This window comes from Mobula birostris, chromosome 6, assembly GCF_030028105.1.
Source record: "Mobula birostris isolate sMobBir1 chromosome 6, sMobBir1.hap1, whole genome shotgun sequence".
Lineage (NCBI taxonomy): Eukaryota > Metazoa > Chordata > Chondrichthyes > Myliobatiformes > Myliobatidae > Mobula > Mobula birostris.
In genome coordinates, this window is record NC_092375.1 from 112362500 (window position 1) to 112434588 (window position 72089).

The following is a 72089-nucleotide window of genomic DNA, read 5'->3' on the forward strand; positions in this document are numbered from 1 at the left end:
AGGAGCTGTGGTCACTATTCCCTAACTGGTCACCTGCTGAAAGGTCAGTCACCTGGTAGGCTCATTACCCAACACCAAGTTCACTACACCCCCTCTTCTCGTTGGACCATTCACATATTGATTTATGAAACCTTCCTGGATACACTAAACAAATTCTGCCCCCATCTAATCCCCTTGCACTACGGTGGTCCCAGTTTATATTAGGACATAGAACATGGACATAGGAACAAATTAGGTCATTTGACCCATCTAGTCTTCTCCACCGTTCTATCATGGCTGATTTATTATCCCTCTCAACCCCATTCTCCCACCTTCCCTCATAATTTTTGATGCCCTTACTAATTAAGGACCTATCAAACACCGCCTTAAGTACACTCAATGACGGCCTCAACAGCCACCTGTGGCAATGAATTCCACAGATTACCACCTTCTGGCTAAAGAAATTCCTCCTCATCTCTGTTCTAAACAGACATCCTTCTCTCCCGAGGCTGTACCCTCTGGTTCTTGACTCCCCCACCATAGGAAACACCCTGTAAAATGTTCACTCTATCTAGGCTTTTCAATATTTGATAGGCTTCAATGAGAACGACTCCTCATTCTTCTAAACTCCAGCAAGTACAGGCCCAGAGCCATCAAACACACTGTGTACGTTAACCCTATCATCTCTGGGATCAATCTCATAAAGCCCCTCTGGACCAGCTCCGATGCCTTTCTTAGACAAGGGGCCCCAAACTGCTCACTATACTCCAAGTGCAGTCTGACCAATATCTTAGGAAGGTTCAGCATTACATCCCTGCTTTTATAGGTGAAGGATACAGTTACTGATCCCTAGAGAATTCCACTGTTCACTTCTGTGGTCTGAAAATCCATCTTCCATGACTAATCTCAGTTTCTTCCACTGCTGAGCTAATTTGCCATCCTTGCTGTTAGAGTCCCTTACATTCCAGTTCCTTCAATTTTAATAAGATACCAATTATGTGGCAGCTTATCGAATACCCTTTCAACCATGTTTCCTTCATTGATTCCCTCCATTCCCTCATTAAATAATGACCTTATTAATTTGGCTCAATTTACATTTAATGATTTACCTTTGGACAAATCTATGGAATATACTTAGACCGTAGCTTTCCCACACAATCCAGACCTGTCTGTGAACACAAGAGACGCTGGAAATCTTAAGCAACAACACTAAATGCTGGAGGAACTCAACAAGCTGGGCAGCATCTGTGGAGGGGAATAAATAGTCAATATTTTGGGCCAAGGACCTGATGAAGGATTCGGGCCTGAAACTTCAACTGTTTATTCCCCTCCATAGATGCTGCCTGACATGTTGAGTTCCTCCAGCATTTTAGACCAAAGGACCATAAGGCATAGGAGCAAAATTAGGCCATTTGCCCCATTAAGTCTGCTCCACCGTTCTAACATTGCTGATTTATTAGCCCTCTCAACCCCAGTCTCCTGCCTTCTCCCAGTAATCTTTGACACTCTTACTAATCAAGAACCTATTATGTAGTAGGTAGCTGACAATAGCAGGGGTTCATGGGTTTGCTCCTCTGGTGGACTGTGTCCTCTCCAGGGTGCAAGCCTGGGTGGGAAGATTTGAAGAACTGGCTGTTGCCCATGCAGCTGGTTCCCCCTCTCCACGTCACTGATTTAGGCCAAGGGAAGGGCTAGCACTGATACAGCTTGGCACCAGTATCGTCGCAGAGGCTGCCAGAGTGAAGCTGTAAACAACATCAAACTGCTTTAGGGACCCCGGCTCCAGATTTCTTCCTCGAGGTTCACTCCCAAAGCCTTTCCCATGGGTGGGTACAGCCACAAGGCAGCGGAGGTTTGAAATCAGAGTTTTCCTTCTCCTAGGCGGGCTGCCGTCCGAGGCTGACGAGCCCCGCCTGCCCAAAACAAAAACCTACCAAAGGTCACTTTAAATATACCCAAAGATTTGGGTACATGAATTCTACAGATTCACCACCCTCTGGTTAAAGAAATTCCTCCTCATTTTGTGCGTGTTACACACCTATTCAAGCAACTATTAACACTCTCCTGATTGTGTCTAGGTTTTATGCCTGATCAAAAAAAATTGATTAATTCTACATATTAAGTAAGGGATAGATATTGCAATTTTCCAAAACACAGGTGTATTTAAATATTCAAAAGTTTACAGCCAGATAATCTCTCATTCTCTTCCTTACATTCTATAGGAACCTAGCATACATCCCATCTGGACCAGGTACCCTTGTCCTCTGGAAATCTTTATCTTTAGGTTGTATGAGCTAGGACTTTTCCCTTTAGAGTGAAAGAGGTTGAGAAGTGACTCAATAGAGATATACTGGATAATTGGAAAACAGTTCGAGTGCATAGCCAGAGACATTTTTCCCAGGGTCAAAATGGCTAATATGAAGGAGTATAATTTTAAGGAATTGAAGTGGGTGGGGGGGAATTGAAAGAATAAGGCGGAGGGGAGGGAAAATGTCAGAGGCTACTTAGTTTATTTTACTCAGGGAGTGGTGAGTTGGTGAGTGCATAGAACACCCCTGCCAGGGGTAGGAGAGACCAATACATTAGGGACATTTAAAAAAAACAGATAGGCACCTGGATGAAAGAAAAATGGAGGGCTATGTGTGAGGGAAGAGTTAGATTGATCTTGGGGTAGGTTAAAAGGTCAGCACAACATCACAGACCAAAGAGCTTGTACTGTGTTGCAATGTCCACACCACCACAGCACAGAAACAAGCCCCCTAGTCCATCCAGTCCATGCTGAACTGTAATAACAAGGGCTTCAGTTGGAGAATTGTTGTCAACATCTATTTAACTTGACGTTAATAACAATTCTTCAACCGTGCATTTTATGAAGGCAGGAATCAAAACTTTGTGGGTGGTGTGGTAACATTATCACAGTGCCAGCGACCAGGGTTCAACTCCATAGGTCTCTGTAAGGAGTTCCTACGTTCTTCCCACGGCTGTGCAGGTTTCCTCCTACACTTCAAAGACGTATGGGTTAGTAGGTTAATTAGTCATGCATGCAATTAGGCAGCATGGGTTCCTGAAGAACCTATTACTGTGCTGTATCTCTAAATATTTTTTTAAAAAGGTAAAATATTAGACCATAAGACATAGTAGACCCATCGAGTCTGCTCTACCATTCCATCATGGCTGACTTATCATCACCGCCACCCCATTCTCCTGCCTTCTCTCCACAACCTTTGATACTCTTACTAATCAAGAACCTATCAACCTCCGCTGAAATACACCCAATGGAAGTTACCATTCTAAAGCCCTTGTAAGTTTTCGCAGATAAAACAAAGTGAGGCATTCTATGTTTAGTAAAACCTGCAACACATTTTACTGAACTCCAAAACCTAAACACAAAAACGACCTAAAAATCCTTGCATAACAATGTAATCACATCAGACCAGCCTCTTAGAGCAAAACCCCAACTCAATGTCAGTGGTTGTGAATAATGTATTCCTCCCCCATTATATTACTCTACATAGGACCCCCAGAATTCACTAAAAACGGCATTGTGAGCCTGCCTGCAGCTTAGACGAGCTGCCTGGCCAAGGTCCTGTGCCCATGGTTGGAGCAGATGCCACTGGCTCATCCAGAGCTGTATTGACAGGTTCTTGGTCATGTTGTGACGGTAGGGGCAGGGCAGTAGAATACTTCAAATCTTGTTGGGCTGTATTCAGGCTTACCCTCTCATCATAAAAGTCTTTCCTCCCTATGCCAAAATACTGAAAGGGCCCCCAAGGGGATGTTGATGTGCGTCATGGCAGAAGAAAACAAACGAGGTGGAATGTGGGTCAACAGGAGCCCAGGAGTGCTGTACGTCATGATAGGAGGTAGGAATAGGTGAAAAGGAATTGAATTTTCTGAGGAGGGTGGAACGCTGTTGAGAGGCCGGTCAGGGGGCCGTGGTGTTAGGAATGAAATCACCTGGCACTCATAACAGCTGCCCGTAAACCAACTTAGCTGGGGATGGCTGCAAGTCATCTTTTGGAGCAGTTCTCAGCCCCAGGGTCCATGGGAGATCATTACACCAATACTCATCGATCAGGAAAGCCCTCAGAGCAGCCTTTATGGAGTGGTTAAACTGCTCTCATAGGCCATTGGACTGAGTGTGACACAGCCTTACATTGAGGTTTTGGGTCATCGCAGCCCGGAGGTCTGAAACTCACTGGGGACCGTGGTCAGAGGAAATAGCAGATCGGGTGCCAATCTGAACAACCCAGGTGCTGATGAACACCTGAGCCACCTCTGCGGCCATCGATGCTAGAGGGATGACCTCTGGCCACCTGGTGGTATGGTTCACCATGGTACCGCGGGGGGTGGGGGGTGGGGCTAGAAAGAAGACCAACAAGGTCCACATTGACGTGGTCGAACTGTCACTCAGGGACCTCAAAAGGTGCCAATAGCACCTGAAATTGACAGATAATTTTTGCCTGTAGTCACTCCACACAAACTGCAGTCCAATTACACCCATCACTTCTGAGGCCGTGCTAAATATTAGTGCAACCAGTTTCTTGAGGCCTTCTGGCCTGGATGCGAGATCATTTATGGAGTCGAAAACAGTCCGTCTCCAGTTTGTGGATACGATGGGGCGAGGGTGACCGTTTGAGACATTGCACAGGAGAGAAACCCCAGCTTCCCAGAACTTAATGTCAGCCATGTTGTTCAGTAAGCCTGGACCTCTGAGTAGTAACTTGGTTGGCTGCCACGCCGGAATAGTCAACCCATACGTGTATGGCCTCAATGGTTGGCTGTAAGAGGCAATCAGCCACGGCACTGGCATTACATCTCCCCATACGTTGTATATCAGTTGTGAACTCTATGTAGGTCAGTTGGCGTTGCTGTTGTGTAGACCAATTGTCTGATATTTTGGCCATCGTGTGCACGAGGGGTTTGTGGTCAACAAACACGGTGAAATGCCGACCATCTGGAAGAAAACAAAAATGATGGACAAGCAGAGACCAAGAAGCTCATGGTCAAACGTGCTGTACTTCCTTTCAGGTGTCAGAGCTGCTGGCTGCCACATGCCTCTGATGAACTGTTCGTGCGTGGCACTCACAGCATAGTCTGAAGCATCAGTAATGCTTGTGGGTGTGTTGGGGAGCGGGTGCGCCTGTAGGGTCCTGTTGGAAAGAGCTCATTTGGCATCATCAAATGCCCTGGTCATGTCTGCTGACCAGTCTAGCACCTGATTAGGGGTACAGTATTGCCTTTAAGCGTGCTACTCAGGGGGAGCAGAAGTTCGGCAGCTCGTGGAATGAAGCAGTGAGACAAGTTTACCACACCCAAAAACTCCTGTAGTTTTTTTGTAGTGTGGGGCAGTAGGAAATCCCCAATAGCAGTTACTTTTAATGGGAGGGGTTTTTACAACTTCTGTGGGGATGCGATGGCCAAGAAAGTCAAACATCAACAGCCCAAACAGGCATTTACCAGGGTTAATAATCAACCCATACTGGCTTAAATGCTTGAAGAGCGTGCGGAAGTGAGATGTGTGTTTGGATTTGGATGCGCTGGCGACAAGTATGTCATCCAGGTAAACAAAAAGAAAATCCAAGTCTTTCAATACAGAGTCCATCAGCCATTGGAAAGTCTGTGCTGTATTTTTCAGCCCAAACAACATGTGCAGAAGCTCAAAGAGGCCAAATGGGTTTATCACAGCTGTTTTGAGAAAGTCTTCCGAGCACACAGGCACCTGATGGTAGCCCCCAATTAGATTGACATTGGAAAAAAATTAACTTTCTAGCTAAATTTCTTTATATATTCATTCATTTACAGGATGTGGGTGTCCAGCATTTATTGCCCATTCTTAGTTGCCCTTGAGAACGTGGTGATGAGCTGTCTTCTTGAACTGCTACAGTCCCTGAGGTGTAGGTATACCCACAGTGCTGTTAGGAAGGGAATTCCATGATTTTGACCCAGTGACAATGAAGGAACGGCGATATGTTTCCAAGTCAGGATGGCGAGTAACATGAAGGTGGATTTCCAAGTGGTGGCTTTCCCAGGTGTCTGCTGTTCTCGTCCTTCTAGATGGTGGGTCTGGAAGGAGCTGTAAAGTCCTGAATATGTGGGAGCGGATAACAATGGGAGGCAACTACTGCAGACTTGGGCATTATATGGAGGGGTGATGCCCAGGGCTGTTCAACTGGCATGCAATGTTTCCATGTTGGCAAACTCAGCCTTCGTGGATGCTAGCTTTTCTGGATCCAGTCTCAGCACCTGGCCATGGACTGGTGGGCCAGTTGTTGGATTGCGGTGCTCAAACCAATGGTTTGTGATTGTAGTGAAAAATGTGGGCTTGGAGAGGTCTGGGAATTCACCCAGCAGTCGAGTAAACTTGCATACACTGGTGCAGACGCTTGCCAGAGTCATGGGGAACTTACTGGGTAACAACCCAAAGTCCTTGACATCCACAAGCCGCAGTTCTTAAGATCGACTAATAGTCCTTGGGCACACAGGAAATCTGCACTGAGCAGAGGTCAGGCCACTTCAGCCATGATGAAGTCTCCATGTGCAATGCTGCTCACGTAAGCAGAGGAGCACCTGTCGTGTCCTGCAGGTCTGTATCTTGCTGCCATTGGCTGCCTCCAGTGAGGTTTTGGCACTCTGCCTTCTCATCACTAGATAACTCTGGCAGCTGGCACCCATGGCATTCACAGACCTCTGATGTCCCAATGTGCTGGCACTTTTGAAGCTGCAAGGCCGTCAGCACTTTCTAGTGTTTGTACCAAAGAGCACATGGTAAAAGCACAGGACTGGTATTGTCTTTTTCACAGCAGCAGCAGACATCTTTACATTGGGGGCCTTACTGACTGGGCTAATTCAGGTAGAGAGAGGAGGAGGAATGACTTATTCAATAGCTCTGGAATCATCCTAGATCATTGGGGTCACCAACGTAGGTTTTCGCAAATAAAACCATTTTGTTTAATGAAACTTGTAACACATTTTATTGAACTCCAAAACCTAAACGTAAAAGCATGCTGAAACGTCATCACATCCAACCAGCCTCCTAAAGTGAGATCCCAGCTCAATGTCAGTGGTTGTGAATTATGTATGTTTCCACCAATTAAATTACCCTACACAGCAAGGGCAATTAATGTAATGATCTGCTGAACATTGGATGTACAAGGTAACTGAAACACCCAGAGAATGGGTAAACTCAAAGCAATAACCAATCAGGATTGAACACTGAGTTTCAAAGTTTATTGATCGTTTAAGAAGCAATACATTAAGATAAAAATAGAGCTTTTCATCTTCAGGACAGTGATTATTTGTGTCACTTAGAAACCGGGCTTGTAACTGCAGTTGACTTTTCCACCACAGGGAGGTTACTGATTGACTAGGTATAGGATCTGAGTTGCACCACAGCACCACTCAGTCAGGAGGACCATAGTGATGCAACATTAAATTCCGAACAACCTCATTTCCAGCTCCAACCACGATGCAGCCTCACTAATTGAGGGGAGATTACCTCACCAGTTTTGACTCTAGCTAGAACACTCTTCCAGCCATTCCTAGACAAAACAGCCATCAATGGAAATTCTTAGTTCCACCAAGGCAGAAAACCAATGACCCCCCTGGTGCATGGGAGAGTCAGGAAGGCCAAAGCTGGCCTTCAATGTTAAATACAGATGACATTATAGGATGGCATGGAGCTCTGGTGAGATCACACCTAGAATAGAGAGGAGCTTTTGTCTCCTTGCCTGAGTAAGAACAGGATTACTGATAGTGTAACTTTGGTTCATTAGATTGATTCCTTGGAGGTAAGACTTGTCCTGTGGAAGGAGATTGAGTCAAATGGACTTACTATCTCTAGAGTACAGAAAAATGATCCTGTTATCTCACTAAAATGTACAAAAATCCCTAAATCAGCAACAAAAATCTACTCAGTGGGTTGAAAGACATCTGAAGGAAGACAAGGATTTTTCAGTATTTCAGGTTGGAACAATGCATCAGTCTTGATAGAGGGCTTCAACTCAAAATACAAAAATTCCTCTCCCTACACCACAGATGTTTCCCGATCCACTTTTGTTGTTCTGGGTTTCAGCATCTGCAGTATTTGTCCAAAAATTTTACTGCCTAAAATTATCCTGGGAATGGAAAGCATTTGATGGTATGACGAGCATTTGATGGTTCTGAGCTTATAATAGCTGGAATTTAGAAGAATGATTAGGGATCTCATTGCAGCCAATCAAATATTGAAAGGCCTAAACAGAGTAAACATGGAGAGGATGTTTCCTAGAGTGGGAGAATCTAGGACCAGAGGGCACAGACTCCGAATACAAGGACATCCCTTTAGAAAAGAGATGAGTAAGTATTTCTTTAGCTGGAGGGTAGTGAATTTGTGGAGGCCATTGGGTATATTTAAAGTGGAGGTTGATAGGTTCTTAATTTGTAAGGGTGTTAAAGGATCTCTTCTTCATCTTCGGTTGTCCATCGAAATCCGATGACGATGTCCACTCCTTTAACGGTGAGACCTTTGATGACTATACAGTCCTATCCTGGACCCAAAAGCTCTATTGCAGGTGGGAAATGTATATGTGGTAGTGATGGCAACCATGGCTGCATTTCTCCTGGCTCTCTTCTGCTGTCTTCTGGTTGTTCTTTCCATCTCCAGAATACGAACCCCATCCCTACTCAGCTGTCGCCTTTAACACCCTTACAAATTTTAAATAGAGGTTGACAGGGATAATAAATCAGCTTTAATGGAATGGTGGAGCAGACTCAATGGGCCAAATGGCCTAATTCTGCTCCTACATCTTATAGTCTAAAAATTTTTTTGTTGAGGCTCATGAACAAGGGGAGACAACTACAAAATAAAGGGCTGGTCATTTAAAACTGAGGTGTGGAGAAATTCTTAAGACAGCCATCGAATCCTTGGAATGTTGAAAATAAAAAAAATGTGTAGCAGTTATGAGAGATTAGTTGAGGAGGTTAAATGGAAGCTTTTTCAAAGCAACAAATAATGTGCTGAAGGAACTCAATGGATCAAGCAGCTGTATGGGATGGAAGAAATTATTGACATTCTGGGTTGAACCCCTGCATCAGGACCCTGAAATTTCAGTAATTCCTCCACTCCCCACAGATCATAAACAATGCAGATGTTGGAAATCTAGAGCAACAAACAAAAACCTCTGGAGGAGCTCAGCAAGTTGGGCAGTATATATGGAGAGAAATAAACAATCGACATTTCAGATCAACGCACTGTAGATCGGGGGACTGCTTCATCAAGTGACTTTGCTCCATTTGCCACAAAAAACAGGATCTTCCAATTGTAATTCCATTTGAATTCAAATTCCAACACGTTGATACGTGTTTTCAGAAGGCACCTGATAAGATGCCACACGAGGCTGCTAACAAGATAAAATCCTATGGCGTTACAGGAAAGATACTGGCATGGATATAGGAATGGCTGACAGGGAATAGGCAGCGAGTGGGAATAAACAGGGCCTATTCTGGTTGGCTGCCAGTGACCAGTGGTGTTCCTAGGGGTTCAGTATTGGGACCACTACTTTTCACATTGTTGGTCAATGATCTGGACCATGTAATTGATGGCTTTGTGGCAAAGTTTGCAGACGATATGAAGATAGGTGGAGGGGCAGCAGGACTTAGACAAATTGGAAGAATGGGCAAAAAAGTGGCACATGGTATAGTGTTGAGAAATGCATGATAATGCATTTTGGTAAAAGGAACAATAGTAGAGACATCTAAATGGGAGAAGGTTCAAACATCAGAGGTGCAGAGGGACTTAGAAGTCCTCGTGCAAGACTCCCAGATGGTTAATTTACTGGTTGAGTCTGTGGTAAAGGCGGCAAATGCAATGTTGGCATTTATTTCAAGGAGAGTAGAATACAGAAGCAAAGAGATAATGCTGAGGCTTTACAATACACGAGTCAGGTAACACTTGGAGCATCGACAATGGTTTTGGGCCTCATATCTCAGACAGGATGTGTTGTCATTGGAGAGAGTCCAGAGGAGGTTCATGAGGATCATTCTGGGAACGAAGGAGTTACCATATAAGAAGCGTTTGGCAGCTTTAGGCTTGTACTCTTTGGAATTTTGAAGAATGCAGGGGCATTTCATTGAAGTCTACCAAATGCTGAAGGACTAGATAGGGTGGATGTGGAGAGGATGTTTCCCATGGTGGGGTATCCAGAACTGGACAGCATAGTCTCAAAACTGAGGGGTGACCTTTTAGAACAGAGGTAGGGAGGAATATTTTTAGTCAGAGTAGCAAATCTGTGGAATGCTCTGTTGCCACAGACTGTGGTGCACACCATGTCCACGGGTATATTTAAGGCAGAAGTTGATCGTTCCCTGATCAGTTGGGGCATCAAAGGATATGGCGAGAAGGCAGGTGTATGGAGCTGAGTGGGATCTGGGATCAGCCATGATGGAATGGTGGAGCAGACTTGATGGGCTGAATGGCCGAATTCTGCTCCCATGTCTTGTAGTATTATAGATATAAGATCTCATTTACTGCCACTATGAGGCCACACTCAGGTTGGAGGAGCAACATCTCATTCCATCTTGGTGCTCTACAAACTGACAACATGAACATCGATTTCTCCAACTTCTGGTAATTTCAACCTCATTCCCTTCTCTTTGCTGCCCATCACTCCACCTGGTTTCCCTCCTCATTCCTTTTCCTCCATGTTCCAGTTTCTTCTCCTAACAAGTTTCTTCTTTTCCAGCCTTTTACCTCTTCCACCTCTGCCCTGCCAGCTTCTCATTTTATTCCCCCTTCCATTCCAGTCCTGTTGGAGGTTCTCGGCCCAAGCTGTTGCCTGTTTATTTCCCCGAATAAATACTGCCTGACCTGCTTTGCTCCTCCACCAGTTTGTATGTGATACAGTAACTATGATTAATCTGCAGGCCTTGCTAAATCAGAGTTGTTGCCTGTCTTTGGAAGGTGGATGGTGGCCATGAGGGCTTATCCCACATTAGTGGGAGTGTCCAGTGTGGAGACATTGACCACTTATGGTTAGGCTTCAGTCCCAGAGACAGGAAAGGACTGACGTCAGTCAACGATCAGCTTGCTGTTCACAGATGGGAAGAAGTCGAAGAATCCCTGGGGGGAAAATACAAGAGGTTAATCGCAACATTCAGGGCTCAAAGGGAAGTTACCATCATTACTGCCATCAGAGGGGAACTACAGGAGCCTGAAAACACACAATCAACATTTTAAGATTTCTGAATGATCCATGAACTTCTCTCATTATTTCCATTTTCACACTATTTATTTATGGCAGGGGGGCACTGCACAGGACTTTGACCTCACAATCTACCTTGCTATGATCTTGCACCTTATTGCAACACCATCTGGTATGGAGGGCCCAATGCACAGGGTTGTAAACATAGCCAACTCCATTATGAAAACAACCCTCACCAGCATCAAGGACATCTTCAAACCATGATGCCTCAAAATGGCACATATTCTACATTTTACCAACAAGTTTGTTCCATCTGCCAGATTTCTAAACAGTCCATGAACACTATCTCACTATTTTTGCTCTCCTTTTGTACTAAATTTTTAAATTTCATAATACATTTCTTATTGTAATTTACAGCACTTTTCATGAATTGTATTTACTGGTGTTGCTGTGAAACAATAAATTTCACTACATATGTCAGCAATAATAAACCTGATTCTGAACTTGCCCACACCAACCAAAATAACTTGAGCTATTCCCTCTTGCATGTATTTGGAACAACTTAAAAAAAATAGACAGTATTGAGTGCATTGTGCAAACTACCAGGAAGGAAAGAACAATAGTATCATTGAAGAAACACTTGGATAGGTACATGAAGGGCTGGGGATTAGAGGGAATTGGGCCAAGACACGACTATACACTCAGTAGCCACTTTATTAGGTACGCCCGTACACCTGGCCATTAATGCCAACCAATTGTGGCAGCAACTCAGTGCATAAAAGCATGCAGACCTGGTCAAGAGGTTCAGTTGTTGTTCAGACCAATCATCTGAATGGGGAAGAAATGTGATTGAAGTGACTAACTGTGAAATGATGGTTGCTGCCAGAAGGGGTAGTTTGAGTATCTCAGAAACTGCTGATCTCTGGATTTTTACGGCATCTAGAGTTTGCAGAGAATGGTGCGATAAAGAAAAAAAACATCCAGTGAGCAGCAGTTCTGTGGGCAAAAATGCTTTGTTAATGAGAGGGGTCAGAGGAGAATGGCCAGACTGGTTTAAGCTGACAGAAAGGTGACATTAACTCAAATAACCACACATTACAGCAGAAGAGCATTTATGAACACACAACAGGTCAAACCTCGAAACCGATGGTGGTCACTATTACATAGATGAGGTACCTCATAAAATGGTTACTGATGATAGGATATGGCGAATTGGGACTCTGTTGGTGGGTGCTGTGGACAGGTAGGTCTGAAGGGCTTGTACCTGTCTGCATTGTTCTACGACTCCACCATGTTGCATTCATTGTGCCACTATTCACTTATGAGGGCGTGGAGCAGAGTGGAGACATCCTGAATTATTTATTCCCTATAGGAAGTATTTATTATTATGACTCCACATCTGTGGCCTGCAGCCATTAGCACTCGCCTCAGCACAGAACCGTCTCTGTGACTGGACTCGCTCTCAGACTCTGCAGTTCATGTTCAGTGGTGCTGCTTTACTTTTATATTGTTTGCACAATTTGTTCTTTCTATTCGCACATTAGGTGTTTGATGGTCTTTGTGGGGGGGGGTTGTAAGTGGTTCTATTGTGCTTTTGTTTTGTGAGTGCCTGCAAGATGACAAATCTCAGGGTTGTATATGATATACATACTTAACTAATAAGTGTACTTTGAACCTTATTTTATTTAGACATACAACACGCTAACAGGCCCTTAGAGCCAAATAAGCCCGGGCTGCCCAATTACACCCTTGTGACCATTTAACCTACTAACCCGTACGTCTTTGGAATGTGAGGGGAGGCTGGAGCATGTGGAAGAAACCTATGCAATCATGGGGCGAATGTACAAACTCCTTACAGACAGGCAGAAATGAACCCAGGTTGTTGTTGCTGTAATAGTGTTATGCTAACTGCTACACTATCATGCTTTCCTCAAAGAAGATGCCCTGGAGTGCAGCCACCTGCTGCCGGGGCTTCTGCTGTGATGTGCATGGGTGCATCACAGGCCGAAGATTCAGTGATAGACACCAGTGCACTGTGTGGAGTCTATCATTGTGCCAGACCAACACTGCCCCCTCCTGGCATGCTGGAGATGACACTAAATTACAAACAAAGCTACTGACACTGGCTCACAGATTGCCCAAAGGAAATAAATCCGTGCAATTCTTGTCCTTGTATCCCTTCATATCCTTTCCATCTGTACCCGTCTGTCCTCCCCATTTCCCTCAGTCTGAAATCCATAAGACTAAGTCACAGGAGCAGAATTAGGCCTATCCTGTCTGCTCTGCCAGTCGATCACTGCTGATTTATTTTCCATCTCAACCCTATTCCCCTGCTTTCTCCCCATAACTTTTGATGCCCTGATTACTTAAGAAATTATCTACCTTTGTTTTAAATATATCCAATGACTTGGCCTCCACAGCCGTCTGTGGCAATGAATTCCACAAATCCACCATCCTCCAGTTAAAGATTTTTTTCTTCTCTCCCTCTCAACTTGCACTAGTTTTAATAGGGTACAGAACAGTATAGGCCCTTCGGCCCACAATGTTGTGTCAACCCATCCTGAGATCAATCTAACCCTTCCCCCCCAATAGTTTTATAGAAACATAGAAAATAGGTGCAGGAGTAGGCCATTCGGCTCTTCGAGCCTGCACCGCCATTTATTATGATCATGGCTGATCATCCAACTCAGAACCCCGCCCCAGCCTTCCCTCCATACCCCCTGATCCCCGTAGCCACAAGGGCCATATCTAACTCCCTCTTAAATATAGCCACTGTACTGGCCTCAACTGCTTCCTGTGGCAGAGAATTCCACAGATTCACCACTCTCTGTGTGAAGAAGTTTTTCCTAATCTCAGTCCTAAAAGGCTTCCCCTCTATCCTCAAACTGTGGCCCCTCGTTCTGGACTTCCCCAACATCGGGAACAATCTTCCTGCATCTAGCCTGTCCAATCCCTTTAGGATCTTATACGTTTCAATCAGATCCCCCCTCAATCTTCTAAATTCCAACGAGTACAAGCCCAGTTCATCCAGTCTTTCTTCATATGAAAGTCCTGCCATCCCAGGAATCAATCTGGTGAACCTTCTTTGTACTCCCTCTATGGCAAGGATGTCTTTCCTCAGATTAGGGGACCAAAACTGCACACAATACTCCAGGTGTGGTCTCACCAAGGCCTTGTACAACTGCAATAGTACCTCCCTGCTCCTGTACTCGAATCCTCTTGCTATAAATGCCAGCATACCATTCGCATGTTTTATGTTTATTTTGTTGTGCAAGTCAAGTATAATAAATGTTAATCTAAGTTTATGTTCACTTATGTTTGTCGCATTTGTAACGTACTGTGTTGCTGCAGGAAGCTGATTTTCCTTGGCACTTACAAGATAGGAATCAAGTTTATCATTGACATGACATGAAATTTGTTATTTTGTGGCAGCAATATAAAAGATTTAAAGATCAGTTTTAAAGGTTAACTTTATTTGTCAAATCATAGTGAAATGTGCCATTTGGCATCATCGACCACCACAGTCCAAGGATGTGCTGGGGGCAGCCCGCAAATGTTGCCACACTTCCTGACACCAACATGGCAGGCCCACAGCTTACTGCACATCTTTGGAAAGTGGGAGGAAATAAAGCACTTGGAGAAAACCCTTGCAGTCACCTAGGGAACTTACAGACAGCAGCAGGAGTTGAACACCAATGGAAAAAATTGCTTTAAGTTACAATATAAAAAATAAAAAATGCAAAAGAGGAATAGTAAGATAGCATTTATGGATTCATGAGCCCTTTAGAAACAGCTTGCTCCCCTCAACAATCAGATTTCTGAAGTATTTGAGTGTGGCTTTACCTCCTCCCCAATGGTAGGAATAAGAACATAGACACAGCATGTTGTGCTGACCTCTTAGCCATCTCCAAGATCAATCTAACCCTTCCCTCCTACATAGCCCTCTACTTTTCTATCATCCATGTGACAGTCTAATAGTTAAATAACCATCCGTGGCAATGCAGCCACTACTCTTTGTAAAAACCTTTGTATATGTGTATATATCAACCTATCCTCACAAGACATGCTCTCTAGTCCAGGAAGCATCCCGGTAAATCTCTTCTCCGCTTGCCCTAATGCTACATCACCAAAGACTTTAGCAAATTTCTACAGATGTACTGTGAAGAGCATTCCAACTAGTTGTATTTGGTATGGAGGGGTCATTGTACAGGATCACTGTGGAGGGCTGTAAACACAGCCAGCTCCAGGGTGGGCATTAGCAGCATTCGTCGTTAAGGATCCCCTCTATGCAGAACATGCTCTCCTGGACTTCCTGTCAGATCACCAGCAGGTGGTAAGAGTGGGCTCCCTCACCTCTGCCCCTCACAGGTGCCCCTCAAGGCTGTGTACTAAGCCCCCTCATTTACTCAGTATACCTATGACTGTGTTGCCACCCACAGCTTCAATCTGCTAATTAAATTTGCTGACGACACTACACTGATTGGCCCAATCTCAAATAATAATGAGGCAGCCTACAGAGAAGAAGTCATCACCCTGACACAGTGGTGTCAAGAAAAGAACCGCTCTCTCAATGTTGCAAAAACAAAGGAGCTGGTTGTGGATTACAGGAGGAATGGAGACAGGCTAACCCCAATTGACATCAATGGATCTGGGGCTGAGAGGGTGAAGATTTAAATTCTTCAGCATAAACATCACCGAGGATCTCACGTGGTCTGTACATACCAGCTGTGTGGTGAAAAAAAGCACAACAGCGCCCCTTTCACCTCAGACGGCTGAAGAAGTCCCCAGATCCCAAGAACTTTCTATAGGGGCACAATTGAGAGCATCCTGACTGGCTGCATCACTGTACCTCCCTCTCTGCAGAGTCGCGCGACTGAGTGGAGCGGACAGCCCAGCGCACCTGTAGATGTGAACTTCCCACTACTTAGGGTATTTACAAGGACAGGTGTGTAAAAAGGGCCCGAAGGATCACTGGGGACCCGAGTCACCCCAACTATAAACTGTTCCAGCTGCTACCATCCAGAAAACAGTACCACAGCATAAAAGCCAGGACCAACAGGGTCCAGGACAGCTTCTTCCACCAGGCCACCAGACTGATTAATTCATACTGACATAACTGTACTTCTGTTATATTGATTGTCTTGTTGTACATAATATTTATTATAAATTATACATTGCACATTTAGACAGGTGTAACCTAAAGATTTTTACTTCTCATGTATATGAAGGAAATAAGTAATAAAGTCAATTCAATTCTTCTCATTACTACCATCACGTTCTAGGAACAGCTTCTTCCCCCTCTACCATCAGATTTCTGAATGGACGATGAACTACCTCAGTATTTTTAATACTCATTTCATATTATAAAATTTATAGTATATTTTATGTATTGCGTCATACTGCTGCTGCAAAACACCACATTTCACAACACATTTGTGATAATAAACCTGATTCATTCACACTACAACAATACAGGCGTTAGATGCCGATAGAAACAACCACCGATGGATGATACTTTGAAGTTAGTAGAGGTATTGTTCTCTAGTTGGTGTGTGGAGCTTGCATCCTTCAGTAACATCCTCATCTTCCCTCGATATGCCAAATGGCTTCATTAGGCTGCTGTGCAAAGGGGAGCTATCCTTTTCACAGAACTTTCTTACTTGGACTGACTGCACACTACCTGCAAACTATCCTTGCCTGGACATTACCTTAACCCGTACCTTGCTGCAACCTCTACATGCCCAGGTCAATACACCTGCATTTGAAACTTGATAATTGGAGGCATTGTTACCAATGGTGAATTATTTACAATCAAGGTCCCGAAGCTTTGGTTTCTACTCCCTGAAGCCTGCTGAGTTTCTTCACAGACATTGTCCTAAGACAAAGGAGCAAGTGAGGCCATTTGACCCATTGAGTCTGCTCTACCATTCCACCATTTGCCCTGTAATCTTTGACACCCTCACTAACGAAGAACCTAACAATCTCTGCTTCAAAAATGGTTTAGGCTCCACAGCGATCTGTGGCACAGACTTGCACTCTCTGACTAAAGAAATTCTTCTTCATCTCTGTTCTAAAGGGACATCCTTGTATTCTGAGGATGTGTCCTCTGGTCCTAAACTCTCCTACTATAGGAAACATCCTTTCCATCTAGGCCTTTCAATATTCGATAGGTTTCAACGGAATTTCTCCTCATTCTTCTAAACTTCAGCAAGTACAGGCCCAGAGCCATCAAACACTCCTCATACATTAACCCTATCATTCTTAGGATGATTCTCAAGAACACCCTCTGGACCCTCTCCAATGCCAGCACACCTTTTCTTAGATAATGGGACAAAAACCACTCAAATATTCCAAGTGCAGTCTGACCACTGCCCTACAAAACCTCAAAGCCATGAAGCAATCAAATGAGTACTTTACAAATAAGTTCCTGTGTGAGCTGGGCCCATTAACGATCAATGAACACAGGATGGAGCAGTCTGTCAGAACTCAGGAGCCAATAGCAGCGTGGGTCACTCACCTTGAACAGCTTAATGGTCTGGAGAATGCTGGAGGTGCAACACATCTCCCGGATGGAGTGCATGGACAGCTGGGGGCTGCCCAGGTCCACCACTCTCAGTCCCAGGCCCGAGGCCAGAATTGGGCCGATCGTAGACCCGCAGGGGCTATCGTTTCTCACCATGACATCCTGAAAACAATTGGAAGCTGGTCAGGAGGAACACATTAAGGACATAGGACAGAACACTACAGGCCCTTGGGACCAAGATGCTGTGCCAATCTTTTAGCCTGGTCCAAGATCAACCTAACATCTTCCACCCTTCGCTCACAATTTTTCTTTCATCCATGTTTCTTAAATGTCTCTAATGTATCTGCCTCTCCCACCAACCACAGCAGAGTATTCCATGCACCCCTTACTCTTGTGTAAAAACCTCTGACAGTCTCCCCCCCCCCACCCCAATACTTTCCTCCCAATCACCTTAACATTAAGCCCTCTTGTACTGGTCATTTCTATTCTGGGAAAAGTCTCTGGCTGTCTACTCAGTCTCATCTTGTACATCTCTATCAAGTCCCCTCTCATCTTCCTTTGCTCCAAAGAGAAAAACCCTAGCTCACTCAATCTTCCCTCACAAGACACACTCTCCAGTCCAGGCAATATCCTGGTAAATCTCCACTGCACCCTCCAGGAGCTGGGGGGAGCTCAGTGAGTTAGGCAACATCTACAGAGGGAGATGTGAGCAGCCAATGATTAGGTCGAGCATTGAGATTGTAGTAGAGGTAGAAAGTTTAGATTATAAAGATTAGCTTTATTTGTTACATGCACATTGAAACATCAAAACATACAGTGGAATGAATCAATGTCAAACACAGCTGGAGGATTGTGCTGGGGCAGACGGCGAGTGTCACCATGCTTCCAGTGCCAACACAGCATGCCTACAACTCCCTTACTAATCTGTACTTTGGAATGTGGGCGGAAACTGGAGCACCCAGAGGAATCCCATGTGGTTCATGGGGAGAGTGTACACACTCTTTAAAGACTCCTTTATTCTTACTAGATTCTACCCCTCACTTGGGGCAATTTGCAGCAGCCAATTAACCTACTAACCCACACGTCTCCGAGGTGTGGAAGGAAACTGAAGCACCACGAGGTTAAGGGAAAGCCGTGCAAACTCCATAGATGGCACTGGAGGTTGGGATTGAACCTGGGTCACTGGAGTAGAGAGACTCCCACAGCACAGAAATTGTCTTCTTGCTGAACAGGTCTACACTGAGAATCATGTTTCTGTTTTGTATGAATCCGATACCAATTCCATTTTATTCATCCTTTACTCTCATCAACTCTCCCCCAGTTGATCCAGATTTTTCTCTGGCCAATTAACCCACCAACCAGCACATTTGGGATGTGGAAGGAAATCCATGTGGTCACAAACCCCACACAGACAGCTCTGGAGGTCAGGATCGAACTCTGGTCCTTGCAGAGGAGGGAGTGGCTCTTTGGCGTATCCTCATGGTTGGTGGATTTGGGTGTACTATTATGGGGTGTATTTTTCTGGTAAAGAAATACACAGAGATTCTGCTGATGCTGAAAATCCAGAGCAATGCACACAAAATGCTGGAGGGGAATAAACAATCAACACTCGTCATCAGGACTACTTTCCCACACACACTTATATAATCATCTTCTGTGTACACACGTTGAATGAACTTTCCTACAATTACAGTACAGTTGCTTCGGTATTTTTCTAGAGACGTTAGTTTTCAGTAGCAGATGTCACATCGCTTGAATCTGACTACTTTGCTGGTTACTTGTTATTACTTGACCACCTCTAATCTGAGTACGAGATGGCCATAGCTACTTTTTAGTCTAGTCTGTTCTTTGTTTTCTTAATGCTGCTGCCTCTTGTTCTTCTTTGCTCTTGTAACATTTAATAAAACAGCCATAAGCAGCAAGTTTTGTGCCTCATTCTTGATTTCTGAAAGACTTTTGGATTGCAAAAGCATGAGGGATCTAACACAGTACTGAGGTGAATTTGTACAAATTCCCACCGGATGAACCCATTTTCCTATATATGGGGTGGGGGGGGGGGGAGAATAAGATAAAAGAACAGAATAAGGCCATTCAGCCCATCGAGTCTGCTCTCCCATTCCATCATGTTTAATTTATTATCCTTCTCAATTCCATTCTCCTGCCTTCTCCCCATAACCTTCGACTCCATTAAATAATCAAAAACCTATTAACCTCCGTTTTAAATATACCCAATGACTGACCTCCACAGCCATCTGTGGCAATGAATTCCACAGGTTCACCACCCTCTGGCTAAAGATTCTCCTAATCTCTATTCTAAAGGGATATCCCTGTATTCTGAGGCTGTGCTCTATAGTCCTAGACTCCTCCACTATAGAAAGCATCCTCTCCGCATCCACTGCATCTAAGCCTCGCAATATTTGATATGTTTCAAAGAAATACTCATTCATTTTCCTAAACACCAGTGGGTACAGGCCCAAAGCCATCAAACATTCCGATACGCTGACAGAAGGTGCAAGTTTACCTGTAGGGGGACTGCCACTTGATTGGCGATCTCTCGAATGACCGCCATCGTTACTGCAGTGGACGCATAGCGCTGGTTACTGTTAAACTTAATTACCGGGCCCTGCACAGGAGCAGCGAAAGGCTTTGTTAGCAGATCACACAGGAAGAGAACCAAAATCAAAGTAAATTCGTCATCAGTGGCCACTTTATTAGATACACCTGCCCGTTAATGCAAATACCAAATATCAAACCTACTGATCTCTTGGAATTTTCATGCACAAGAGTCTCTAGAGTTAACAGAGAATGGAGTGAAAACCTTCTTGTTAATCAGAAGTCAGAGGAGAATGGTTCAAGCTGCGTTGCAACGGTGCTGAGCAGAAGAGCATCTCTGAATGCACAACATGTCAAATTTTGAAGTGGATGACCACAAACATACCACTTAGTAACCAGTTTATTAGGTACAGGAGGTACTTAATAAATATATAATGCAATAATTTTAAATATGAAATGCTCAAATTTTTTGTAAATTATCATTTTGCGGTCCAGCATACTCCAATCCCACTGCAAATTAAGACTCACTAATATTTCACATGTTAAGAAAAAATTCAAAAAGAATTGGTTAGAAGAATAATCACACATATTCCCCCTCCCCCCACAACTCCCTGCTGCTTTTTATTGACTTAGGGATTCGTTTGGAAACCTCTGTGGAATTTAACTGTAATACAGGAATTTCACCTTGTGCAGAGCTGGTCTGAGATTCTCCTCATGTTTGTCTCTGGAAAGATTGAAAACAGAACAAGTTACTCTCAATTCTGTGGCTTATTGTTTCTTGTCTGAAGTTCACACTCCCTGCTGTACAGTGAGAATGCAGAGGATGCACATTTATGGTCTTCACACTAATAGGAAGGATGAGACTGCACCGGAGAGGGTGCAAAGGAAATTCAACAGGAAGTCACTTGAGGTGGAGTATTTTGGTTACGAGGAGAAGCTGGATCCCTTCCGAACTTCACTTCTTTGAGGCAGAACGTTCTGCCTTCAGCAAGGGCCTTACCTTTGTCCCTGCACCCGCACATCAGTGAGTTCTGCACCCACTGCACTGACACCTGTGTCCGCACCTACTTCTTTGGCAAGGTTTACCTACCCCACACCGACGACTCCTCCTTCCATCTTCAAACTCCCTTCTTTTCCTGAACTTATGCAAACTCTAGCAACAAGATATCAACCATCTTGACTTCAGCACTACTCCTTCTTATTTAAACCTTACCCCCTCTAAATGCACTACCTTCCACTCTGCACCAATCCCAACCGCACCATCAAACCCACAGAAGGGAATAAACAGATATGTTTCAGGCCAAGGCTGGAAAGGAAGGGAGAAGAAGCCGGAATAATCTGGGCAATGGCCACATGCATTCCTGTGTAGGAGGTGTGCAAAGTTAGAACACTTACTGGTAGTTGGGGTGCACAGCATGGGCCATGTCAGAGCTGATCATGAAGGACTTGGGAATGGCTTCCTCGTATGCCGTCAGATTGCTAGCGCTGCTGGATAGCCGGCGAAGAACCAACTCCGTAAGGGAGGACTCTGCACCCTGAGAACTGCCACTACCCACCTGGACCCGGCAGGGAGAAGGGGGAAGAGCAAGGTTAGCACTCAGATTCGAGACACATTCACACTTTCACTTAAATTCCTCTTCGGGATGGCATAGCAATCCTCACTGATTTGATTCGATGCAAAGGACATATTTCACTGCATGATTGAATGCACATGTTAAAAATACAGCTAATCTTTAACTTTGGTGCAATGAAATATCTACCAAAACATGAACCAAACAAAAATCCAACTAACGTTGGTGAGACACAATTTGGAGTGTTGCGTGCAGTTTTGGTCACCAACCTGCAGGAAAGATGTAAATAAGATTTAAAAAGAGTACAGAGAAAATTTCCAGGGACTGGAGGGCCCGAGTTACAGGGAAAAATTGAACTTTATTCCCTGAGCGTAGGAGATTGAGAGGAGATTTAATAGAGGTTTACAGAATTATGAGGGGTGTAGGATAGGGTATATACAAGCAGCCTTTTCTCCCCCCACCGAGTTTGGTTGAGACTACAATGAGAGGTCAGGGGTTAAAGGTAGATGGTGAAATGTTTAATGGGAATCTAAGGGGAAACCTCTTCACTCAGATGGTGTTGAGAGTGTGGAAAGAGCTTTCAGCAGTAGTGAATGTGATTTCAATTTCAATGTTTAAGAAAAGTTAAAATACATGGATTAGAGAGATAGGAGGGCTATGGTATGAGTGAAGGTCAATGGGAAGAGGCAGTTTATTTGGCATGGGCTAGTGGATGAAGTGTTTCTGTGCTGTAGTTTTCTATGACTCTATAGGAAAATAGGAGGAGTTGGTCATTTGGCCCGTTCAGCCTGCTCTACTATTCAATTAGCTCATGGCTGATCTGGCTGTCGACTCAGCTCTGCCTACTATTTTTTTTATTTTTGATATACAGCGTGGAATAGGACCCTCTGTCCCTTCAAGCGGCACCACCCAGCAATACCCCCCCACCCCCAATTTAACCCAGAACAATTTACAATGATCAATTATCCTAACTGGTACACTTTTGGACTGTGGAAGGAAACCAGAGCACCCAGAGGAAACCCACACAATCACGGGGAGGACATACAAACTCCTTACAGGCAGCAGTGGGAAATCTAACTGTGCCTTATATTATATATATATATATATATATATATATATATATATATATATATATATAAAATGAGATAGCCTCTACTGCTTCTCTGGGCAGAGAATTCCACAGACTTGCTATTCTCTAGGAAAAACAGTTCCTCCTCATCTGTTCACAAGACCATTTGTTCCTTGATCCTTCCTGCGTCTGCACCTACCTCTTCATTGTCGAAGAGTGTAATCATTCGGATATTGGTGTCTTCTGACAGCGTCCCATCATCCTTAGATGAGTCTATCAGGCCCTGTGGAGAAAAGAGAATGAAGTTTTTTTTTTGTAGAGGTGTCTGGGACATGCAACACGAGACCAGGTGAGAGGAAGGTGGTGGGGGAAAGTGGGGATTCAGTGAGCGGTAGAAGAGGTAAACAGCTGAAGAAGGAATCTTATAGGAGAGGAGATTCAATGAGACAAGACCCCTTTCACCTAGTCTCACCTACCACCTGAGAGCTTGTACTCCTCCTCCTCCTATAGTCCTATCTTATCTGGCTTCTGACGCTTCCTTTCCAACCCTGAAGGGTCTTGGCCCAAAATGGTAATTTTTTTTCCCCCTCCACAGTTGCTGTCTGACCTCAGTTCCTCTAGCATTTTGTATGTATTGCTCAAAGATAGAGGTAGAAGCTGTAAGTTCATGCAGGCAAGTGTAAGAAGTTCCATTTTGCAACAAACACTTAGAAATGGTAACATCAAATAGATTACAGGAATCCAAGGATGTTGCTGGGACTTGAGGATCTGAGCTGTAGGGAGGGGTTGAATAAGTTAGGTCTTTATTCTCTGAAGCACAAGAGAATGAGGGGAGATTTGATAGAGGTATAGAGGGTATAGATAGTAGAAAAATCTTGCTTGCATTTGCCCTGAGGTTGTGTGAGACTAGAGCTAGATGCCAGAAGCTTTTGGTGAAAAACAAAATGTTTAAGAGGAATATTGGAGGGAGCGTCTTCACTCAGAGGGTACTGTGAAAGTGTGGAATAAGGTGCCAGAAGTGGTGAAGGCGGGTTTGATTGCACCGCTTAAGAGGAGTTTGGTTAAGTACATGGATGGGAGGGGTATGGAGGGCTATGGTCTGGGTCAGGTCAATGGGACTAGGTAGAATAACAATTCAGTAAGGACTAGATGGGCCGAAGGGCCTGTTTCTGTGCTGTAGTGCTCTATGGCTTTTGAGTCTAACTGGTAATACGCAAGGGATCGATGTTTCAGGTCCACAATCGATCCTGATGCGATGTCTCAACCTGAAATGTCCCCTACAGATGATGCTCAACTAGCTTGTTGCTCCTGATTCCAGCAGGCAGCAGTTTCATGACCCCAGCCTCCTCCTACAAGCAAGTGAATTCCAACACAAGAAATTCTACAGATGCTGGTCATCTTCAGCAACATACACACAATGCTGGAGGAACTCAAGCAGGTCAGGCAACATCTGTGGATAAACAGTTGTCCGTCTGGGCTCTGACCCTTCTCCAACTCGGTAATTTCTCCCCACTTCCCTTTCTTTTTTTCCATTCCCCATTCTGCCTCCCCTTTTACCCTCTCTTCTCCTCATCTGCCCAACACACCTCTTCGGTTCCATTCCTTTTTCCCTTCCTCCCACAGTCTTGTCTCCTAATAGATTCCTTCTTCAGCTTTTCACCTCTTCCACCCTTCACCTCCCAGCTTCTCACTTCACCCCCCTCTCACCTACCTTTCCCACCTCACCTGGTCTCACCTATCACCTGTCAGTTTGTCGTCCTCCTTCTCCCCCGATCTGGCTTTTCTTTTCAAGGCTGGGGTCCTGTTGGGAGTCTGTGATCTACAGCTGCACCTTAAACTACAGTTCTACACGGCCGGTGGATTCTTGTTCTCACCACGTGGCCTGGTATTTTGATATCTCCAGGTGCGGCCTGGAAGACGATTGCCTTTGGAGTGCAGGCCCATGGACAACCCAGTTCCTCACCGATGTCAGCAACTGAGCGTCGTGGGAGATTGAAACATCAAGCGGTGTGCACATCTGTCAGAAGGCCCCTGTACTTGAGCAATTTCTCTCTCTCTATGGTGAGTGAGTTGGGGAGAGGGGCTTGGAGAAGTGATGCACAAGCTGCTGGTCTCCCCTCTCGTTGCAGGAGCAATATCTCTCGCTCGCCAGTGACAGAGAGCCTGTCTGACACGTCGAAATGTTGGGATGGACAGTAGTTTTGAAGGACTCGAGATCACTGGATCTTTGGGGGGTTTGCTATTGCTAGCATGGTGGGTGGTGGTGTTGATGCTTTGCTGGAGCAAGTGCGGTAGGGGGAAGGTTGATGGGTTTTTTTTGCGGCTGTTTGTACGTGGGGGAGGGAAGGCTTTTAGCTTCTAATGTTTTTTGTCATTTATTCTTTTGGGTTTTTTCCTGTTTCGTGGTTGCCTGCAAAGAGTTTGGATTTCAGTTTGTCTGCTGAATACATTCCCTGATATCAAATTCAACCATTTGCCCTCTTCCTTTCCAGTCCCATTAACAGGTCGCAGCCTGAAACGTTGACTGTTAATTCCTCTCCGTAGATGCTGCCGGACCTGCCTGGCTCCTTTGACTTTTTGTGTGCGTTGCTGCCGAATTCCAACACCTCTGTCATTACCTGAAGGGCACAGTAGCAGCTGTGGAGATTATCCAATCGTGGAGCAAATATAAATTCCTTCAAAGCGCCACCCAGGGCCTGTAAAGAAGAATAGGGATCTTCACAAGAGAGCAATGCTCAAACCAGCACCAACCCCTTGAAACACAAAGAAAATGTAAAGTGATCTGAAACATCCCAAGTCAGAGCAATACAGCACAGACACAGGCCCTTTGGCCCAAACGCCCCTGCTTACCCAGCTAGTCCCAGTTTCTTGTGTCTGGCCAATATCCCTCTACGCCTCACCCCTCTACACTTCAACATCACCACTGAGCACATTTTCATGGAGCTCTGCCACAAGAAAGCAGCGTCCATCAAAGACCCCACTGAGCAGACCTTGCTCTCTCTGTGCTACCTCCATCGAGCAGGAGATACAGGAGCCTTGGGTCCCACGCCACCAGGTTCAGGAACAGTAATTACCCTGCAGCCGTCAAGCTCCTAAACCAGCGTGGATAACCGCACTCATCACAATGAATTGATCTATGAACCCCAAGAATTTTGCCAGGACTTGAGGACCCCAGTTATAGCGAAAGGTTGAATAGGTTCAGAATTTGTACCCAGGAGAATGAGGTGAGATTGTATACAGGTATACAAAATTATGAAGGAGCATAGATAGTGTAAATATAAGCAGACATTTTCCAGAGGTTGGGTTAGACAAGAACTAGAGGTCATTGGTTAAGGGTAAAAGGTGAAATGTCAAGGGAAAACCTGACAGTGAACTTCTTCACTCAGAAGGTTGTGAGAGAGTGCAGTGAGCTGCCAGCGGAAGTGGTGGATGCGGGGTTGATTTCAACATTTTAGAGAATTTTGGATAGGAACATGGATGGGAGGGGAATGGTCCAGGTGCAGATCGATGGGAATATGCAGATCGGCACAGATTAGATGGGCCAAAGGGCCTGTTCTAGGACTCTGCCCTGCGGAGTCATATTCAATGACTCAGGATCAGGATTTTTTTATTTGCAGTTTGTCTTCTTTTGCACATTGGTTTGTTAAGTCAGTCTTTGCATGCTTGTGTATCATTTTTCATAAAATTCTATTGTATTTTTTCTTGTAAATGCCACAAGCAAATTAATATCAAGGTAGCTTACGATAATATATGCATACTTTGATAATAAATTTACTTTGAACTGTTGTACCTGCCTCAGCCACCAGCAGCTTGTCCAAATACTTGTCAATCTCTGCATAAAACAGCTGCTCTTAGGTCCTTTTAAAATCTTTTCCCTCTCAGCCAAAATCTATGTCACCTAATTTTGGACTCCCCTACTTTGGGGAAAAGATTATCATCTACCTTATCAATATACCCCTCATAATTTTGAACATTTCTTTCAGGTTCCCTCCACACCCCCCCCATTCCCCAACTTTCTAAGGAATAAAGACCTAGCCCAGCCAACCTCTCTCTGTAGATCAGAACCTCCAGTTCTGGCAATATCCTGGTAAATATTTTCTGTAGTCAATCTTTGGCAGTACATCCATTTCTCTTGTAGATATTGTGGCTGTGTCCCATTCTGGAGAATGAATGGCACAAGACAGGTTCCCAGCCTATTCATTCCAGCACCCCCAACAGTCAGCTGTGCACAGCATGTCAGACGGGGACTCACCGCGGGCTGTGTATCGGCCAGGCACAGCTCGAAGTCAAGGATATTTTCTGTGTTCACTCCCAGCTCTGCGCAGATCAGATTCAGCAGGACAGGATGGTGCTTGTCACACTGCAGATAAACATCACCAGCCCAGTCAGAACAATATGGTGTGGTCAACATATCATTTATTGCAGATATTATTATGGCAAGAGTATGGCTAGTGCAATCACCTGACAATGCCAATTACTGCTGCCCACAAGTTCTCCCCGTAACCGCATGGGTTTCTTCCGGGTGCTCCAGTTTCCACCCACATTCCAAAGGGTACAGATTACTAAGTTGTGACCTTGGCAGTGTGGCAACAATTGCCCCTGTACCTACATCCACAGACTGTATTGGTCACAGACACAAGCAACACATTTCACTGTGTTTCAATGTACATGTGATAAATAAAGCTAATCTTTAAATCTTTAAGGTGTCAATATTGCCAGTGATTGTTGTGAAGGAAGATGTTTAGAGGCTCTTAGATAGGCACCTGAATATGCATAGAATGGATGGATAGACAAATTGAATTAACTTTAAAGATAAAGATTAAAGAATAGCTTTATTTGTCATATGTAGAGTGCAACATCAAAATGTGCAGTGAAAAACTGCTCATGTCAATGACCAGAGTACAAGGATGTGGTGGGGACAGCCTACAAGTGTCAATATGCTTCCAACACCAATGTAACATGCCCATAACTTACCAACCTAACCTGTACGTCTTTGCAATGTGAGGGAACCAGAGCACCTTGAGGAAATCCACATCATCACAGAAAGAACATACAACCTCCTTAAAGACTGCAGTGGAATTGAACCCGAGTCACTGACACCGTCAAGCATTATGCTGTTATGCTACCAGGTCACCCGTTAGCCCAGTTCGGTCTTTAATTAGTTCAGCACCTGTACTGTACTGAAACCCTGTAGAGTATAGAACATTACAGCACAGTCCAGGCCCTTTGACCCACGATGTTGTGCTGACCTTTTAACCTATTCCATGATCAATCTAACCCTTCCGTCTCACATGACTCTCCACTTTTCTATCATCCACATGTCCATCTAAGAGCCACGTTTAGTTCTGTGTTCTTTGATACTCATTTAAAATTCAATGAAATTTTTTAATATTTTGAGATTGATAAATGATGCAAATAGTTATATGCAAACTCTGACACCCCGCAGAGGGCAGCAGATGTGGAGTATTGTGCTCATTTCGGGTCACCTCATTATATAGGAAGAACGTGGAGGTTTCAGAGAGCGTGCTGAGGAGATTTACCAGGATGCTGCCAGGACTAGAGAGCATGTCTTCTGACGAAAAGTTGAGCAAGCTAGGGCTTTTCTCTTTGGAGCAAAGGAAGATGAGAGGGGACTTGATAAAGGTGTATGAGAGGGGACTTGATAAAGGTGTACGAGATGGTAAGAGACATTCCCCCCCCCAGGGCAGCAATAGCTAATACCAGGAGGCATAATCTTAAGGTGATTGGAGGAAAGTATAGTGGGAAGGGGTATCAAAGAAAGCGTTAAAAAAAAATACAAAGAGCAGTGGGTGTGTGGAACAAACTGCCAGGTGTGCTGGTAGAGATAGATACATTAGGGACATTTAACAGACTCTTTTAAAGACACATGGATGAAAAAAGAAAAGGAGGGTTATGTGGGAGGGAAGGGTTAGATTGATCCTAGAGTAGGCTAAAAGATCGACATAACATAGTGGGCCAAACGGCCTGTACTGTTCGATGCTCTATTCCATATACCCAGTGCCCGCTTTGGAAACAAGTTGTCCCTCAGGTCCTATTTAAATCTTAGCCCCTCTCACCCTAAATCTATACCCATTAGATCTGGACTCAACCCTAGGGGAAAGACTGATACTATCCACCTTGACGAACTTGTGGTTTAAGATCATTTCAGATGGTTGCTTTACCAGTTGAGTGGCTTCACAGGCATTCCCACTGCTCTTCCCTCCCGTCTCCAGCTGCTCCTGTACAACTGTGGCAATGATTGGAACCCTGGAAACAGAAAAAGGTAAAGTGTTGAGCTCAACCAGGCAGAAAGCGAAAGAATCTTAATCATCAGAATCAGGTTTATTTATATTGCAAGGCCTAGACAGACCTCCACCATCCAGGCCAAGCCCTCTTCCCACAATGCATTTCACTATGTTTCAAAGTACATGTGATAAGTAAACTTAAATCTGAATCTTCATGCTACTGCCATCAGACAGGAGGTACAGGAGCTTTAAAACCCACACCATCAGGTTCAGGAACAGTTATTTATTTAGAGATACACTACCAAACAGGCCCCTTGGGACCCAATCCGTGGCACTGTCCAGCAACCCACCTATTTAGCCCTAACCTAATCACAGAACAATTTATACTGACCAGCTAATCTACTAACTGGTACATCTTTAGAATGTGGGACGGGGACGAATGTACTATCTCCTTACAGACCGTGCTGGAATTGAACTCTGACTTCCGAGCTGTACTCACTGCTATGCTACCACGGTGCCCCGACAACCATGCAGCTCTTGTACCGTCGCAGATAATCTCACTCAGCACAGCTCCGAATGGATTCCATCAGCTACAGACTCCCTTTCAAGGACTTCACAACTCACGCTCTCAGTATTATTTATAAATTGCACAGTTTGGCTTCTTTTGGATATTGTTTGCCACAGCATCACATAGCAGAATTCGCAAGAAATATGACAATAAACTTAATTTGAAAATAATAAAGCTATTAAAAATAATTCAAGTTAATGCACATAGGAATAGGATTGAAAAACAGAATGATGTTAAAAGCAGACTGAACCACTCACCTGATCTCATTTGGGAATATCACAAAATATTCTAGTCTCAAGCCATAAAAAAGATTTACAGGCACTGGGGTAGGTGCAAAATTAACGATTAAGTTAATAATTGAATTAAGTCACTATAATCAAGAAAGACTAAAAATATGAAGGTCTTTTCTTTTGAGAGTGAAAGGTTTCATCTTCAAGTTTATTGTCATCTGATTGTACATACGGAAATGAGAAGGAATTTCTTTAGCCAGAAAGTGATAAATCTATGGAATTCTTTGCCACAGGCAACTGTAGAAGCCAAGTCTTTATGTATATTTAAGGCAGAGGTTGATAGATTCTTGATTGGTCAGGACACAACGGGATACAGGGGGAAGGCAGGAGGTTAGGGTCAGGAGGAAAATTAAATCAGCCATGATGAGCTGGCAAGCAGACTTGATGGGCCAAATGGTCTAATTCTGCTCCTGTATCTTATCGTCTTGCTAATACAACTAAAAACATCTCTCTGGACCACAGTGCACCTACAATACACATATCACACTCAGCACGTAAAACAAAATATTACCACAAGATCAACAGTGTAATTGATCATAGAAAATATGAACAGGACAGGAAACTTCAGCATTGATTGGAGACGGAGAGGCCGCCGTAACCATGCACGTCGCTATCTTGTGATGTTTGACAAAGATGTTTGTGTGTGATTAATAGAACATTGTACAGTACAGCATGGGGCAGGCCATTTGGCCGGCAATCCAGTTGTCAATTTATACCAAATGTCCTCCTCCTGCACAGCCTCCTCCTCCTTCTATTCCCTTCGTATTTATGAGTCACCCAAGATCACAACTGGGCACCACAAGTGTAAGATGTTGATGAATCCAAAAGAGTTGGTTTCAAGCATTCAGGCTTGGAATTGAAAGAAACAGCTGGGGGAGAAAATGAAACAATTCAGCAAGAACTAGGAAGAATTTTAAAGTATCGACAATCATCTTGAATGTTACAATGAAAATGAAGATTTGAGGGATGTAATCGTTGAAAGGATTGCATGAAGGCAGTCCATTATCTGCATTAGGTGTCTGCACTGATTTTGTCTATTTACAGTCAATCAAAAGAACATGGTAGCAACACTGGATGAATTCTTCCGTTGATACTTATGGGAACTAACACAAAGTTTTATAGTACTATGGTAGTGTTGGTAGTGTTCTAATTTGTTCTGCATTTCATCTAAATGCACAATTTATTACTCAGTTAAACATAGTTTGTCTTTTTTAAAAAAAATACTTTTGTATATATTTCCATGGGACTACAGCAGCCGCTTATTTGAGCCAAAATGTACTGGTCCCGGTGTGTCTGAATTAACCCGAAGCCACTCACGAGTACAGGAGTTGAGGATGTTATGTTGAAGTTGTACAAAAGGACAAATTTATATATTGTGTAGCTCAGGTTACCTACCTACAGGAAAGAAAAGACTAAGATTAAAAGTGCGGAGAAAATTTAAGAGCAAAAGGATTGCAAGGGACAAAACTGGTCCTCTCGAAGAATCAGAATTGCTCCTCCTTTGTATCCGTATTTATTCAGGAGATGGACAGTCTCTAAAGAAATGAAGCAAAGCAGCAGCATGGACAAGGACCCTATACAGATTACAGGAGGAGGACTGGAAAATTGCAAATGTCACTCCACTCTGCAAGAAGGGAGAGAGGCAGAAGGAAGGAAACTATAGGCCAGTTTGCCTGACCTCAGTGGTTGGGAAGATGTTGGAGTCAACTGTTAAGAATGTGGTTTTGGGGTACTTGGAAGCATGTGATAAAATAGACCAAAGTCAGCATGGTTTCCTTAAGGGAAAATCTTGCCTGACAAATCTGCTAGAATTCTTTGAAGTAGTAAGAAGCAGGATAGGCAAAGGAGAATCAGTGGATGTTATGTACTTGGATTTTCAGAAGGCCTTTGACAAAGTGCCACACATGAAGCTGCTTAACAAGTAAAGAGCCCGAGGTATTACAGGAAAGATGTTAAATAAAAGGATCCCTTTCGGATTGGCTGCCAGTGACTAGTGGTGTTCCACAGATGGTCTTATTTTTACATTATAGGTCAACGATATGGATGATGGAAGTGATGGCTTTGTGGCCAAGATTGTGGATGATACAAAGATAGGTGGAAGGGCCAGTAGTTTTGAGGAAGTAGACAGGCTACACAAGGACATAGATTAGGGGAATAGGCAAAGAAATGGCAGATAGAATACAGTGTTGGGAAATGTATGGTCATGCATTTTGATAGAAGAAATAAATGTGTAGACTATTTTCTAAATGGAGAGAATATTCAAAAATCTGAGGTACAAAGGGAATTGTACGTCCTTGTGCAGGATTCACTGAAGGTTAATTTGTAGGTTGAGTCAGTGGTGAGGAAGGGAAATATGATGTTAAGAGTCATAGAATCACAGAGAAGTGCAGCACAGAAACAGGCCCTTCAGCCCAATGAGTCCATGCCAAAGCCTGAAACTGCCTACTCCCGTACCCCTACCATCCAAACTTCTCTTAAAACGTTGAAATCAAGCTCACATGCACCACTTGTGCTGGCAGTTCATTCCACACTCACAACCCTCTTAATGAGGAAGTTTCCCCTCATGTTCCACTTAAACTTCTCACATTTCATCCTTAACCCATGATCTCTGGTTGTAGTCCCACACAACCTCACCTGTAAAAAGCATGCTTGCATTTGCCCCTCAATTTTGTACATCAACTCTCTTCTCAATCTTTTATGTTCCAAGGAATACAGCCTAACCTATTCAATCTTTCCTTGTACAGGTGTCCCCTGCTTTTCGAACATTTGCTTTACGAAACCTCACCATTACGAAAGACCTACATTAGTTCCCTGTTTTCGCTAACAGAAGGTGTTTTCACTGATACGAAAAAAATCAGTGTGCAAAAAAAATAATTCAGCGCACGCCCCGAACAGCTGCTCTCCACCGGATTAGGAACGGCATTCTAGCCGGCATTGCTTAAACATGTGCCTGTGAGCAGCCGTTTGCAAGATGAGTTCTAAGGTATCGGAAAAGTCTGAAACAGCTCGTAAGGGTGTTGCACTTAGCGTAAAACTAGACATAACTGAGCATTTCGATCGTGGTGAACGAAGTAAGGACAAAGTGAGTTTGGCTTGTGGAAGCTGACGAAGATGATGTTGAAGATGTTCTGGTATCCCATGACCAAGAACTGATAGATGAAGAGCTGATGCAATTGGAAGAGGAAAGGATAACAATTGAAACCGAATGAGTAATGATAAAGTACGACTTTAATTTTGAAAGGGTAAGTTGGTTTAGTGCATATTTGCAAGATGGTTTGAGTCCTTACAAAGAACTGTATGATAGAAAAATGCGTGAGGCTCAGCAGTCAAGCATACTGTATTGTCATTTTTCAAGCCTTCCACATCAGCCACAGCAGTCGAAGAACCTCGACCTTTGACACCGAGGCAGGCAGAGACAGAAGAAGATGACCTGCCTACCCTCATGGAAACAGACGACACCCCGGTGTCCCACCACCCCAAACCGCAGACAGATACCGATTTGCGGAGAATGTAGTTGTAGCCGGGAGGCACTCAGCACACCTCTAAGAAAAAAGCCAAAATAAACATGCTAATTAATTAGGTACCGCCCAGCATGTATTTGTCGGCCCAGATCAGAGGTGATTGCCGAATGCATCATCTCTGATCTGGGCTGACATTTACGTGCCAGGCGGCACCCAATTAATTAGCATGTTTATTTCGGCTTTTTTTCTTAAAGATGTGCTGGATGCGTCCTGGCCACCGCTGCACCCCTGCACGCTTTGCGAATCAGTATCGGGTCGCTGCCCAGAGGGTGGTGGCCACTGCACCACCCAAACCTGCGACGACTCAGCCTAACACACCATCAGTGTGCTCAGCGCTGTCTTCCCGATTCCCGTAAGTGATACTACACTGTACATACATTATTTCTACTTTATATCGGCTGTGTATTTTTACGTGTTATTTGGTAGGATTTGGCAGCTTCGTAGCTTAAAGGTTACTGGAGAGTGCTTGCGCATGTTTTTGCCAACAGTGCTTGCACGTGTTTCTGCTGACGGAGAGCAGTTCAGGCAATGATTGTGGAAAAGTATTTATACCTTTATATAGGCTGTGTATTTATCATATCATTCCTGCTTTTACTATATGTTACTGTTATTTTAGGTTTTATGTGTTATTTGGCATGATTTGGTAGGTTATTTTTGGGTCTGCGAACGCTCACAAACTTTTCCCATATAAATAAATGGTAATTGCTTCTTCGCTTTATGACATTGCGGCTTACGAACCGTTTCACAGGAACGCTCTACCTTTGGATGGCGGGGGAAACCTGTAACTAACTCAGGTCCTCCAGACCTGGCAACATCCTTGTAAATTTTCTCTGTACTCTTAACCTGTTTACATCTTTCCTGTAGGTAGGTGACCAAAACTGCAAACACTCCGAATTAGGCTTCACCAACGTCTTATACAACTTCAACATAACATCCCATCTCTTGAACTCAATACCTTGATTTATGAAGGCCAATGTACCAAAAGCTTTCTTTATGACGCCACTTTCAACGAATTATGGACCTGTATACCCAGATCTCTTTGTTCTACCATACTCATCAGTGCCCTATCATTCACTGTGCAAGACCTACCATGGTTGTTCATAACTGAAGTGCAAAACCTCGCACTTGTCTGCATTAAATCCCATCTGCAGCACATCTATCCAGCTGATACAGATCCTTTTGCAAGCCTTGATAGCCTTCCTCACTCTAATGCACCCCCAATCTTGGTGTCATCTGCAAACTTGCTGATCCAGTGAACCGCATTATCATCCGGATCATTGACACAGATGACAAACACTCAGCACCAATCCCTGATGCACACCACTAGTCCCAGGCTTCCAGTCAGGAAGACAACTATCTACTACCAGTCTCTGGCTTCTCCCACAAAACCAATGTCTAATCCAATTTGCTACCTCATCCTGACTGCCAAGTGACTGAACCTTCCTGACCAGCCTCCCATGCAGGACTTTGTCAAATGTCTTACTAACTTCCATGTAGACAACATCCATTGCTTTGTCTTCATCCACTTTCCTGGTAACTTCCAGGAAAAACTCTATAGGATTGGTTAGACATGCAGACTATCCTTATTCAGTCCATGTCTTTCCAAATACTTATATACCCAGACCCTTAGAACACCTTCCAACAACTTTTCCACAACTGATGTCAGACTCACTGGCCTATAATTTCCTGGTTTATGTTTACAGCTCTTTTTAAAAAGTGGAACAGTACTGGCTATCCTCCAATCCTCTTGTTCCTCTCCTGTCATTAAGGAAGATTTAAATATCTCTGCTCGGGCTTGGCAATGTTTGCACTTGCTCTCTCCGCAAGGTCTGAGAGAACACCTAGAAAGGTCCTGGGGATTTATTCACTCAGATTTGTCTCAAGGTAACAAATACTTCTTCCTTTGTATTCTGTACAGAGTCCATGAAGTTGATGCAACTTTGCCTTACTTCTATAGAGTGTACTTCTTCTGAGAAAATACAGATGCAAGGAATTCATTTAAGATCTCCACCATCTGTTTTATCTCCACGCATAGATTACCAATCTGGTCTTCTGGAGGACGAATTTTGTCCCTTGCAATCCTTTTGCTCTTGACATATTTCCTTCACCTTATCTACTAGAACAACTTCACACCCTCTTTTAATCTTCCAGATTTCTTTCTTAAATGTTTTCTTGCATTTCTTATACTCCATAAGCACCTCATTTGTTCCTGCTTGCCTATATCTGCCATCCACACCCTTTTTTCTTTTAACCAGGGCCTCAATATCTCTTGAAATCAAAAAGGTTCCCTACACTTGTTATCTTTACCTTTTATTCTGACAGGCATGTGCAAGTTTTGTGCTCTCAAAATTTCCTTTTTGAAGGCCTCCCACTTACCAAGTGCACCTTTGCCAGAAGACAGCCTGTTCCAATCCACACTTGCCAGATCATTTTTGATACCATCAAAATTGGTCTTTCTCCAATTTGGAATCTCATCCTACGGACCAAACCTATCCTTTTGCACATTTACTTTGAAACTAATGGCATTGTAGACGCGGGATGCAAGATGTTCCCCTACACAAACTTCTAACACCTGATTCCCAATAGCGGATCCATTATCACATGCTCTCATATAGGGACTTCTATGTTCTGATGAAGAAAGCTTTCCTGAACACATTTGACAAACTAGCCTATTTAGTCCTTTTACAGACTGCGATTCCCAGTCAATGTGGAAAGTTAAAATCACCTTTCATAACAACCTTATGTTTCTTTCAACAGACTGCCATCCCTCTACAAATTTGTTCCTCTAAATCCCAGGGACTGTTGTGTGGTCTGTAATAATGCCCCATTAACGTGGTCATACCTTTCTTATTTCCCAATTTCACCCATAATACCTCACTTGTCAAGTTCTCCAGTCTGTTCAGGCAGAGCACTGCCATGACATTTCCCTGACTAGTAATGCCACTTCTCCTCCTTTAACCCCTCCTGCTCTGTCACATCTATAACAGAACACCAGGATATTGAGTTGGCACTCCTGCAAACAAGTCTCACGAATGGCTACAACATCAGTTCCAGGTTTGATCCATGCCCCAACCTCATCTGCCTTTCCTATGATACTTGAAATATATGCAACTCGGGACACCAATTGCACTATACTCAACCTTTTGATTCCTGACTTTGTCTGAGGTCTTACCAACATGTCTCCACAACCTCTCTACTAACTGTTATCCCAACACCTGCAACTCTAGTTTAAACCTCACCGTGCAGTATTAACAAACCTTCTTCTAGGATATTAGTCCCCCTCCAATTCAGGTGCAAAGCATCCCTTTTGTATAGTTTCCACCTTCACTGGAAGAGAGCTGAATGATCCAAAGTTCTTATGCCCTCCTTCCTACACCAAATCCTTAGCCACTGTTAAGACTGCAAGATGATAAGATATAGGAGCAGAATTAAGCCATTAGGCCCATCGAGTCTGCTCCACCATTTCATCTTGGATGATCCAACTTTCCTGTCAGCCCAGTCTCCTGCCTTCTCCCTGTATTCCTTTATGCCCTGACCAATCAAGAATCTATCAACCTCTGCCTTAAATATACACGAAGACTTGGCCTCCACAGCTGCCTGTGGCAAAGAATTCTATAGATGGACCACTCTCTGGCTAAAGAAATTCCTCCTCATCTCCCTTCTAAATGGATGTCCCTTTATTCTGAGGCTGTGTCCTCTGGTCTTAGACTCCCCCATCAAAGGAAACATTCTCTCCATGTCCACTCTATTAAGGCCTTTCACCATTCGATAGGTTTCAATGAGGTCACCCCGCACTCTTCTTAATTCTAGTGAATATAGGCCTAGAGCTATCAAATACTCTTCATATGACAAGCCATTCAATCCTGGAATCATTTTCATGAACTTCCTTTGAACCCTCTCCACCGTCAGCACATCTTTTTTGAGATAAGGGGGTCAAGGCTGCTCACAATACTCCAAGTAAGGCCTCACCAGTGCTTTATAAAGTCTCAACATTACATCCTTGGATTTATATTCTAGTCCTCTTGAAATGAATGTTGACATTGCATTTGCCTTCCTCACCGCTGACTCAGCCTGCAAATTAATCTTCAGGGGATCCTGCACAACATCTCCCAAGTCCTTTTGCACTGCAATTTTTTGTATTTTCTCTTCATTTAGAAAATATTCAAGCTTTTAATTTCTTCTACCAAAGTGCATGACCATACACTTCCCACTGTATTCCATCTGCTATTTCTTTACTCATTTTCCGAATCTAAGTCCTTCTGTAGCCTCTCGACTTCCTCAAAACTACCTGCCCCTCCACCCATCTTCATATCATCTGCAAACTTTGCAATAAAGTCATCAATCCATCATCCAAATCACTGACCTATAACAAAAAGAATTGGTCCCAACACAGACCTCTGTGGAACACTACTGGTCACCGGCAGCCAGCCAGCCAGCATAGGCTCCCTTTATTCCCACACTTTGCCTCCTGCCAATCAGTCATTGCTTTATCCTTGCTAGAATCTTTCCTGTAATATCATGGGCTTGTAGCTTGTTAAGTAGCCTCATGTGTGGCACCTCATCAAATGCCTTCTGAAAATCCAAGTACACAACATCAGCCAATTTCCTTTCTCTATCCTGCTTGTTATTTCTTCAAAGAACTCCAACAGATTTGTCAGACAAGATTTTCCCTTGAGGAAATCACGCTGACTATGGCCTATTTTATCATGTGCCTCCAAGTATCCTGAGACCTCATTGTTAATAATCGACTCCAACATCTTCCCAACCACTGAGGTCAGATTAACTGGCCCATAGTTTCCTTTCTTCTGCCTCCCCCTTCTTGAAGAGTGGAGTGAAATTTGCAATTTTCCAGTCTTCTGGAACCATTCCAGAATCTAGTGATTCTTGAAAGATCATTACTTATGCTTCTGCCATCTCTTCAGCCTCTGGATCGTACACCATCTGGTCCAGGTGACTTATCTACCTTCAGACCACTCAGTTTCCTTCTTTCTAGTTATGGTAACTTCACACACTTCATGCCCCAATATCTGGAATTTTTAACCATACTGTTAGTGTCTTCCACAATGAAGACTGATGCAGTTTGTCCACCATTTCTGTTATTACTGCATAATCTTCCTAGTTCTGGCCTCACTAGAATATGGCAAGGGTGGCAATCTGGAGATCACCACCCTGGAGTGCCTGCCCTTTAACTTTGCACCCATCTCCCCATGCAGAACCTCATCACTCATCCTACCCATGTCATTGGTACCTACATGGACCACAACCTCTGGGTGTTCACCCTCCCACTTTAGAATGCTGAAGACTCAACCTGAGATGTTCTGGACCCCAGCACCCAGAAGGTAACATACCATCCAGGATTCTCTATCTCACAGAACCTCCTGTTTGCTCCCCAAACTAACAAATTCCTTACTTTTAAGCACTCATTTTCAGGGAATTTTGATATAAAAGCAAGGATGTAATGTTGAGGCTTTATAAAGCACTGGTGAGGCCTTACTTGAACTATTTGGAACAACTATGGACGCCTTATCTGAGAAACAATGTGTTGACATTGGAGATGGTTCAAATGACATTCACAAAAATGATTCTGGGATTGAAAGGCTTCTCATATGAGGTGCATTTTTTGGCTCTGGGCCTCTGCTCTCTGGAATTCTGAGAACAAGGGTTGACCTCATTGAAACATATCAAATATTGAATGGCCTCGATAGAATGAATGTGGAAAGGATGTTTCTGATAGTGGGGGAGTCTAAGACCAGAGAACACAGCCTCAGAATAGAGAGGTGTCCTTTTAGAACAGAGATAAGGAGGAATTTCTTTAGCCAGAGTGTGGTAAATCTGTGGAATTTGTTGCCACAGGCAGCTGTGAAGACCAAGTCATTGAGTACATTTAAGGCAGAGGTCGACAGGTTCTTTATTAGTAAGGGCATGAAGGGATATGGGGAAAAAGGCTGATTGGGGATGAGAGGGAAAGTGGATCAGTCATGATGAACTGGCGGATTAGATGCGGGCCAAATGGCCTAATTCTGCTCCTATATCTTATGTAGGCAAATTAGGGTGTATAACTCCCTAGTGTTCCTTCAGACTCTGCGGAAGACAAGTGCAGCAATTTTAGGGATCCTAGCAGAGATATTTAAGTCATTCTTAGCAAAAGGTGAGGGACCGGAGGTTTGGAGGATAGCTAATGTTGTTCTGCTGTTTAAGAAAGGCTCTAAAATATGCCAGGAAATTATAGGCTGATGAGCCTGACATCAAGGGTGGAAAAGTTATTGGAAGGTATTCCAAAGGACTGGATATGAATACTTGGATACTATGGACTGATTGGGGGTAGTTGGATGTCCGCATGGCTTTAAGTATTATGTCATGTCTCACCAATCTTAGATTTTTCTATGAAGTTACCAGGAAACTTGAAGGCAAGACAGTGGATGTTGTCTACATGGATTTCAGCAAGACATTGATAAGGTCCACATGGGAGATTGGTCAAGAAGGTTCAGTCGTTTGACATTCAAGATGAGGTAGTAAATTGGATTAGACATTGGCTTTGTGGGAGAAGTCAGATAGTGGTAGTAAATGGTTGCCCCTCTGACTAGTGGTGTGCCGCACAGATCGGTGTTGGGTCAGTTATTGTTTGTCATGTATTATCAGTGATCTGGATGATAATGTGGTTAACTGGAATAATAAAACTGTGGATGTAGTAAACAACAAGGAAGACCATCAGAGCTTGCAGAGGGACCCACAATCAGCTGGAATAATGGTCTGAAAAATAGGAGATGGAGCTTAATGCAGACAGGTGCAAGGTGTTGCATTTTGGTAGGACCAAACAGGGTAGGTCTTACACAGTGAATGGTAGGGCACTGAGGAGTGTGTGGAACAAATGGATCTGGGAATACAGGTCCATAATTCATTGAAAATGGCATCACAGGTAGATAGGATCATAAAGAAAGCTTTTGCCACATTGGCCTTCATAAATCAAAGTACTGAGCACAGGAGTTGGAATGTTATGTTATGTTAGGATCGTGAGAGTGTGGAATGAGTTGCCAGTGCAAGTGGTGCATGCAAGTTCAATTCCAACGTTTAAGAAAAATTTGGATGGCACAGGTATGGAGAGTTATGGTCCCAGTACAGGTCAATGGGATGAGACATTTAAATGGTTTTGACATGGACTAGATGGACCAAAGGAACTGTTTCTGTTCTGTACTGAACTGACACCAAATACATGAGGGAACAAGTAATGGAAGGGTATAGAAGATGGGAAAAAACATCAGACAATTATTATCCTGCCTTGCCCCACTGACCCACACCATAGCTCTCCATACCCATTCCATCCATGTACACATCTAATATTCCCCTAAATGTTGCAATTGATCCCTCATCCAGCACTTATATTGATAGCTTGTTCCACACACACACACACACACACACACAACCCTCTGAGTGAAGATGTTTCCTCTCAGGATTTTCCTTAGACATTTCATCTTTCACCCTTAACCTATGACCTCTAGTTCCAGTCTCACCAACATCAATTAAAAAAACTGCTTGCATTTACCCTATCTATATGCCTCAATTTTGTATACCTCCATCAAATCTTCCCTCTTTCTCTATGCAATATTCCGACAATCCAGGATTTTACCTCGTGACTCTTGAACGCAATCCCCTGACTAATGGAGGCCAACACGCCATACACTTTCTTAACAGTCCTATCAACTTGCATGGCAGCTTTGAAGGATATATGGACATGGGCCCAAAGATCTTTCCGTTCCTCAGCAGTGCTAAGAATTCTGCCATTTTAACCCTATATTCTCCCTGTATTTTATATACTCCTATCAGGTTTTCTCTCAGCCTCCAACTTGAAGCACTGGACAGTTGAGCCAAGGATTGGGGGAAAGAGTGCATTGTTCTGTGTGCAAACCTACAAATGAGTCTCCTTGTTGGGTCCGAAGCTGTCATTTATGTCTCTCTGCAAATGGATAGCCAGGTGGGGGATTCGAAGGACTGGGCGACGCACATTGATCAGGCGCTGCTCCACACCGGATCCCGTCTGGGAACAGAAGCAGAAAATCATCAGCAGTGTGGAGAAATCAAAAGCACAAGATTCCATGCACAGGAGATAGAGAAATTTCTAGTTACGCAACGATGGAGCACAGAGGCATTATTGAACAAGCACACAGTGTTAGATCAAAACCTAACTCTGACAGTCTATGAAGCAGCATGTTAAAGCAGAGGGGTAAAGATGCAGAGAGGTCTGAGTTGGAGATTTGTGCTGGAGTGAAGTCAGAGAATTATAGGACCAGAATGCAGGAACACACTCACTCACTCTGCTGGAGGAACTCAGTAGGTCAGACAGCATCTATGGAGGGGAGTGAACAGTCAATGCCTCAGGCAAAGATCCTTCATGAGTCTCTGCCCGTAACTTGAACTGTTTATGCCCCCTCATAGATGCTGTCTGACCTGCTGAGTTCCTCTAGCATTTTGTGTGTTGTACGGGACTGGAGACATTTAGAGATAGAAATGGACAGAGATTCAAAGAAGAGGACAAAAATGCACAGGGCACAACTTAACCAGGAACCAATGAAGCCAGCTTACCTTCACCAAAACCCGGCCAGCCACTGTAAGGTCACGGTCAAACCAGGTGTTCCAAATTCCACCACCGTAACATTCTACTCCCACCTGCAGGTAGCCCACCTGTGTCTTCTTTGACCTGAGCTTCACCTGGTAAGACAAAGTCAAGGCCTTCATTATCAGTTGAGCACTCAAGCAGTGCATCCACACACATATCAGATTACACGCTCTTCTCCCCTCCTCCACTGAGCAGAACACAAAAGCACTTAACCAGCAGGCTCAAGGAAGGATTCCATCCCGCTGTTATAACACTATCAAACAGTTCTCTAACACAGTAAGATGGACCTTTGGCTTCACAGTCCATCATGTTATGACCTTGTTGTTTGCCTGTACTGCACTTTTCTGCAACCCAATACTTTATTCTGCACTTCTTAAAACACAAAACATTCTGCAAATCCAGAGCAACTCTCAGAATGTTTTTGCGTATTCTACCTTGATGCAGTTTCATAAAGGTGAAAGATGTTGTGCCAGTGAACAAGATGCTCTCAGCTTGGTAGTAGCTTCCCTCAGCCTCCTGAAGGGGAAGCAGTGAATTAGTGACTGGAATACACTGCTATACAGCACAAGGGCTGGAAAAAAACCCAGTTACTTATCATCACAGACAATTTGGGCCTATATACTCCATACCAAACTCATTCTGCCTAGTCCCATTGACAATAGACCAGAACTACACACAAAGGAACTCAGTGGTTCATAGTTAAAGAACTATGCAGCACAGAAACAGGCACTTTGGCACATCTGGTCTTTGCCAAACTATTGTTCTGCCTAGTGTACCAACTTGCACCCAGAACAAAAACATCCAAACTTCCTTCCTCTTTGGCATCACGAGTAGATAAGCTCATAAAGAAAGCTTTTGGCACGTTGTCCTTCATAAATCAAAGTATTGAATACAGGAGTTATGACGTTATGTTGAAATTGTACAAGATGTTGGTGAAGCCTAACTTGGAATATTTTGTGCAGTTTTGGTCACCTACCTATAGGAAAGATGGCAATAAAATTGAAAGACTACAGAGAAAGTTTACAAGGATGATGCATAACTTGAAGACCTGAGTTATAGGGAAAAATTGAATAGATTTGGACTTTATTCCCTAGAGCGTAGAATGAGGGGAGATTTGATACAGATATACAGAATTATGAGTGGTATAAATAGGGTAAATGCAAGCAGGCTTTTCCCAACTGAGGTTGGGTGAGATAAGAACTAGAGGTCATGGGTTAAGGGAGAAAGGTGAAATGATTAAGGGGAACCTGAGGGGGAACTTCTTCACTCAGAGGGTGGTGAGAGTGTGGAACGACCTGCTGGTGGAAGTGATGGATGCAGGTTTGATTGCAGCATGCAAGGGAAGTTTCAATAGGAACATGGATGGGAGGGCTATAGTCCGGGTGCAGGTAAATGGGACTAGGCAGATTAATAGTTTGGCACATACTAGATGGGCTGAAGAGCCTGTTTGTGACTCTGACATTAAATGCTGTAATTTCTCCCTGTAGGTAGGTGACCAGAACAGTGCACACTACTCTAAAATGTCCTATTCAACATAACATCCCAACTCCTGTATTCAGTACTCTGATTTATGAAGGCCAATATGCCACAAGCTCTCTAACGACCTTCCCTGTGCTGTCACTTTTAAGGAATTATATATCTATGTGTTACTGAGGCTGGGATCTCACTGTGCTCAAAAGGCCTGCAACATTTTCTGTTACAAACTTGACAAGACTTCACAAAGTACAAAGTCAGGTACTTTCACTCGGTCTGCCACAACAGGCAGGATTTCCCAGTGGCCACCCATTTTAATTCCAATTTCCATGCCAACATTATCAGCCCATGGCCTCCTCTTCTGCCACACTCAAGATGAAGGAGCAACTCCTCATATTCCCGGGTAGCCACCAAACTGGTGGCATGAACATTGATTCCTATTTCTCTAACTTCTGGTAATTTCTCCCTCCTCCACCTTCTCTCATTTCCATTCCCCATTCTGGCTCCCCTCTTAGATAGTCAACTCTCCTCTCCTATCAGATTCCTTCTTCATCCCTTTACATTTTCCATCTATCACCTTCCAGTCTCATTTCATCTGCCGCCCAACCCCTCATCTGCCAGTTTGTATTCCCTTCCCTCCACCCACCACCTTCTGGCTTCTGCCCCTTTCCTTTCCAGCCCCGATGAGCCTCAGCCCTTGATGTCAACTGTTTATTCCCTCCACTGATGCTGCCTGACCTGCTGAGCTCCTCCATCATCTTCTGTGCTTCTGCGGAATATTTTGTGTTTAAAGAACTTTTTAAAAAAAACTTTACCGATTGACATTCATCATAAACACCAGCTGAACATTACCAGACTCCCAACAAGAAGCACAACCCGAATGTTAAAGTAAATTTGTTATCAAAGTAAATTTTTATGTCACAATATACTACCTATTTAGTTGGCTGAAAGCATTTTGTCCTAACATTATAGCCTCCAGACGGCAGCAATGAACTTCAAAGGCTTAGATACAGAAAGCATGTTGAGAGTGTCACAATCATCTCAATCCTCATCCCCCTCACCCCTCCCACAAGTGATCTTCAGGAATACTCCCCGCAGACAGGGACTCACCCGCAAGCAGGGACTGTCTGTGTGTGCTCCGATCATGCTGAATCCATTTCCCGGTTTATACTTGGCTCCCACGGCAAAGGCTAAGATCGATGAGTAGTTCCTCGTCATGTAATACTATTTAAAACAAATAGATTAACACAGTTCAGCTGGCAAGTAAATCTGTACAACATTCATTTTTAAAAAAATTACATATCATGAGGGTCTCAGAAGACTATGAGAGCTTTGATGAGGATGGAACCTTTCAGATGCCAGAAGTACCACCCTGGCCCTCAAAAGGTAAAGCCCAAGGGATTAAAGGCTCACTTAGCATAGATATTATAGGGGCCAAAGAGCAGAGAGTGGTGATGAATAGCTGCCTTTTCAAAGGGAGGCAAAGTCAAAGTCAAGTTTATTGTCATATGTACATGTGTGTACAGGTGGAATACAAATCTTGCCTGCAGCAGCAGCATCACAGACATCAAATTAGCACCATTCACATAAATTTGAAAATAAGTTATACAAGATTTTATATGTAATTTAAATCAGAGAGATTAGCCTTACTTGTCACATGTACATTGACTAATACAGTGAAATGCGTTGTTTGCTTCAAATCAAATCAAGTCGGTGATGACTGTGCTGGGTCAGGCCACAAGAGTCACCGTGCTTCCATCACCAACATAGCATACCCACAGCTCATTAGCCCTAACCCGTACACCTTGGGAATGTGGGAGGAAACTCGATGGCTAGGCGCCCGTGATGCTGATGCAAGCAAGCTATAAAAGATTAAATTAAACTATACACATTTAAAAAAAAAACAAGAAACAACAACAAGTGTATTTTAGTGCAAAGTGATCTAAGTGGCCATAGCATTGCTAAACTGTAGTGATTTGGCCACTTCTCTTCAACTATTCCGTTCTTGAATGCACTGACACAACTCTAGTCACTACTCAGTATAGTAACACTAAGATCACTTTGGTTTTTCTTCTAACTGTGTTCTTTCTTGCAAAAATTGTGTGTTATTTATGTATTTCTTATGTCTCTGATACAGACTTTGCAGGAGCACTAACAGAGATACTTAAACATCCAAAGCCACGGGTAAGGTGCCAATCTGAGGATAAGTCTCAGCTCGAAACATGGACTGTTTATTCATTTCCGTGCTGTAATGTTCTATGACTTTGTGCCTGTGATGCTGCGGCAGGTAAACTTTTCATTGTAGTTGTGCACACACGGACTTCTGCACATGACAATAAACTCAACCAAACTTAAATCAAACTAACCAAGATCTGAATATGGTATGAACTCAAACTGCTGGACCATGCTTGTGTCTCCGGACCGGTAGGTAGCCCATGCTCAGAATCAGAAACAGGTTTACCTTCACTGACACACACACACCAAGAAATTTGCTGTTCTGCAGCAGCACACAAGAACTACTCTAAATTGTAACTTAGAGAATCAAAATAGCAAGTTAGTGTACATGGGTTCTCAGACTGTTCAGAAATCAGATAGGAGACGTGAACAAGCTGTTCCTAAAACAATGAATGTATGCCTGCAGGCTCCTGCACCTCCTCCCTGATGCAACAATAATTTGGCACGTCCTGGATGGTGAGGGTCCTCAATGATGGATGCTACGTCTTTGAGGCATCACCTTCTGACAATGTACTCTATGGTGAGAAGGCGAGTGGGCACAATGAGTTCCATGAGTGAACAACCCTCTACAGCTTTTTCTGATCCATTGGAGCCTCCATACCAAACAGCAATGCAACTAGTCAAAATGGTCTTTATGGTACATCTGTAGAAATTTGCAAGAGAGTCTTTGGTGACATATCAAATCTCTTTAACCTTCTAATAAAATACATATGCTGGCATGCTCTCTTCATGATTGCATCAATACGTTGGGACCAGATACATCAAGAATGTTGACACACGGAATCTGAAGATGCTCACCCTTTCTTTCCACTGCTGATCCCTCTGAGGACTGATGTGTATACTCCCGATCTCCCCTTCCTGAATTCCACAATCAATTCCTTGGTCTTACTGACATCCAGTGCAAGGTTGTTGTTGTGGCAACACTCAACCAGCTGATCTATCCCCTTGTCACCATCTGAGATTCTGCTAACAGTTGTGCCATTGGCAAATTTATAGATGGCAATTTAGCTTGACCTAGTCACACAGTTGTGGGTGTAGAGAGTGCGTTTCTGGATAGACAGCTTTTGGCAGAAACACTCAAGGGGAACAGCTGCCTTTTCTCTGCTCAGAGTTACACACAAAATGCTGCAAGAACTCAGTAGGTCAGCCAGCATCTTAGTCATTGCAAACTGCCCCATGATTAGGCTAGTGTTAAACTGGTGGGTTGCTGGGCAGTGTGGTTCGTCAGGTCAGAAGGGCCTGTTCTGTGCTCTATCTCGAAATAAACGAGATAGGTTGACCACCCAGGGATTTTCTCTTTGGAGCAAAGGAGGACAAGAGGCAACTTAATAGAGGTGTACAAGACGATGGGAGGCATAGATCAGGTGGATGGTGGAAGACTTTTCCCAGGAAAGGAGTAGCTAATACAATGATTAGGCGACACTTAATCGGGGCTTGCTGGTCAGTGGGGCCTGAAGAGCCAGATGGACCTACTCTGCTGTATATCATCAAATGGAAACAGTTGACATTTTAGGTTGAGGTCTTCATCAGGACTGGAAAAGGAGGGTGCAGAAGCCAGACTAAGGTGGGGTTGGTGGGGGAGAGGAGGGGATGAATACTAACTGGGAGATGATAGGTGAAACCAAGTGATGGGTAAGGGTGGATGGCTGGGGGTTGGGGGGAGAAGCTGAAAGGGGTTTGGTGGAAAAGGCAAAGGCTGAAGGAGAAGCAATATGATAGGAGAGATGAATGGACTTTTGGTGAAAGAGAAAGAGGAGGGGCATCAGGTCAGGCGAGGAGAAAGGTAAACGGGTGCCAGAATGGAGAATGGCAAAGGCAAGGGTGGCGGGGGTGGGGGGGAGAGAGCAGTTATTACTGGAAGCTGGAGAAACTTGTGTTCATACCATCAGGTTGGAGGCTACCTGGACAGAATACAAGGTGCTGCTCCTCCAACCCGAGGGTGGTCCCATCATTGCAGTTGCACTCCCAACTGCCCCACTTAGCTCCTCACCTTGTTGGCAGGTTCAATATCCCAGTGGTCAGTCTCCTTGAGCTCTTTGAAGCCAGCTGATCGGAGACGCCGCTTGCATTCCTCCACAACTGTAAGAACCAGAAAAGGTAGAGAGATCATGAGTCAATGAACTGATTCCATACCGTCCCCAGCCAGCCCATTAGCCTACCCACTCTCTCCTCATAACAATCGTTCCATCCAGACAACATCCAAGTGATTCTAGGAACACAAGATACTGTAACCTGGAGCAAGCACATTCTACTGGAGAAATTCAGCAGGTCGAGTGGCATCTGTGAGAGGGAGGGAGGGAGAAAGGAACTCTCAGGATTGATACAAAACTGTCAATTCCTTTTTATCCTCCAGATACTGCTTGATCCACTAAGTTCCTTTAGCAAATTGTTTGTCAATTCAGTTGAACATCTTTTACCCTCACTAACTTCCACCAGTGTGGTGACCAGAATGGCTCATTGTAGTCTAGCCTGTGACCAACATAGAACTGTTTCAATTCTATCTTACTCTAGTTTCTTTCCACTTCCTTTCCAGTCCTGTTTGAGGGTCTTGGCCTGAAATGTCAACTGTTCATTCTCCTCCATAGTTGCTGACTGACCTGCTGAGTTCCTCCAGCATTTGTGTGTTGGCCTGGATTTCCAGCATCTGCAGAATCTCGTTTTTTATTTTGTTGTTGTTTTCTATCTATCCATTGATTTATTTAGAGGTAACAGGCCCTTTTGGTCCAATGAGCCTGCACTGCCCAATTACAGTCATATAACCAATTAAACTAATTACCAATTAAACTGTGGTAGGCAAACTGGAGCACCTGGAGGAAATCCACAGAGTCACAGGGAGACCCGTTGGTTCAAGAACTGAATGGTTGAAGGAAAGAAATTGTTTGTGAACCTGATGGTGAGAGGCTTCAGACTTCTATACCTTCTCCCTGATGGTACATGCAAGGACACAGCATAGCCCAGATGGTGAGGATCTCTGATGATGGACGTTGCCTCCTTGATACAGCACCTTCTGCAGATATCACCCGCGGTGGGGACGGATGTGCCTGTGATGTATTGGGCAGAGTCCACTATCCTCTGCAGCTTCTTTGAGTCATCTGGTATATTTAAGGTGGAAGTTGATAGGTTTTCTTTTTTTTAAATTTTATTTTTATTTGGATAAGGAATTCACAAGTATCATGTACTTTTTCCACACTTATAACCTTTTCCATTTTTTTTATATGTATAAAACTATAATTATTTATACATTCTTAAGTACACATTGAGATGATATAAAAGGAAATTAGACACTTAATTAGATAATTATGTACAATGGTAATTCTAATCTATTAGGCTAAGTAATGGTATTGGTTGTTAAGAAGGAAGTTGATAGGTTTTCAATTAGTAAAGGTGTTAAAGGTTACAGGGAGAGGACAGGAGAATGGGGTTGACTCATAATAGATCAGCCACAGGGCACTATGGTAGCCTAGTGGTTAGTGCAACATTATTACAGATAGGAGTGTGGAGTTCAATTCCGATGCTGTCTGGAAAAGGGGTTTGTACGTTCCTCCCTGTGAATGCGTGGGTTTCCTCCGAGTGTCTGGTTTCCTCCCACACTCCAAATAAGTACCGGTTAGTAGGTCAATTGGTCATTGTAATCTATCCTGAATAGGCCAGGGTTGAATAGGTGGGCTGCTGGGTGGCAAAGCTCACTGGGCCAGAAGGGCCTGTTCTGTGCTATATCTCCAAATTAATAAAAATAAATGGAATGGGGAGCAGACTCAATGGGCTGAATGGCCTAATTCTGCTCCTATATCTATAGTCTTATGTTCCTGTCCATTTGAATTGCTACATCAGACTATGATGCATCCAGTCACAATACTTTCAATGATATTTCTGTAGAAGTTTGTTGGTGCATTCATTGACAAACCGAACCTCCTGAACCTTTAAAGGAAAGCCACCTGTTGTGGTGTGATACGAATCACGTTGGTGGTATGGTTGGATAATCCCAGCAACAGCAGTGTGACTCTGGCTCTTTTGTATTGCATTTATAGGTTGTATACCCCTACATTATAAAGGTATCCCATTGTGTATTCTGCTGATGCTGGACACTGTTACAATCATGGAAATCGTGCAGGATTTAAGCCTCTACCCTCTCCTGATGCCAGCTCCAAACCCTGCTCACCATCCCCTCAAAAAAAATATTATCAAAGATGCCAGGAGTGGTGGTAGAGACTGACACCTTAGGGGCTTTTAAGAGACTCTTAAGTAGGCACATGGATGTTAGAAAAATGGAGGGCTATGTGGTTGAGAACAGTTAGATTGATACAATAGTAGCTTAAAAGGTCAGCACAAGATCATGGGGCAAAGGGCCTGTACTGTGCTGCAATGCTCTTTGCCCACCATCAAGGCCATGCCATCTTCTCTCAACTGAGATCCTGAAGCCTCAAGCCCCAAGCCCCACACCACGATCTACTTCCCTTCAACCATTCAATTATCAAACCAACCAGCACAACCCCAAATCATAAACAAAAAATTCTGCAGATGCTAGAAATCTTGAGCAACACACACAAAACGCGAGAGGAACTCAGCAGGTCAGGCAGCATCTATGGAGGAGAATGAACAGTCGACCTTTGAGGCCAAGACCCTTCAGCAGGACTGGAAAGGAAGAGGCAGAAGCCAGAATAAGGAGATAGGGTGGGTGAAGGAGGACAAGCTGCACATGGATTGAAGACTCACACAGCCACAGAGATCACAAAGGAGGACCAGTGAAAGAGGGTCTCACTGAACCCCTATTGAAGAGAAGATTTAAACTTCAAGGGAGCACCAATCATAAACACAGGAGATTCTGCAGATGCTGGAACATCAGGACAGAATGCTTGTGCCCAACAAAGAATTTTATGAACACAAGATTTTGCAGATGCTGGAAACCCAAGCAACACAAAAAATGCTGGAAGAACTCAGAAATTCAGGTAGCATCTATGGAGGGAATAAACAGTCAATGGGCAGAGGCCCCTTCAGGACTGCAAAGGATGGGGATGGAAGCCAGAATACGACGGTAGGAAGGGGAAGAGTACAATCCTAATCACTACAGTTCATCCACACTCTGTTGCATTAAAATGGACTTTGTTTTGATTGCGTTCCTTGCTGTATAATGTACTATACTGTATATGGTAGCAACGCTGTGACCACTTTGATTATTATGCACTAAAATGGACTTCTTCATTTTCCTTGTGAATGCTGCTTATATGATGCTCCGTACCTGTGATGCTGCTACCAGTAAGTTTTTCATTGCATTTGTGCACACATAGACTTGTGACAATAAACTTCACTTTTGATTTTGAATGCAGGTCTGTAGTCATACAGTCAATAGTCACTTCGTTAGGTACACCAGCTTGTTAATGCAATTATCTAATTAACCAATCATGTGGCAATAACTCAATAGACAAACACATGCTGAAATGGTCAAGAGGTTCGGTGTTGTTCAAACTAAACATCGGATTGGGAAAGAAATGTAATCTACAGAGTCTATATTAAGTATTCACTCCCCCCCCCCCCAGAAGTTTGTGTTTTATTGTTTTACAACACTGAATCACAGTGGATTTAGTTTGTCTTTTTTGACACTGATCAACAGAAAAGACTCTTTCATGCCAAAATGAAAACTGATCTCTACAAAATGATCTAAATTATTTACAAATATAAATCACAATAATTAATTGCGCAAGTATTCACTCCCTTTAATATGACACACCAAATCATCACTGGTGCAGGCAATTGGTTATAGAAGACACATAATTAGTTAAATGGAGATCTGGTTTTTGGAGACCTGTGTGCAGCCAAGGTTTTCAATTGATTGTAGTAAAAACACACCTGGATCTGGAAGGTCCAACTGCTTGTGAGTCAGTGTCCTGGCAAAAAACTACACCACGAAGACAAAAGAACAACCCAAGCATCTCCATGAAAAGGTTATTGAAAAGCACAAGCCAGCAGATGGAAATTTTCTTGTATCCAAGTCACTGAATATTCTATTAATTACAGTTAAGTCAATCATCAAGAAATGGAAAGAATATGGCACAGATGCAAATCTGCCTAGAGCAGGCTGTTCTCCAAAACTGAGTGACCATGCAAGGGGACGAGTAAGGGAGGCCACCAAGAGACCTACAACAACTCTGGAGGAGTTGCAAGCTTCAGTGGCTGAGTTGAGAGAGATTGCGCATACAACAACTGTTGCCCGGGTGCTTCACCAGTCACAGCTTTATGGGAGAGTGGCAAAGAGAAAGCCACTGTTGAAAAACACAGGAAATCTCAGATAGTTTGCCAGAAGGCATGTGGGAGACTCTGAAATCAGCTGGAAGGTTTTATAGTCTGATGAAATTGCAAGTGACTTTACTGTGGAATGAGTGTTGGTGTTGGGGTGGTTTGAGTATCTCAAACTGCTGATCTCCTGGGATTTTCATGTACAATCTCTAGAGTACCACACAAAAAAAACAAAAAACACCCAGTGAGCAGCAGTTCTGCAGGTGGAAACACCTTGTTAAACATGGAAAACCTACAGCACAATACAGGCCCTTCAACCCACAAAGCTGCGCCGAACATGTCCTTACCTGAGAAATTACCTAGGGTTACCCATAGCCCTCTATTTTTCTGAGCTCCACGTACCTGTCCAGGACTCTCTTAAAGGACCCTATCATATCCGCCTCCACCATCGTTGTTGGCAGCCCATTCCATTAACCACTCTGTGTAAAAATCTTAACCCTAACATCTCCTCTGTACCTACTTCCAAGCACCTTAAAACTATGCCCTCTCATGCTAGCCATTTCAACCCTGGGAAAAAACCTCTGACTATCTACATGATCAATGCTTCTCATCATCTTATACACTGTTAATGAGAGATCAGAGAGGACGGCCAGACTGGTAACTCAAATAACATGTGGTGTGCAGAAGAGCATCTCTGAACGCACACCATGTCAAATCATACAGTGGGTGGGCTACAGCAGCAGAAGTCCACAAACGTAATAAAGTGCACTTTATTATGTATCAGAGATTGACCACTGAGTGCATGAGGGCAAAGTCAAGAGTTCAGACCACAAACATACTCTCAGTGGCCACTTTATTATGTGTAGGAGGTACCTAATAAAGTGGCCATTGAATGAAAATTCCAATGTCAGTATCAGACAAGAGCAGCTGTTCCAAATATCCACAGCCCCAGGTAAAAGTAAAACAACCAGATTACATACCGTGATAAGGGGACACCCCTTCATCCACGAAGGCCAGGAACTCCTCAGCAGCAGTCTGCACTGCAGTCTTCAAACCTTTTTTAGCTGCGGTCTGAAAGTTGGAGAGCATAATAATGTGAGCACCACAACTGTAGAACGAGCTGCAACATGCTTTCACGTCACTGTGGTGACCGACTAAACTGAGCCACACAGAAGCTGTCATGCCCACAGGTAAATGAATGTCGGGGTTGTATATGGTGACATACAAGCATTTTGATAATAAATTTACTTTGAACTCAAATACAAACAAGAAATTCTGCAGGTACTGGATAATCAAAGTAACACACACAAAATAGTGGAGGAACTTAACAGGTCAGGCTGCATCTATGGAATAAGCAGTTGGCCCAAGGCCTTCTCATGCCCCCTTCTAGCCAAGTTCATTCTTAAGCTTCTTCCTGGCTACCTTGTAACTCTAGAGTCCTGTCTAATCCTTGTTTCCCAAACCTTAACTTCTTTCTTCCTCTTGACTAGATGTTTCACTTCTCTTGTCAATCATAATTCCTCAACTCTACCATCCTTTCCCTGTCTCAATGGGATAACCCTTTACAGAACCCCATGCAAGTGCTTCTAAAACAAGCTCCACATTTGAGTACATCGGTCCCCAATTTATGCTCACAATTTCCTGCCTAATAGCATCAGAATTTGCCTTCCCCCAATTAAATACTTCCCCATACCATCTGCTGATATTCCTGTCCAAGACTGAGGTAAAGGTCAGGGAGTTGTGGTCACTGTCTCTGAAATGCTCACCCACCGAGAGATCTGTCACCTGACCAAGTTCAGTGCCTAGTACCTGATCCTAGTTGGCCTGTTTTACATACAGAGTTAGGAATCCTTCCTAGACACACCTAAAAAAATTCCATCCCAACTAAATCTTTTGCACTGAGGAGGGTGCCAATCAATATTAGGGAAGTTGAAGTCACCCACAACAACAACCTTGTTATTTTTGCATACATCATCTTCACCTGTGTAGCTTCAGTGAGACAGAATCAGAATGTCCCTCACCGAATGGTTGGTTTCTCTAGCCAAGAAGTATCATTGGAAAGCAGATTGTGAGCAGCTACTTCCAGAAGACTGGTTCTCAATTGAACTAGTATCTGCTTTATTCACATAATGTCATGGCTGCTCAATAATCATGAACAGTCACCTGTTCCCTCAAACCTGTGAACATTTCTACCAAGCTAGATGATGACAGCAAGTGTACCAGAACACTACCCATAAGACAAAGTAACAGGATTAGTCTATTTGTCCATTGAGTCTGCTCTACCATTCAATCAGGCCTAATTTATTTTCCTTCTCAACCCATTCTTCTGTCTCCTTCCTGTAACCTTTGACGCCCTGATCAGTAACCCATCAATCTCTGCTTTAAATATAGCCAATGAGTTCTGTTGCAATGAATTGCACTGATTCATCAGCCCCTGGTTAAAGAAATTGCCCATTTCTGTTCCAAAGGGACATCCTTCCATTTTGAGGCTGCCCCCTCGGGTCCTGGAACCTCTCATGATTGGAAACATGCTGTTGGATGGGCCTTGAGGACACACTCAGACCCAGTTTCCTCCTGGTGCTCTGCTTTCCTTAAACATTCCAAAGGTGTACAGGTTAGTTGGCAAGTTGTAGACAAACTGTGTTGGCACCAAAAGCATGGTGAACTTGCACATGCCCAAAGGTCACTTCCATTGGTAGGTGAGGTTAGAACCAGGGCAGATGGTAGCATAGTGGTTAGCGTAACACTATATAGCACCAGCGCTGTTCAATTCTTGCTGTTGTTTGTGAGGACAATGTGTGCTCCCTGTGACCGTGTAGGTTTCCTCCCATGTTTCAAAGGTATACTAACCCTAGGCTGTAGGTTTTTGGCATGTTGTGTTTGTTTCAGAAGCGTGGCAACACTTGTGGCCTGCCCCAAGCATGTCCTCGGATTGTGTTGGCTGTTGACACAAAACAATGCATTTTACTCTACGTTCTAATGTCCATGTAATAAATAAAACTAATCTGAATCCGACAAACTCACCCACCTGCCTAGCACGGACTACAACAGACTGTCAAAACTGTTCATTGAATGTCAGCCCCTTTACAGATACTTGCATCATTGAGGAATAAAAACAGTTTTGATTAAAGCAGGACATGGAAATTCATTTTGAGCTGAGAGTTTTACAGTATGGAAACAGGCCCTTCGGCCCATCTCAAGTTCAATTGTCACTCTATCACAAACGTGTATTCAGCTAAATAAAGCAGCGTTCCCCAGGGCCACTTCTCCAAGGGTCGTCACTGTGTTGCAGTGACGAGGCTTTGAGTTTCTGAGATCAATACCATCTGGAGCATAGCTCCTTAGTAGGGTCACCCATGGCAGCAAAGTCAAGGGGGAGATACAGCAATCTAATCAAGAACTCAACAATGGAGGTGACAAAAGATGGTGGATCACAACGACAGGAGGAAGGCTGCAGCAATAAAGGGTCCCCAGTCATCTTGCATTCCATGCCACTGCCTCCTTACGCTGGTGTGTGAAGGACAGTGCGGCAGCTGCCCGGGCATCAGTTTTCCCAATCAAAGTCTCGCACAGGCATTCTCCACCAAGGGAAAAACCCCTTGGGAGAATATCTTCCAAAAAGTGCTGGTGAACGCAGCGGTCCAGGAGTTGACCAGCATTTTGTGTGTGTTGCTTGAATTTCCAGCATCTGCAGATTTCCTCGTGTCTGAGAGAATATCATACTTGACTTGAGTGATTGCACTACCTCCAAGGGCCAAGGTGCAAAACACAGTACATACAATCACACAGTACAGATAATTACGAGCAACAAACAAAATGCTAGAGGAACTCAGCAGGTCAGGCAGTGTCTATAGAAATGAATAAGCAGTCAGTGTTTCAGGCCGAGACATTTTGAAACATCAATGGTTTGTTCACTTTCATAGATGCTGCCTGACCTGCTGAGTTCCTCCAGCATTTTGTGTGTGTGTTGCTCAAGAGTAATGTGGTAGTGCCCATGAGTTCACAGACCATTCAAAAGTCTGATCACGGAGGGAAGGCTGCTATTCCTCAATCAATCAATGCAGTCAGAGTTGGAGTGAGCGATTTGGAAAGGAGTCAAGATGGAGGAGTGTCAATGCCCATCCAAATGACACAGATGCGAGGTTAGATCAGTTGAAATGCCAAGCCTATTTGGAGAGGTCCAGAACAGCTTCAGGCCGGGCGACAGAATCTAGACCCAGAGCGAATCACTGGGTGGCGTGGTCTTGGCTCGAAACATTTCACTGCGGTTGGGACCCCAGTCCTAATACAAGGTATAATCTGCTGTTTGGACAATTTAAAGAGCAGCCCAGACAGCCTGGAAAGGCAGGGTGTCAGGACCAGAAGCGAAAGTTAGGCTGATTTTGCTCGCTCCCCCACGATGTTCACTCCTCTGTGTGATGCTGAGACTGCCCCAGCTGCTGTGCTTGGCGTCTGTGAGCTTTGTCCATTTGTCCCACCAATATGATGAACCCCAGGGATTTGGATCCTAGGGCTCAGTTTGCTTTGGAATGCTGTTGCTTGCTTCTATTGTTTGCATGATTTGTTTTCTCCCCCCACCCCCCCCTGCACTTTGGGCGTTGGTTTTTTCTTTTAATTGGGTTCCTTCGGGTTTCTTACTTTGTGGCTGCCTGTAAGCGGACAAATCTCGAGGATGTATAATTTTTACATTCTTTGATAATAAATGTACTTTGATTTAAGTGCTCATTCAAGTAAACGTAACAGAACAGTACATCAGGCCCTTTGGCCCATCATGTCTGTACTGAACATGATTCAGATTCATTGTTCATTGTTTATCACGTGTACACTGAAACATACAGTGAAATGCATCGTTTGCATCAAAGACCAACACAGTCTGTGGACGATCTGGGAGGTACCCCCCCCCCCCACAAGGTTTCACCACATATCCAGGCACCAACTTAGCATGCCTACCATGCTTGGCAGAACATAGAACACAAGCAACCAAATATCAAAATACAAGCCCCATCCCTCTCATCCACGATCCCGCACACACATGGACAATTCTCCAACCCCAGGACAGGGCTCCAGGCTTCGACTTCTGGACTTCCAACAGACCCCTGGGTTTCGATCTTTAGTATCGAACCCTGGATTCTAGGCTTGCCGACTCACTGGTCCTTGTGCTTCCTACACTGGGACCAATGAACAGTCGATGTTTCAGCTCGAGACCCTTCACCGAGGCCCAATAAGCAGGTCCTGAAGAAGGGTCTCTGACTGCTCACTTCCCTCCTACGGAGTTCTTCCAGCGGTTTATGCATTGCTGTCTTTTCTAAACCCAACAGTAACCTAGTGAACTTCTTCTGCACTTCCCAAAGCCTGCAAACCCTTACCTCCAACCTCAAAGTCACTGTACTGTCCTTTGCTCATTCAGAGTAACCAGAAAACAGAGCAGACACTGAAGGATAAATGAGCAAATATTGCAGTGCTACAATAAAAACGTGGAACCCACAGATGCACAGGCAGTACCTGACCAGAGAAAAACAGAACTAACATGAAAGGTCAAAGTGCAAGGTAAGCTCTGTTTTTCCATCACTAAGGATATTCACCACCCACAATATGCCCTCTTCTCATTACTACCACAGAGAGGAGGTTCAGGAACCTGAAGACTCATCATTTTTAAGAATAGTTTCTTCCCCTTTGCCAGCAGATTGCTAAGGGGGGGGGTATTTCACTCACTCCAACACTAAATGGTCTCCACAACCTATGAACTCACTGTCAAGGATGCTTCATCTCATGCTCTCAGTGTGCATTGCTTATTTATTATTATTTTGCTTGTCTTATTTTTTGTTTCTTTGTATTTACTGTAAATGCCCACAAGAAAATGAATCACAGGTTGCATATGGTGCCATACATGTACTTTGACAATAATTTTACTTTGAACTTTGAAACAGTCCATGAACACTGCCTCATTAATTTACTCTTTTTGCACTACTTATAATTTCTTATTGTAACTACTAGTACTTTTTTTTATATATTGCACTGTGCCTCAAAACAACACATTTGATGGCATGTGTCTGTGATAATAGTAATCCTGATTCTTTCCAGACAGGTTCTGCCTGACCTTCGAGTATCTCCAGTCCTCTCAAAAAGAATACACACCCTGTAATGCAAACAAACACTGAAAAGTTTACAAACCTGACAGACCAGCTACCTTTTAATTCATTTACTCTGAATTCTCCCTCTCCCTATTATTCTACACTTCTTGCTACGTCAGTAAGTAAAGCAACCAAAACAGTCAAAGACCTACCCACCCTGAACATTTTCTCTTAAGATGCAAAACCCTGAAAGCACATACCACGACACTGAAGGACAGCTTCTATCCTGCTGTTATCAGAATAGTTTCCTAGTAAAATAAGATGGACTCTGTACCTCACAATCAACTCTTTGTGACCTTTACACTGTTTTACCAAACTTAAATCTGATTTTCTGCATTGTGCTATAGTTTTCTCTTGCACTGGTTGTCATGAAATAATCTGTATGGATCAAAGTCTTTCAATGTACCTCGATACACGTGCCAATAATAGAACAACTTACACAGCTACTATCAAATTAGAATTTTTTGCCGAATATACTAGTCTTCGTACCATTCTGAACTTGTTCCCTTGTCATTGTAGTTATTATTACTATGCACACTGGTTACTTTATATGGATTTCATTACACCACGATGCATTTGGCAATAAATTAGGTTGCCTGAGACAGACTGTGCTGACTCTGTCAGCAGTCACCCGGCACCCAGGCCACCAGTTATTCGGCCCAGCGTCAGACTGCCGACCCCGCCGCCGGTCCCAAGTCATCAGTTCCCTTCGCAAAAGTGAGGGGATTACTCGCCCCGTCGCAGCGGAGCCGCCAGCCCGAAACTCACAACTCACCTGCATCGCCGTGACAAGCACCGTACCCCTCTCAGAAATAGGGACGGGCCTGCACTGCTCTTCCACCAATCCTGCAACGATTGACCAATCGCGGGTGGAAGGCGTGAACCAAAGTTCAATCGCCCCAATCCGCCAGGCGCTCTGCCCGTGCGTCAATCAATTATGCATTCGAGGGGGACTGACGTCATTAGATATTAAACCAATCCTGCGAGGTCTGAGCTAGATTTCTATCAACTATTCGAAAATTAGAATGTCAATCATTCATCACTGCGTGGGAACGAAGGGAACAATCATCCAATCACGCAACAGCACTGGACTCCCGCCAATTGGCCAACCATTCGAGCGCTGGGGTGTCAGTTATGATGACGGACAGCGGAGTGGGGGGTCGGTTGTCCAGCGATGGCTGTCCGGTTGGAGCGCCTGGCCTTGCTGCAGTTTCTCAAGCGAATGTTGTGCCTGGCTGTAGAGGAGTACCTCAGCCGTCTGCGCCCTCTCTTTGCCCCTCACTGTTCTCCTTTCTCCTGCCCTGACGGGCTGACTCCAGCTGCTGCCACGACTTTCCAGGTAGTTTGGTCAACGTCTCCTGCTTTCATGTCGGGCTTCCAGACGTCTCTATACCGCAGGGCCGGTCCTTCAGTCGGTCTGGCGCCGGTGGCGAGCTCTCCATACCGGGGATCCGGCGGTTGATGTGACCAAGCCATTTGTAGGCCATGCTGAGTGAAGAGGGTGAACGTGCCTGCTTGTCTTAGTGTCCTTGTGTGGGACGTGATCCTGCCAGGTGATGCCCGGCATTCTTCAGAGGCAGCGGAGGTGGAGCGTGTTTAGGCTGCGCTCTTGCTGAGAGTAGGTTGTCCATGTTTCACCGCCATGCAGGAGTGTGCTGGGCACCCAGGCCTGGTAAACCTTCCTCTTGGTGTTCTTGGTCAGCATGGAGTTCTCCCAGACACTGGTTGCCAGGCGGGACATTATTGCTGCTCTGCCGACCTGCTCGTTGAGTTCAATGTCTAGGGAGAGGTTGCTTGAGACAATGGAGCCAAGGTAGGTGAACTTGTATACCAGGTGGAGGGTGAAGTCACCCATACAGATGTTGTTGACGTCTTGGCACATGATGTTTGTCTTCTTGAGCCTAACAGTCAGACCAAAGTCTGTGCAGGCGAGTGCAAAGCAGGTGATGACTCTGATGGTGATATAAGGGTGGTGTTGCCGGCAAACAGCAACTCCCTCATCAGTGCCAGTCACACCTTGGTCTTTGCTCTCAGACGTGCAAGGCTGAACAGCCTGCCGGCATTTCTGATATGGGGGTACACGCCGTCCTCTGATGAACTGGAGGCATGGGACAGGAGCAGGGAGAAGATGCTGAGGAGTGCAGGAGCCAGTACACAGCCCTGCTTCACGCTGCTCCTGGTTGGGAAGCGGTTCGAGGACGAGCTATCCTTGCATGTCTTCGTGGAAAGGTATGATCACCCTGAGAAGCGTGTAGGGACATCTGGTCTTTTGGAACAGCGTGAAGAGCCCAATTCTGCTGACCAGGTCAAAGGCCTTCATCAGGTTGATGAGGTTGGTGTAAGGTGGTTGTCTCTGCTGTTGGCATGGTGAGAAGGTCGTGCGGATTGTTGATGTCCTGCTCAGAGTCCGCCCTGTAATTCTGGGCATAGGCGAGCAGCCGGTGCCTGCAGCCTTCTGAGTACCACAGGAGCAGAAAACCTTGCCAATGAAGCTGAGCAGTGAGATGCTTCGGTGGTTAGTGCAGCCACCACAGTCACGTTTGCTCTTATAAGAGAGTGACGCTGCTGGAGTTGTGTGTGTCCTGAGACATTGGATTTGAAGTGAGAAACTCTCTGCTTTCCTCACAGGAACTGCCATCGGGAAACACAGAGTGCATTCTGTCTCTCCGCCCTGCCACTTCCTCAGGCTCGGTGTACATTCAGAGCATCTATGCACCAACCCTCTGTCCCTCTGCAGAAGCGAAGGAATGTTGTAAATAAGATTGAAAGAGTGCAGAGAAAATGTGCAAGGATGTTGCTGAGACTTGAGGACCTGAGTTGTAGGGAAAGATTGAATAGATTATGACTTTATTCCCTAGAGCGTAGAAAATTGAGGGGAGATTTGATAGAGGTATTCAAAGTTATGAGGGGTATAGATTATAGAGTAAAGGCAAGTAGGTTTCTTCACTGAAGTTGGGTGAGACTACAGCTAGAGGTCATGGGTTCAGGGTGAAAGGTGAAATGTTTAAGGGGAACATGAGGGGGAACTTCACTTGGAGGATGGTGAGAGTGTGGAACGAGCTGCCAGCACAAATGTGGATGTGAGATCGATTTCAACTATGCTGTATAGACCAGACTGACTTGTGGTGCAACAGTAGCTTAATTACGCTAGATGATAAACATAATACTTCCTTCAAAGTCCACCTACTAAATGTTTACCAATATTAAGAAAGTTTAAGACTCAAGAATATTGCTCTTTCAAGGGCAAATAAAGAGTGGACAGAGATGGGTGTCTTTCTACTATGTGTATGTAATGTCAGAATCCAAATTGACCCACTCAGGAAATGATGTTTTTTAAAAAAAGTTTACGGACAGGAAGTGATGTTCGAACAAAATTAACTGCATACAAAACTTACGCAAACGTGAGGAATTCTGCAGATGCTGGAAATCCAAGTAACACACATCAGAGTTGCTGGTGAATGCAGCAGGCCAGGCAGCATCTCTAGGAAGAGGTACAGTTGACGTTTCGTTAGTCCTGACAAGGGTCTCAGCCCGAAACGTGGACTGTACCTCTTCCTAGAGATGCTGCCTGGCCTGCTGCGTTCACCAGCAACTTTGATGTGTGTTACAAAACAAACACGGCTAGAACACTGCCAATACCTACTAAATGCTCCCAATGGCGTGTATCTCAAGTAGCCTCTGACAACCTAGCCTCCAGGCCTTCACGTGTGGCTTAGTTGCTAAGCCTGGCAGAGCTGTTTCTACTGATAGAAGAAGGGGCAAAGGCTGGTTACTGGTGCCTTTATATATATATATATATAAAAAAAAAGCAGTCACTTCAGGCAGATTGGGCTCATCATCAATGGTTGGCAGCTCATCTAGGAGAAGGAAAACTCAGGTCTCAAACTTCCTCTGCCTTGTGGCTATACCCACTCATTGGAAAAGCTTTGTGAGTAAACGCCAAGGAAAAATCCTGAGCTAGATTCCCTAAGGCAGTCCTACCTTGAGTTCAATGTTGACTGGCAACTCCTGCGACACTGCTGGTGCCAAACTCTATCAGTCTCTGCCATCCCTTTTGATTAGTTAGCTGTGTGGAGAGGAGGAGCCTGCTGCATGGACAACAGCTTGCTCTGCATACTGTACTGCCCTGGCTTGTGTAACATGTAGACGGGAGGCAAATTCCATGATTGACCCTGACCAACGGAGGGCCTCAACTAAGAACATGAGTTGTAGAGTCCTTGAAAGTGAGTCCAGAGGTTGTGTTCAGTGATCAGTTCAGTGTTCTGGTGAATAAAGTTATCCACACTGGTTCAGGGTCTGTACATTGGGGTAGAACAAGGTAAAACAATAACAATGCAGAATAAATAACAGACAGGGAAAGTGCGGTGCAGGTAATCAATAAGCTGCAAGATCATATGAAAATTATGTACTTGCGTTTCAAGATGGTTCAAAATCAGAATCATTTATTATCACTGACGTCATGAAGTTGTTTTACAGAGGTAATGAAATGCATTAAATTACAATAAGAAAAATAAATAATTAAATAAGTAGTGTGAAAAAAGAGCAAAATGGTGAGGTAGTGTTCATGGGTTTGTGGTCCATTCAGAGATCTGATAGAGGAGGGGAAGAATCTGTTCCTAAAGTGTTGTGTGTGTCTTCAGGCTTCTGAACTTTGTGTCTGATCAAAGTTAAGTTAAAAGTAAATTTGTTATCAAAGCAGATACTGTGTGTGTGTGTGTGTGTGTGTGTGTGTGTGTGTGTGTATATATATATATATATATATATATATATATATAACAACCATATTCTACCTTGGGATTCATTTTCTTGCAGGTATTTTTAGTAGAACAAAGAAATACAATAGAATCAACGAATTGAGTTGACTTCATTACTTACATTCTTCATATACATGAGGAGTAAAAATCTTTATGTTATGTCTCCATCTAAATGTGTAATTTATAATAAATAGCATGTACAACATGATAGTCAATAAAACATAAAAATACAGTTGTGTCAGCATGAGTTAATCAGTCTGACGGCCTGGTGGAAGAAGCTGTCCCAGAGCTTGTTGGTCCTGGCTTTTATGTTGTGATACTATTTCCCAGATGGTAACAGCTGGAACAGTTTGTGATTGGGGTGACTCGGGTCCCCAATGATCCTTTGGGCCCTTTTTACACACCTGTCTTTGTGAATGTCCTGAATAGTGGGAATTTCACATTTACAAATGCACTGGGCTGTCCTGTCCACACCACTCTCTGCAGAGGCTTACGATTAAAGGAGGTACAGTTCCCACACCAGGCAGTGATGCAGCCGGTCAGGATGCTCTCAATTGTGCCCCTATAGAAAGTTCTTATGATTTGGGGGCCCACACCAAACTTGTTCAACCGTCTGAGGTGAAAGAGGCGCTGTTGTGCTTTTTTCACCACACAGCCGGTACGTACAGACCATGTGAGATCCTCGGTGATGTTTATGCCGAGGAACTTAAAGCTGTTCACCCTTTCAACCCCAGATCCATTGATGTCAATGGATGCCTGTCTCCATTCCTCCTGTAGTCCACAACCAGCTCCTTTGTTTTTGCAACTCTGAGGGAGAGGTGGTGATCACTTCTCTGTAGGCTGCATCTTTATTATTGAGAAACTTCACACAAGGACTGACAAACAACCAATGTACAAGAGAAAACAAACTGAATACAAAAAATATAATCATAAATAAATAATACTGAAAACTTGAATTGTAGAGTTGTGAAAGTGAGCCTGTAGGTTGTGTATTCAGTTCAGAGTCAAGGTGCTTCCACTGAAGTAATGAGAAGTAGCCATGTCCTGATGGCAAGATTCCCTAATGATGGATGATTAGTTTGATAAATAATGTTTGTAAATTCATTTATTATTGTTGACATGTACTGAGGTACAGTGGAAAGCTACCCACACAGATCATTTCATCACATCAGTAATACAAGTTAAAAGCAATAACAGATTTTGCAGGAGGTGTGGGAGTAGGGTGTGCTGGAATGCTACCCTTCCGGAGGAACAGGGTAAGAGCAACACAGTTCCCCACCTGTTTTCTCAGATAGATAAACAAAGTTGAGCTGGTCTTGCTAGTTTGAAATGAGTTGAGTTTGTTCATTATTGTCACATACTGAGATACAGCGAAAACTGTTTGTTTTGTGTGCCATCCAGACACAACATTTCTCACATAGTATATTGAGGTAATACAAAAGGAAAACAACCAATAGATAATTTAGTTTATTATTGTCAGTGCCAGCCATAGGGATAATTTCATCACATCAGTGCATTGAGATAGTCCAATAACATAACAGTTAGAGTACCACCATTACAGCGCCAGTGATCCAGTTTCAGCTCTGCCGCTGTCTGTAAAGAGTTTGTACATTCTGTCTGCCACCATTTGGATTTCCTCCAGGTGCTCTGGTTTCCTCCCACAGTCCAAAGACAGACAGCTTAGTAAGCTGAGGGCATGCTGTATTGAAGCATGGCAACACTTGTGGGCTGCCCCCAGCACTTCCTTGGACTGTGATGATCGCTGACACAAAAAACTCATTTCACTGTATGTTTTGATGCTTCATTGTACATGTGACAATAAAGGTAATCTTTAAATCTAAATGGAAATAATAATCAAACAAGACAAACGATCAGCCAATTCAGCCCATTGGATCCATGCTGACCGCTGACCATCAATCTTGCAGTGTTCCTGCACCAATACCATTGCATATCCTCAAAGATTCTACTACAATAGCTCAGTAGCATTTAATTAGATTAGATCAGATTACGAGGACACTCAGTCCTCGTTTATTGTCATTTGGAAATGCATGTATTAAAAAATGATACAATGTTCCTCCAGTGATATCACAAAAAAAGGACAAACCAAAGACTAACCCTGACAAAACCACATAATTATAACATATAGTTACAGCAGTGCAAAACAATACCATAATTTGATGAAGAGTAGACCATGGGCACGGTAAAAAGTCTCAAGTCCTGATCGCCTCGATAGTCTCCGATAGCAGGTGGCAAAAGGGAGAAATTCTCCCTGCCATAAACCTCCAAGCACCAACAACTGCCAACTGCCGATGCATTGGAAGCACCCGACAGCCGACTCTGAGTCCGTCCGAAAACTTCGAGCCTCTGACCAGTCCCTCCGATACAGCCTCCCGAGCGCCATCATCTGCTGAGCGCCTTCGACCTCATCCTGGCAGCCGAAACAAGCAAAGCTGAGGATTCAGAGGCCTTCTCCTCTGGAGATTCTGGACCATACAGTACAGCAGCAGCGAAGCGGGCATTTCATAAGTTTCTCCAGATGTTCCTCTGTACTCTCACGTCTGTCTCCATCAAATCAGAATTGTGCACGGTACCTACTTAACAAATACCGCTACCACTTCTGGAGTGGCCACGTGTGCTGCGTTGCGCCACCATCTTCTCCTCATCCACACCATCATTCCCACAATCCTGCTTGAAAAGTTGCAGAACCTGGGCCTCTGTACATCCCTCTGAAACTGGATCCTCAACTTCCTAACCAGAAGACCACAATTTGTATGGATTGGTGATAACATCTTCTCGCTGACGATCAACACTGGTGCACCTCAGGGGTGTGTGCTTAGCCCACTGCTCTACTCTCTCTGTACCCATGACTGTGTGGCTAGGCATAGCTCAAGTACCTTCTATAAATTTGCTGATGATACAACTATTGTTGGTAGAATCTCAGATGGAGACGAGAGGGTGTACAGGAGTGAGATATGTCAACTAGTGGAGTGGTGTCACAGTAACAACCTGGACCTCAACGTCAGTAAGGTGATTATGGACTTCGGGAAGAGTAAGACGAAGGAACACATACCAATCCTCATAGAGGGATCAGAAGTGGAGAGAGTGAGCAGTTTCAAGTTCTTGGATGTCAAGATCTCTGAGGATCTAACCTGGTCCTAACATATTAATGCAGGTATAAAGAAAGCAAAACAGCGGCTATACTTCATTAGGAGTTTGAAGAGATTTGGCATTTCAACAAATACACTCGAAAACTTCTATAGATGTACCGTGGAGAGCATGCTGACAGGCTGCATCACTGTCTGGTATGGGTGGGGGCGGCGGGGGTGGGGGGGGGAGGCGCTACTGCACAGGACTGAAAGAAGCTTCAGAGGGTTGTAAATTTAGTCGGCTTCAACTTGGATACTAGCCTAGAAAGTGCCTAGGACATCTTCAAGGAGCTGTGTCTCAGAAAGGCAGCGTCCATTATTAAGGACCTCCAGCACTGTTACCTTCAGGTGGGAGGTGCAGAAGCCTGAAGGCACACACTCAGCGATTCGGGAACAGCTTCTTCCCCTCTCCCATCCGATTCCTAAATGGACAATGAACCCTTGGACTCTACCTCAGTTTTTAAAAATAATTTCTGTTTTGCATGATTTTTAATCTGTTCAATATAAATATACTGTAACTGATTTACTTATTAATATTATTTTGTTTTTTTGCTTCTATATTATGTATTGCATTGAACTGCTGCTGTTAAGTTAACAAATTTCACGACACATGCCGGAGATACTAAATCTGATTCTGATTCTACCTACCTGCACATTCAGCGCATATTCCAGTGGCAAACTACATCGGTAATCTGTGTGTCCTTTAGATACGGCAGGAGAGTGGATTACTCAGAGAAAACTCAGTCAGTGACGGAATCAGAATCAGAATTAGCTTTATTGTCACGGAAATGTAATGAAATTTGCTGTTTTGTGTTAGCAGTACGGTACAAGACATTTAAAAAAGTACTGTACTCGGTCAGAAAAATAAATAAATAAATGTTACCAAAAGGAATGCGTGGAAGTACTCATGGCTTCATAGACTGTTCACACATCTGATGGTGGAGGAGAAGAAGCTATTCCTGAAACATTCAGTGCGGGACTTCAGGTTCCTGTGAAACACACACTAAATGCTGGAGGAACTCAGGTGATAAGGCGGCATCTACGGGGGGGGGGGGGGAATAAACAGTTGGTGTTTCTGGCTGACACCTTTCATCGGGACAAGAAAGGATAGGGGAAGAAGCCAAAAGAAGGTGGTGGAGGAAGGAAGGAGTACGAGGTGGTAGGTGAGACCAGATGAGGGTGAAGGTGGCTGGGTGGGTGGGGGAAGAGGCGATGAAGTGAGAAGCTGGGAGGTGATAGGTGAAATAGGTAAAGGACTGAAGAAGAAGGAATCTGATTCCAGAGGAGAGTTCAAAGTAAAAAGAGAGTGGACCATGGGAGAAAGGGAAAAAGGAGGTGCTCCAGTGGGAGGTGATGGGCAAGAGAGGAAAAGAACAGGGTTAGAGAGGATCCTGAATGGGGAATGGAAAAGAAAGGGGAGAGAAATTACCGGAAATTAGAGAAACCAATGTTCATGTCCCGACAGATACCCAGACGGATTTTCACATCTACATGAATCTATTGTGCTCAAGTTCCTGTCACTCCTACCTGGTAGCACGTGGATGATAGAAAAATGCAGTTGAATATGGGATAGAGTGTGGAGTGGGTTGGTGGAGACTGTATCGGGTTTGGCAGAGACTGTTTTTGGGTTGATACTGGGGAAGTTCATTTGGGGACTGTCTGCAATACTCTGAGAGGCCACCAGGGGGAGCAGCTAGTGTAATTCCGTAATGAAAGCAGAGCTTTGCTTTTGAGGTGTCTTGTTTGCTCAGAGAACATAAATCAGATTAAAACATGTGACTTTCCAGTCACAAGGATGTGGGGAGTGGGGGTGGAGTGGAGGCGGGGGAATATTGGCAGGTTCTATTTGTGCCTTAATCCCAGCTCAGTCACCAAATACCTCCGATCAACTTGACTCCAATAAAGATTATTTGTCACACGTACATCAGCACATACAGTGAAATGAATTGTCTTGCGCAACGACCAACACAGTCCGATGATTGTGCTAAGGGAAGCCCACAGATGCCACCGGGCATCCAGTGCTAATGGAGGATCCCCACAGCTTACTAACTCTGATGAAGAGTCTCGACCTGAAACATCAACTCTTTCTTCCTTTCTATGGATGCTGCCTGACCTGCTGAGTTCCTCCAGCATTTTGTGTGTGTTACTCTGGACTTCCAGCAACTGTAGATTTTCTCTTGTTTATGATAGGTTCTCGGTTTGTCAGGGCATCAAAGGTTACGGGGTGAAGGCAGGAGAATGGGGTTGAGAGAGATAATAAATCAGTCATGATGGAATGGTGGAGCAAGCTTGATGGGCTGAATGGCCTAATTCCGTTCCTATGTCTCGTGGTCTTCTGGCCTTCTATGGCCTTTAGATCTCTGCCATGGGACATCCTAGGGATCAGGTTCGGGAGGGATTCCATCCAGATTCTCCCGTGTTCTGCATGCTGACAATCCCAGCAGCCCACATGGTGATGAGCAGGACTCCAGCCTCCGGGCTGCTGTTTTCCCAGGCATCACTGGAACAGCATGACATCAGTGTGCATGCCGGAGGCCTTCGTCAGATAGAGTCTGACATTGTTAAAACAACTCCATCAGCCCAAGAAGGGAAGATGAGGAAGAACCAGGAAAACAAGACAAGGTATTCCTAAAATGGCCAAGTTTTCAGAAGCCTGGCATCTTGTTGAAGGTCAATTACAGTTCCAGCTTTGCATCAACACATCAAAATCTTCGCAGCTGCTGCCAACATTTTAATCAGAAGCCTCCCCAGGATCAACAAAATGGAGGGTGTGTGGGCCAGTAATTCATCCAGTGTCTCTCAAAGAGAAACAGAACCCTTTTCCCATGGTTGGGGTATCAGAAACAGGAGGGCGCAGGTTTGAAGTGGGAGGAAGGAGGTTCAAAGTGTCTGTCAATATTTACATAAGACATACAAAATGCTGTAAGAACTCAGCAGGTCAGGCAGCATCTACGGAAATGAAAAAAAAAGAGTGGATGTTTCAGACCGAGACCCTTCGTAAGGACTGGAAAGGAAGGAGGCAGAATCCAGGATTTGAAGGTAGGAGGAGGGAAGGAGTACAAGCTGGCAGGCAGGTGATAGGTGAGACCTGGTGAAAGGGAAGATGGGTGGGTGGGGGAGGAGGGATGAAGTATGCTTCGTAGCTACCAACCTGACACAGGAACACGGATTTCTCTAACTTCTGATAACTTGTACCTCATTCCCCATTCTCTCCATTTCCATTTCCCATTCTGGCTTCCCATTCAACCCTCCTCTTCATCACACCTGGCCAACCCTTCCCTCTATTACCTTCACTTTCTCCCACAGTCCACTGCTACCTGAATAGGGATATGGGCAAGATGCAAGCATTGACAGGCATTTGGTCAGCACTGTTGGGCTGAAGGGCCTGTACCTGTGCTGTATAACTGTATGACTCTGTAATGAAAATATGTCAAAATTTGTTCCACGTTCTGTCCTGATTCAGCAAGGGGCATTTGCAAACAAAGGAGGCACTATACACATGTTACTGTACAAGCCGCAAGAAACCACCTTATTAGAGTTTATAAAGCAAACAATACAGACAGAAAAACAAATGATTAATTGTCAGAAAATAAAATAATACTTATCATCCACTGATCTGCACAATGCCGGAGGGAACCACAAATTCGACAAACTTTCAAAGTTCAAAGTAAATTTTTTTATCAAAATACTTATATGTCACCATATACCACCTTGAGGCTCATTTTCTTGCAGGCATTCACAGTAGATCAAAGAAATGCAATCGAATCAATGAAAAACGACACACAAAGACTGACCAATAACCAATATGCTAAAGAAGACAAACTGCACAAATACAAATAATAAATAATACTGAGAAACACACATAAAAATTGCTGGTGAACGCAGCAGTCCAGACAGCATCTCTAGGAAGAGGTACAGTCGACGTTTTGGGCTGAGACCCTTCATCAGGACTAACTGAAAGAAGAGCTAGTAAGAGATTTAAAAGTGGGAGGGGGAGGGGGAGATCCAAAATGATAGGAGAAGACAGGAGGGGGAGGGATGGAGCCAAGAGCTGGAAAGTTGATTAGTAAAAGGGATATGGGAAGATCATGGGACTGAAGGGCAAAAGGGATATGAGAGGATCATGGGATGGGAGGCAAAAGGGATATGAGAGGATCATGGTATGGGAGGGCAAAAGGGATATGAGAGGATCATGGGGGCAAAGGGAATATGAGAAAATACTGAGAACATGAGTTGTAAAGTCCTTGAAAGTGAGGCCATAGGATGTGGAATCAATTCAGTGTTGAGGTGAGTGAAGTTATCCTAGCTGGTTCAAGAGCCTGATGGTTGGGGGGTAATAACTATTCCCAAACCTGGTGGTGTGAGACCTAAGGCTCTTGCACCTTCTTCCCAATGGCAACAATGAGAAGAGAGCATGGTCTGGATGGTGGGAGTCCTTGATGATGGATGCTGCTTTCTTACATCAGTACTCTTCATAGACGTGTTCAGAGGTGGGATAGACAGGATTATATCCACCACTTCCTGTAGACTTTTCCATTCCTGGGAATTGGTGTTCCGTACCAGGCCGTGATGCAACCAGTCAGAATAGTGACCATGCATCTATAGGAGTTTTAGATGCCATGCCAAATTGGAACAAACTTTGAAGAAAGTAGTAGGCGCTGTTGTGCCTTCTTCGTGATGGCACCTACATATGTGCTGGTCCCATTACAGATATGATAACACCAGGGAATTTAAAGTTTCTCTCTCTCTCTCTCTCTCTCTCACATTGTCTCTATTTCCAACTCTTAGCAGTAATCATGCATGACCCAGCCTGAGAAGATTCCCACATGCACAAAGAAATTGCCACTTTTTATACCTGCAGCTTCACAGTGATCTCACCTTGCCCAGACAAAGATATATTCATCATTGTCTACTGGCAAGGCTTGTATACCTTTGATATTCTTTTTATTTTCTCAAAACATTCCAACATTTTAGGCTTGCACCATTTTGTCTTACAAACTTCCATTTTATTTTAGCATGTACCAAGGAGGAATTAAATTTAACTCTTTCCTTACACTCTCCAAATGCACTCAACGCGTGACACTCTGGGGAGGAGAATTCCAGAGATTCCAAATCAATTTCAAAGTCGAGTTTATTGTCACATGCACAAGTACAAGTATGCACAGGTGCAATGAAACACTTAGTTGCAGCAGCAGTACAAGAAAAATATATGCAACCTTCTCACACCAGATTGCTTTGTTAACTGACTCTGCTAACAGCCCCATGACTCAGTGTTGAGAATGTCCCCTTTCATAAGCAATGCACGTCCAGGGTCAGTATCATTTAGGGTTCAACCAAACAGGAACGTCTGGATGTTTCAATTAAAGGAACCTTGATATGAGCAAATGCTGTGTAAATACTGCCTGTACACAGTTATCGGTAGCCCAGAAATGACAGATCATACACCAGCATGATATTATAAAGAAATTATATTTACCAGCTTTCAACTTGATCAAACAGTTAACAGAGAAAGAAACAGAAAGATAAATGATGCAGACACGAGGAAATCTGCAGATGCTGGAAATTCAAGTGACACACACCAAAAGATAAATGAGCGCATTACAGCTAAACCAGTCTAAAAGTGCACATAAACATTGGAGCTCATTTCTGTAGTAGCTGGGAGTAGCTTTACTCATGGTGCTCAATTATTCTCACCAACCACAGGTAGAACTACCCTTCTCGGAATCCTCTGCCCTGTGAAGCACTCCTTGCAAAAGGGTCTCCCCTTCAGATGGGATCCTCTAGGCGTTCTCCCTGGTGCTCTTCTCCCCATACCTCCCGCCAAAAAGACCTCAAACCAGACTACTGTCCTTCATAAAAACTCTTCCCACCGTCCCACTCCTTATTGACTGATACAACATTCCTAAGTTGGACAACATGGCTCCTTACCTTTAGCCAAAGCCAAAAAACTTTTGCTAGCAGGACACATTGCTTTTACAGAAGACTACTAAAATAAGACCCCTCACAGCA

The 72089-nt window shown here is 44.0% G+C and overlaps 1 protein-coding gene across 1 annotated transcript; it reads right to left on the minus strand.

Moving 5' to 3' along the window:
• Window positions 1-7187: 7187 nt before the first annotated feature.
• Window positions 7188-59037, minus strand: dnpep (aspartyl aminopeptidase). Its single transcript, XM_072261011.1, has 15 exons — window positions 58956-59037; window positions 53030-53120; window positions 47809-47897; window positions 44694-44807; window positions 42077-42202; window positions 41407-41531; window positions 29058-29142; window positions 27128-27235; window positions 25494-25571; window positions 23075-23158; window positions 21631-21791; window positions 20920-20959; window positions 20204-20305; window positions 17677-17844; window positions 7188-11077 (listed from the first exon to the last, which is right to left on the minus strand). The coding sequence occupies exons 1-15, from the start codon at window positions 58959-58961 to the stop codon at window positions 11027-11029; spliced, it is 1428 nt and encodes a 475-aa protein (XP_072117112.1). The 5' UTR covers window positions 58962-59037; the 3' UTR covers window positions 7188-11026.
• Window positions 59038-72089: the final 13052 nt, after the last annotated feature.

Excerpts from the sequence above, each read along its gene's own strand:
- dnpep (XM_072261011.1), bottom strand. Across the intron at positions 47,898-53,029 it reads AGGGGTGTCCCCTTATCACG|TTGTGGAGGAATGCAAGCGG; the intron begins GTATGTAATCTG and ends TGGTTCTTACAG. Across the intron at positions 29,143-41,406 it reads CCCAACAAGGAGACTCATTT|GGTTCCAATCATTGCCACAG; the intron begins GTAGGTTTGCAC and ends TTCTGTTTCCAG.